At 39.8% G+C, this 53,109-nt stretch overlaps 5 protein-coding genes across 6 annotated transcripts; all 5 read left to right on the forward strand.

Annotated features, from left to right (window-relative positions):
* Positions 1–2,770: 2,770 nt before the first annotated feature.
* Positions 2,771–3,535, forward strand: LOC311494968 (ecto-ADP-ribosyltransferase 4-like; the record flags this gene model as incomplete). The annotated part of the gene is made up of 1 exon (XM_084554248.1): positions 2,771–3,535. One exon carries the CDS (start codon positions 2,771–2,773, stop codon positions 3,533–3,535), a length of 765 nt encoding a protein of 254 aa, XP_084410374.1.
* Positions 3,536–8,584: 5,049 nt separating this feature from the next.
* Positions 8,585–9,293, forward strand: LOC311494979 (ecto-ADP-ribosyltransferase 5-like; the record flags this gene model as incomplete). Its single annotated transcript, XM_084554260.1, is given in 3 exon segments — positions 8,585–8,915; positions 8,917–9,237; positions 9,239–9,293. Coding segments are annotated over 3 exon segments (600 nt in total). The 5' UTR covers positions 8,585–8,691.
* A 5,176-nt stretch (positions 9,294–14,469) lies between these two features.
* LOC311497717 (ecto-ADP-ribosyltransferase 4-like) lies at positions 14,470–19,454 on the forward strand. 2 transcript variants are annotated; one of them, XM_084558083.1, is made up of 3 exons: positions 14,470–14,765; positions 14,954–15,051; positions 18,579–19,454. In XM_084558083.1, the coding sequence occupies exons 2-3, from the start codon at positions 14,977–14,979 to the stop codon at positions 19,299–19,301; spliced, it is 798 nt and encodes a 265-aa protein (XP_084414209.1). In that variant the 5' UTR covers positions 14,470–14,765; positions 14,954–14,976; the 3' UTR covers positions 19,302–19,454. The 2 variants fall into 2 exon arrangements, with proteins under 2 accessions (XP_084414209.1, XP_084414208.1); XM_084558082.1 differs by having other exon boundaries at positions 14,470–15,051.
* A 4,963-nt stretch (positions 19,455–24,417) lies between these two features.
* LOC311497730 (ecto-ADP-ribosyltransferase 4-like) lies at positions 24,418–25,483 on the forward strand. The gene has a single exon (XM_084558099.1). It carries the CDS (start codon positions 24,609–24,611, stop codon positions 25,350–25,352), a length of 744 nt encoding a protein of 247 aa, XP_084414225.1. The 5' UTR covers positions 24,418–24,608; the 3' UTR covers positions 25,353–25,483.
* A 23,572-nt stretch (positions 25,484–49,055) lies between these two features.
* Positions 49,056–51,407, forward strand: LOC311497493 (erythroblast NAD(P)(+)--arginine ADP-ribosyltransferase-like). The gene has a single exon (XM_084557814.1). The coding sequence runs from the start codon at positions 49,062–49,064 to the stop codon at positions 49,878–49,880; it is 819 nt and encodes a 272-aa protein (XP_084413940.1). The 5' UTR covers positions 49,056–49,061; the 3' UTR covers positions 49,881–51,407.
* The last annotated feature ends 1,702 nt before the right edge of the window (positions 51,408–53,109 follow it).

Here is a 53,109-nt window from a genome sequence, read left to right on the forward strand (position 1 = left end):
TTGATGTACTTCCAGGTCAACTTAGAGACCATAAACAAAGAACAATGGAGAGCGTTCATCCGTGGGCTGCCCTCGAATTGTGAGAGGTGATCTTGGAACCGAAAATGGCTATGTTGGAGGCTTCCAGCGTTTCCTCATCCCCAATCCCCCAGATAACACCCTTGACAGTTACTTGGATGGAGCCAGGACCGCCAATCAAAGAATTCAATATAGGTGGCGTTTTCTTCGCAGCCAGTGCGTGGAGTTCTGGTTATCCCTCCGACCTCAGAGAAAACGGGTTCTTTGATGGTGGACTTCTGGACAAAAGCATCCTTCAGTTTTGTTGCATGGAACTCATCCAGGTGAGTTCATGAATTATAATGTTTTCATATATGTGTGCCTGTGTATATGAGAGAGAGAGGAGGATGGAAGGAGGAGAGAGAAAGACAGAGGGAGAGGAGAGAAAAGGAAAGGAGGTAAAGATGAGACAGAGGGAAGAAAAAGACAAGAGAGGAGATGAGAGGGAGAGAGAAGAGGGTTAATGGTATAATTTAATACTCATTTAAGTTGACGTGTATGTACAGTCCTACCTAAATGTATTCTTTTTAACAGGATGAGTTGGATGACACTGCACAGGTTTGGAATGCACACACCATCAGGCCCTCGAAGAACGTAAACGTCCCCAGCGGTCGGCCTAATGTGATGTATGCCTTGCCTGAACTTTACGGGACAAGAGACTTCCTTTCCACAGTTGAAAATGAAGATGTTCATCTGTGCAAAAGCCAACGTGTCTTTTGACCAGACCATACCACACGGTCAGGATGTACATGATCTGTGCAATATCTTGGTAGATTCAGATGACCGAGTACCATTTGAATCTACCAACAGATCTATATGAGGCTGTGAACTTGTATCTGCACCTAAGAGAGGCCATCAGTGCATCTCTGTAAGTCACAAGTATTGAGTTGTGTCCTGTAGGAGCCAGAGAGTTGTCAGCATGTGGTGGTGTGTGTTTAGAAATGGGACACAAAAATTGTCTCTGTGATAATTAACAGGACTTTTATTACTTCTAGAACCAAGTAATACAACCATCTGGTGACATCTAGTTGACATAAATGCACAGTCAAGATATCTGCAACCTGTGTTGTGAAATGTCAGAGAGGTAGAAAACAGAACAAGCATGTGATATTTTTAACAGTGGAAATATTTTCTAATTATCCTGTATTGTTTCCCAATATGAAATCCTGTCTTGCAAACCAATTAATAACAAACTAATAATAAAAAAAATAAAAAAAAAATGTGCCACATCAGTGTTTTTTTAATTAAGACTGATCTGTTGAAGGTCCTTCTTCTTTAGTGCAAATGTAAAATCTAAGCAGCTTCAGTTTGGTTTGTTCATACAGTCTACCAACAGTGTCATCCAAAAGAATCTGTTTTCTTTTAAAATCACAGACCTCAAAGGTAAAGTCATCAGCTTGTCCTTTGGTTGAGTGCCCATTTGGGAACAACAGCTCCTTTCCTAGCTCCAAAATCAGAGCAACAGTTGTTTTTTCCACAGATACATGTCATGTTCCTCCGCCACTGTTGGTTCTTGCTTGATGGTATACATTATTGTAAAAATGAAGCCATCCAATTTTCATCTTCCTGTAAGTCTTTTCTGCTGCAGCATTTCCTGCAGCAAAACCCTCACCCGGGTTTTGGAGCACACCTGATGAACCACACAGCACACCTTTTGTCCTTGATCTCATTTTCCAAGTTTCTATTTTATCTTTAATCTTTGTAGAAGAGTCTCTTTATCAAGGCTGTACATTGTTTGTTGACAGAAGGAAAGGACAGCTACTCTGTCACCATATGAAGTGATATATTTGGCCATTTGCTCATCAGTCGTAACGGAAATCACTGCCTTGTCAACCTGCAAGCAGAAAACAATTAGAATAATATTAGAATAAATACTTTAAATGTTTATTTTGAACATGAATTATAAATATAAAGAAGGGGGGAGAGAGAGAGGGAGAGAGAGAAAGAGATATGGTTTACTTCACACTGTCATTTCTATTCTGCAGAAAACTGGTCTGTTTTGTCTTTATTTTAATGGCTCAGCTCAGTAGTAAATGAACAGCCCTGCACGTGGCAGCATATTTATCTGTTGAGGCAAAAGACAATTGTCTGTCAGTGATCTGTTGGTTGATTTAAGTGCCGCCCTGTTATATTTATGTAGTTTTGGATTTGTTTAGGATTGGCCAACATTAGGGCGTTAATAAGCTAACTGCAAACACACATCCAAATGTGTTTTCAAGGTTTCTGCACAAACTGCGTCACACCATGCCTATTATTTCCTCTTTAGTGTTTGTGGTCACTGATAAATCCTCGATGAGGAATATTTGTAAACCTTTCGAAAGTACATTTTCAGGATAGAAGTATTCAACTAGACCAACCTCTACACTCAGTGTGTGTCTCTTGCCATGACGTCCACAGTTACCATGGTAACCACTTTTGTGGCGCAAACAGACTCACAGCTCGATGTACAGCAAAGTGTATAACACATCAGCATCCACACCTGTAACATATCGACAACATCTGTGACTGGCATGACTTCACGTTAGAGCGCTAACAGCTAGCGTACTATTAATGCTTTTTTTTCTTCATGTCCCCTTAGCAGCTCCGTATAGAGTACACATTTGATACAGTGTGAACACATCTTCCACCACTACAGAATGGTATGAATTCCACCTGGTGTTATGTCCTTTTTTTTTAATGCTTTTTCTTTCTCCTCTTCTAGATCAAACTGGACATGGTTAAAGACGCTGTGGATGACATGTACTTCAACTGCAATGCAATGATGGCACAAACTGTCAAGGACCAATACTTTGACAAAGAGAACAAATCCAACAATATATTTGGAAAAGCCTGGAAAGAAGCAAATGGTTGTGCAAACAACGCCCTAAAAAATAAAGACAAAACAGATCAGGCATTAACTAAGGATCACATGCTAGCAATCTGTGCTTATACAGCTATATATCCAGATATTTATGATGACTTCAATAAAGCTGTCAGGACAAACAGAACAATCTATGGCGCCACCTTTCCATACCACTCCTTACATTTCTGGCTGACATCTGCTGTACAGATCCTCAATAACAATAAAAAATGTCAGGATACTTACCGCAGAACCAAAGATGTGTTTACTGGCTCTGTCAACCAAATAATCCGCTTTGGTACTTTTGCCTCCTCCTCATTATCACCAAACTTAAAAAACTTTGGTCGCAAGACCTGCTTTAAAATTAAGACCTGCTTAGGTGGTTACTTGAAACATTATTCAGACATCAAAACTGAACAAGAGGTGCTCATCCCTCCCTATGAGATGTTCAAAATAACTAAAAAAAATAAAGGTACTGGCAATCTAGCTGATTGTGAGGTTGTCTATTTCTTGGAGAGTGTAGGACTGCAGAGCAATCTAAACTGCTATGCTGCAAGAAATTCCAAACCCTCAAAGCTGTCTGTTTGGTGGGACAAACTGAAAGCTACTCATGGTTCTCTAACACGTGAAACAAAATGAAAATGCACAGGAAACCAACAAATACTTCTAATATTACCCCAACATTCCCCCTGAGTATTGTTTGATTATTTCTTCCCTTTCCATCTTTCCCAACATGTTGAACAATATGAGCAACAAATTCCTAAAAGCTATTTGTGATGTGCTGCTTGCATTTATCAGCCTTCATACTGTATGTGAAATGAATGCTTTGCTTAGAAAGTATCTGAATGAAAACAATAAATTTGTTAAACAGCTAAATCTGTTTTGTTTTAATGATGGGTGTTCTTTGAAAAAGACTTTGCAGCCTGAATTAGCCTTTACTAGCAGTAAAGTCTGCTATGTCCAGTCTGTGTGCAAGAGCTCAGCAAAAACACACTAATGGGTGTTTCTATAATATCGACATGTATCAGTCCCACCTGTCCCGCAAAATCCCGAGAGAAAGACTCCTGAATCCCGTCCTACTCCCCATGTTGTTGTCTAAAGTTGGGCGCACTCACCGCATTGCAGCATAATTTTTTAATTTAATCTCCGGCTCCTTCCCGCTCCCGCCCGCTCCCTTTGATTATTTGCTCTATCCCGTCCCTATCACGTTACCTACAGTGAAATTGACTCCCGTACCGCGGGAATACCGTGACCCACGGGAGTCCTGAAAAATTGTCACCCTCTAATTCCATCCAGGCCCTGCGCCCCCCCCCCCCCCGCAATGGCTCTGCGCCCCCCCCAGGGGTCGCGCCCCCCACTTTGGGAACCACTGGGTTAACTGGTCATACTAAATAGGCCATTGGTGTGTGTGATAGGGTAAATAGTTGTACATTATATGTGTCTGAAAACAGCCACTAACTTTGACTGCTGTAAAAATCAGATAAATATTTTTTTCAACATTTTTTGCTTAAATCTCTTAATCATCCTCAGTCATGATCAAAACTACTAAATATTTAAAAAAATATATGCATTAATACTAAAAACATTTATTAATACTAAATATTAAAAATATAAATATATAAGTCACAGTTCGGTACATACCTCTGTGTGGAGGTCACGGTTCGGTACAACGGTAAAAAAGCAACAAAAACTCACACATGTATAAGACTAGCTTGTTTCATTTACTTTGAACAGACACCAAATGACTGAAAAAAATAAAAACCACCTCCTGTTTTAAAAGTAAAAAACAAAGGTAAAAAATAGAATAAAACATAAAACCAGTGCATTAGGAGGGTTCTCATACCATTCATTCATTTTGTTCATCAGAGGAAAAGAAAAAGCTCAATTTCACGTAGAGATAAACTGAGGTAGTCAGGTAGCAACTGGCAACTTTGGTAACTTCATTATAAGAAACTAACATTTTCAGTGTTGTATTGTGATGGCCACCTGCTGCTATAGGGCCTGTTCTGTGTTTTCCCCCTTGTTTTGTTTGTCTGTTTCTGCAGGTACCTTAGTGGGCGGGTCTCAATTTGACTGATCCTTTAAGATCTTGCAGTCGCGGTCCTCACTCTCTCTCTCTGCTTCTAGACCTCGATCCCTCCAGCATCACATTTTTGTTCTGTTGGCTTTGGCCAACCTGTACGATTAGCCTGTGTTTCTCCATTTTTTGTCATGGCTTACGAGCCAGGTAAACATACTCTCACATTAGCAAACAAATCGAACAAATATTTTAAATAGTAACAAAACTGAAAATCTCTTGAAAATATTCCAAAATACAGTTTTTTACAATCACTTTGCTACTATTTTCAGAACCTTGATGTCATTTTTCAAAACTCTAGACACAAAACTCAAAACGGTTATCACTTGTAACACAGGCTGTCTAATGTTCAAAACATGCATTGTGCATTCACATCTTTAAATAAATCTTGCACTTGCACAATAATTGGTTCAAAAAACAAATTTACTGTGAAATACCACTGAAACAGAACTATAGATCACCCACACACAAGCAACCGATAGTTTCACTGTGTCATTGTTCGTACAATCATTAAATATTGTAGAACAAAATAGGTGATACAGGTTTCATTATGGTACTACATGTACAGTACAGTAAATACATCTCTGTAAAAGTACTGCAGTATAGAGAGAATACTACAAAGTTTGTAATACAGTATATTGATGCAAAACACTAGATAGATAGATAGATAGATAGATAGATACTTTATTGATCCCCAAGGGGAAATTCAAGACAGTACAATCACAACATAGGTTTACAGTATTTGAATCAAAGCAAAAATACTGTAATTAGCTATGAAATACAGTAGAAAATAAAAGACAGTACTGTAAAACATCAAATGCAGTGTTCCTCAACTTGCTTGCTTGTACTGTACATGTAAGAAACAAAACAGGAGTGATTACCGTACTTCTACATTGTCATCAACTCTGTGTTGTGGATTTTGCCACAGGTTCTCATCTACATCACAATGGGTGTATTCATTAGCCAAACATCTTGGAAAAAACCTTCGGGCATGGCGAATCTAGGCCTGACAGTGGTCTGCTGTGATGTCATTGCAGGCATCATCCATGGATATTGTAGTCTAATTGGTTCATGCTCCACGCTAACTGGTGACAATGAATCTCGTTACGTAAAGTATCTTGAAGCTTTCATGATTGGACATGGAAGATTGTTTGTCTGTTTCCATACAACTATGCATTTAGAGTGAAGCAACAGTTACTTATCATTTTGTATCAATTGATAGTTAGATAATTGTAAAGAAATGAATAGACACTCATTTGAAATGTAGTGTGTGAATTGGCTTTTGAAATAGTAGTACTTTGATGTTACAGTAAGAGTAAAGCAACAGTTACTTATCATTTTGAGCAGTTGTATCAATTGATAGATCATTGTAAGGAAATTAATAGACACTCATTTGAAATGTAATGTGTGAATTGCCTTTTGAAATAGTAGTATTTTGATGTTAAGTTGTATCATATTGAACAGGTGATTTTTTTTGAATGAACAAATGATCTAAGTTTTATGTGTATTGTATCCAAGCAATTGAGAAAAGGGTTAGAGTTTTGAAAGATGTGCATTTTGATCATTGGTTGTGAGTTTTGTGTCTAGAATTGTGAAAAATGTCATCAAGGTTCTGAAAATATTAGCAAAGTGATTGTAAAAAACTGTAATATTCCAGTGACATACTGAACCTCCGCGAAACATCGTCAGCAGTCTTTGTCCGGTCCACCACTTGTGTGCTATCACCATTATGTTGCACCGGGAAACCAAAGTATTCCCACACTGGTGATTTAAATGAAGACTGTGGATCGGTGGATCACGGACTTCCTGTCTGACAGGAGGCAGCATGTGAGGCTGGGAACACACATCTCAGACTCCTGTACCACCAGCAGGCTGTGTCCTTTCACCTCTGCTCTTCTCCCTGTACACAAACAGCTGGCCCTCCAGCAGAGGTGGACAGAGTACGCACCTTCACTACTTGAGTAAAAGTACAGATACTCCTTGTCAAATATTACTCCAATACAAGTAAAAGTAGCTTAGTCAAAATATTACTTAAGTAAAGTACTACAGTATTTGTTTAAAAAAAATACTTAAGTAAAAGAATTTAAAAAGTATCTCAGGAAATACAGGAAAGGAAAATAGCTTTATTGTCATTATACAATCCACTCTACAATCCACAGCCTCACTCTTTCTCTTGCAGACAGCTTCTCTCTCTCTCTCTCTCTCTCTCTCTCACACACACACACACACACACACGCACACACACACATACACACACTACAAGCTCATTCAATTACATTTACAATGTTCATCAGCAATTTAACAAACATTAAGCTAGCTAACGTCAGTAGCTACTTTACATACCTCGACGTGCTTTTTAAGGCGAGTTCTTGTAGGCCGTGATATAATTTGTTCGCGGTAAGCACAACAAACATTTAAACTGAAACGAATCAGTGTTTGTGGAAAAAATCTCAAACGTGTTTCTCCAGGTGTTTCTCCAGTTTCTTCCTGCATTGTATGGACTGTATGGCATGACGTAGTACAGGTACACCAATACGACTAAGACAAACCATATGCGAATCAGCAGAAACAGTTTATTTTCTCAGAATTTTGAAAAAAAATAAATAATCAGCTGAGCTCAAAAGTAGCGAGTAACGAGAGCATGAACAGAAATGTAGTGGAGTAAAAAGTACAATATTTGTCCTTCAAATGTAGTGGAGTGAAAGTTAAAGTATCCCCCAAAAATAATACTCAAGTAAAGTACAGATACTCATAAACTGTACTTAAGTACAGTACTCAAGTAAATTTACTTCGTTACTGTCCACCACTGCCCTCCAGTCACGGGTCTGTCAAGCTTCTGAAATTTGCGGATGACACCACCCTCATCAGGCTCATCTGAGGTGGAGATGAGACCGCAGACAGACTAGAGATTGACCGCCTGGTGACTTGGTGCAGCCGCCACAACCTGGAGCTGAACGCCTCCAAGACAGTGGAGATGATCATGGACTACAGGAAGAACACAGCCCCACTCCTCCCCATCATCCTGTGTGACTCTACAGTCAACGCTGTGGACTCCTTCCGTTTCCTGGGCACCATCATCTCCCAGGACCTCAAATGGGAGCTGAACATCAGTGCCCTAATTAAAAAAGCACAGCAGAGGATGTACTTCCTGTGGCAGCTGAAGAAATTTAGACTTCTTATCTGAGCTCAACGATTTGGAATCCAAAAAACCTGGTAAGTTGATCTTTTAATTGGTTGGACAGAAACCAGTCTATACAAGTGTATTTTCTCTGATGTCAAACAACTTTTGTGTTTGTCTTGTGTGTGTATGTGTACAAATTCAGAAGCCATCAGAAGCCTAAGTGCTGCGATGAAGGGTACCATGCTGGCTGTTGCTCCACTGTGTTTGTTCTTCTGTTGGATTCTTCCCATAGGCTCTGATGCGGTGAGTGGACCATTCCAGCTAAGGAAATCTAGGATGTGGAGAAATCTATGAACTTCTTATTCAGAAACCAGTATATGCTAATATCTATATGTCAGTCACACACTGATTCAAAATACAGGTCCGTCAGTCTAAATAAGCTAATAAATTAGCATACTACCATCATTGATCATTTAATTGCACTGTGTGGATGACTTCACTTTTAATTACAGAATGGTATGAATTGCACCTGGTGTTATGTCCTTCTTTCAAAGCTTTTTCTTTCTCCTCTTCTAGATCGATCCCATTGAACTGGGCATGGTTGAAGATGCTGTGGATGACATGTACGACAACTGCAATGCAAAGATGGAAGAAATAGTCAAGGACCAATACTTTAAAAAAGAGAACAGACCCAACAGTATATTTGGAGAAGCCTGGAAAGAAGCAGAACATTGTGCAAACAACGCCCTAAAACATAAAGACGAAATAGATCAGGCATCAACTAAGGATCGCATGCTAGCAATCTGTGCTTATACAGCTAAATCCAAATATTTATGTTGAAGTCAATGAAGCAGTCAGGACAAACAGAAAGAACTATGGCACCTCCTCCTTTCCATACCACTCCTTACATTTCTGGCTGACATCTGCTGTACAGATCCTCAGGAAAAATCAACAATGTTACAATACTTACCGCAAAAACAATGTTGCGTTTACTGGCTCTGTCAACCAAATAATCCGCTTTGGTACTTTTGCCTCCTGCTCATTATCAGCAGACTTGAAAAATTTTGGTGTCAAGACCTGCTTTAAAATTAAGACCTGCTTTGGTGCCTTCTTGAAACATTATTCATCCGGAACTAAGCCACAAGGTGCTCATCCCTCCCTATGAGATGTTCAAAATAACTAATGTAATAAAGAATTAACAAAATGATCTAAAATGTGACGTTGTCTATGTCTTAGATAGTGTAGAAAGGCAGAGTAAGCTAAACTGCTATGTTGCAAATAAGCAAAAATAAAATGTATGTTAAAAAATTGTTCAAACGGTGGAGCAAAGTGAATGCTAGAGTGGGAATTAGACCATGTTCAGTTAACTATGTGCATAATGCTACTCATTAAAACATTTCCATTAATTCTACTCAAACTCAAAAATTTCACTTGGGTGTTTGATTATTGTAGGCTTCAGTTTCCCTCTTTCCACAGCATTTCAAGCAACAATGTCTAAAAGCCATTTGTGATGTGTTTTTGCATTTAATAGGTTTCATAGTGGATGTGAAACTAATAAATTTGTTTAACCAATAAAACTAGTTTTGTTTTCTTTGGTGACTAGCAGTAAATACATCAAATATTTCAGTTATTCAGTGTTTAGCAGGAGTTCTTTGCATGGCTGATGATGGGTGTTCTCTGAATAAGCCTTTATGGTCTGAATTAACCTTTACTAGCAAGTCAAGTCTGCTATGTCCAGTTTGTTCAGCATTCAACAAAACACTTATTACCTGTCATCAGGATGGCCTGACAGTAATAGCACTCATCTTAGAGGTGCAACATGTGCCTGTCTCCAGGGTCTACATTGTTGTGAATCCACGTAAGAAAGTAATTTCATGTTTTTCCAGCTCACTTCAAACCAATAAGAAAAGAACGGAGAGAACTAACCAACAGATGTTTCCATAGTTTTATTACCACCTTATTTACATGTAACGTAGTAGCAGTGCTATATATTCAAAGCAGTTCAGTCAGGAGACACATCCTTCTGAGTGAGCAATGAATATTTAATCTTAATAAAGTGCACATTAAGGGAACTGTGAAGGTCTTTGGCAACAAGGAGCAACTAAAACATTTATCACATTTGACTGTTTAATCAAGAGTGAACAATATAGATTAGATTTGATTTAATAATGTGCACAATAAAAAATGTCCAGTTTGATACTGTATATCAGACCTTACCTTACAGGGCAGCAGTTAATTTGCACTAAAATACATAAAATAACATGAGGCATGAGAAACACACAGGAAGAGGAACATGAGCTGAATACCAGAACAAATTTAAGGACATCATGTACATAATGATAAAAAGTCAGAATGGACAGAAGTGAAAGAAAAAAAAGGCTGTTAGACCAAAAGGTAATTTAAGGTCAATGAGGACCAACTGATAGAAATGCAAAGAGTCTAGCAGCACAGTCATTTACATGTTGTATCTAATTAGTTTTTAACTATAATCACACTGAGAGATGACACACACAGCAAAATCTAGTTGACCAAGAAGGGAGAGCAGCTGTTGATTTAGGCAGCACAGACTGGACTGGAAGTGACACCTTCATTTCAGTTGAGTCTAGCGTAGTAGCAAGGACCTCCAGACATTTGACTTGGATTATTATTTCAGTTTTTGACACAGAAATAATGAAAGCTGAAAGCATGTCATTCGTGTACCACTGTACAGTAACATCCACATTCAATATGGACGTTCATTCGTATAATTTCATGCCAACAAGGAAATGTTATTTAATAATATAATGTGATTTTTGTCAGACACACTCAGTTTCAGTTTGAACAAATTAAAGAAACTGGACTGTGTGCAGGTTTCTGTGATGTGTCATTTCCATGCATCCATCTATCCATTCATCCGTCTTCCTCCCTATACTTACTAGCATTGAAGGGATTCACTTGAAGCCAACAGGATCATGTCATCTGCTAAAAGCAAACAAATGGCTGACGTTTTCATAGTAGACACAGTCATCACCCTATTCTACTTTTCCCTCTTTGGTGTATTATTGCATTCTCCTTCTTTCCTGCGTGTGCAGCAGCTAAACAAACATCAACTCTTCAGCAGTTTGCGTTCGCTTGCATTCATACTTGACTCTATACTTATACTAATACCTCCATACCAGGCTCTGTCTCTCTTTCTCTCATGTCTGATGGGACTCCAGTGTAACAAGGTGATAACTGCCTTTCTCTTCCTCACCTTTTGTCAACATTCAGACCATCTCACATCTCTTCTCAATCTCTCTGTTTTCCATTTCATCCCTTCCTCCCTGCTGGCCTCTCCAACGCAAACCCCTCTCATCATGTTGCTTCCACTGAGAATTTGAAAAAAGTTAAATCAAAATGCTGGTTGGGCTGAGACATATACAAACATAAACCTACACACACAAACCAAGTTGAAAAGTGTTGAAAACATCTCAAGACAACGCAGGTTTGGCCAAATCACTAGACAATGCCACCATCTGCTGGAATGTTGATGAAACACCAATCCTGGTATGTATGACTTTCTGTAAGAAGATGATTTGGCAAGTCAGTGGAACAGAAGCAACAGAACTCAGTCATGTTCTGTTGCTTCTGTACCAGAGTCCTGTGTTTTTACTTTCCATTATATATGAAGAAAACAATTTTCCTCATATGAGAAGTCCAAAGATCTCCTGTATAAAATGTCATTTAAGATTATAAATATGGTAACCAGTCTGAAGTCCTTTTAAAATAGCAGAATCTGTAAATACACGTCAGCTCTACCCATGGTACTTATGCTCTATGAGTAATTTCACAATCACAAAGTGAAAGACTGCTAGAATTAGAAATGAAAGAAATATTATGTATTAATATATGCTCTATATACAGCAGAGAGGGTTACTACACATGTTTATAACAATCACCAAGCTCACACTGTGCAACTGAGCTAAGAAGACATCACAACTAGACTTCTCAAGTGTTGTTGATAGACATGGCCCTCTGTCTAACCACAACTGCAGCATTTATTATCATCTATACTCAAGCGCTTTTTCCTGTTCCAGCTCACATTGTGGTTTAAGAACAACTATTCTTGCCACAAGCAGAAGTACATACCATGTACAAGCTGGTATTTTTCTAAAGCCCTAGATACCACATCCTGGTGTTCTACTTTGAATACTTAAACAAGTTTTTGTGTCCATCTCATAAATGTACAGCAGGTCTAACATTCACCAGAGTCACTTATCTCTGGTAAAAAGATTAGATTAGATTAAATTAGATTCAACTTTATTGTCATTACATGTACAGGTACAGAGCAACAAAATGCAGTTCAGCATCTAAGCAGAGTGCAATAGGCAGTAAGTGCACGTGGCGCAGGTACAGGTTGTTTTTGACAGCATATGGACAATATTTACAGATAAAAACCTATGTACAGGTGAGACCATATATAGAGGCAAATGAGCAGGAAATACACAATGATTGAATGAAGTACTATGAACATATTATACAGATGGATGTGTTCGTTAAATGTGAGTAGACTATAAACAGGAGCTATAACATAATTTACAATAAAGGAGATGGGCAGATGATAAATTAGATGATACAAAATACAGATGAAGTGAACAATTAAGCAGTGCATAAATAATAAACAGCAGCTACCTAATGTTACTAAACTAGTGCAATATAATAATATTTGGTTCCTGTGATGCGCTGGGCAGTTTTCACTATGCGCACAGTTGTTTGCACTCCGCGACAGAGCAGCTCCCATGCCAGACTGTGACACAGTTGGTTAGGATGCTCTCAATCACGCAGTGGTAAAAGTTCACCAGGATGGCTGAAGACAGTGGTTCTTCTTCTGTGTCCTCAGGAAGTAGAGGCAATGGTGAGCTTTCTTGACCAGGCTGGAGGTGTTGGTGGTCCAGGACAGGTCCTCCGAGATGTGGGTCCCGAGGAACTTGAAGCTGGAGACAAACTCGTTGATGTGAATGGGGTCATGCGTGCTTCTTATCTCCTTCCTGAAGTCCACAATGAGCTCCTTGGTCTTGCTGGTGTAAAGGAGCAGGTTATTGTCGGCGCACCATGTGGCCAGGTGCTGTACCTCTTCCCTGTAGGCTGTCTCATCGTTGTTGGTGATGAGACCAATCACGGTGGTGTCGTCTGCAAACTTGATGATGGAGTTGGATCCATGCACAGGTCTGCAGTTGTGCGTGAGCTAAAGAGCTAAAGCAGAAGAGTTGCAGGCAACACAGCCAGTTGAACAACCAAATGAAACTGGGCAATACTTTTCTGTGGGTTTGTCACCAAAAGCACCAAAAGCAACACCTAGTCATTCCATCTGTCGGAAAATACTGCTCATGGGTGGGTTTAACATAACCACAGATGATGAACCCATATTTGCAGATTGCACCCATAGGTAGGTTACAAACATTCAGCAACTTATGGTGGTCTGAGTAACATGTTCACTAATAACTCCTGAATGTTTTCTTTTAGCTCAGTGTATTTTAGTATCAGTCAACCTAACTCAACTACTGTCATGTAATTTGATTTAACCCGTTAGTTTACACTGGCACTGTGAATCCAGAATGAGCTTTGTGAAGCTTCTTATTCATACTTTTGTTCGGATTTATTTCAGTCAAAGTGTTAATAAACAGTGTTGTATGCCTGTTTTAGAACAAAATGCTTGATGCTTAGAGAAAATTACAGTTTTATGCTTTTTTATACAGTAGCAGACAAAGTTAATAATCAGGAATTATTTTTACTGATATATGAAGGCAATTAAGCCTCCAGATTCTTCCTAATATTGTGTAGGTCTCCCTTGTGCCTCCAAAACAGTTGTGACTCATCAGAGAATGGACATGGGCCTTCTGAGGGTGTCCTGTGGTGTCTGGCAACAGAATGTTGTTAGTGGGGGCCTTTGGGTCCTATGGGTTGAGAGGAGGGGCCTCTGTGGATCACAGATACTTGATCAGTTTGGGATCTAGTGAATTTGGAGGCCAGGTCAACACCTTGTGCTGTTCTTCATGTTTTTTGAGTTGTTCCTGAAGTGTTATGTGTGTGTGTCTGTGTCAGGCTGCATCCTGCTGGGGTTGGGGAGCCAGGACTGCTCTGGTCTAGAGTACTACATGTCTAAGTAACATCCACATGAATGCCAGGTCCAAAAGTTTCCCAGCAGAACACTGAATTGTCAAAAGATGTTCAATGTTATTTACTTCACCTGTCAGTGGCTTTAATGTTGTGGCTCATCAATGTATAATAAATAGATCTTTAAGTTTTATTGGCTGGTGTTTCTTCCTAAGACAATCTAACTACCTATGACATTTTACTGAAACAAGTACATACTATATGTGTCTTCTGCTTCTAAACTTAATTTCCTTTGAGAGGAAACAGCATTTTTACACCTTCCATCAAAACCACACACAGAACTGGGTGAACGTGTGCATGTGCTCTTGAGCTCACTGCTCACTTCAATAAGACCTGACAATAAGACTATGGTTAGGTTTCAGGTTAGTGAAAGCATAGTCTTTGTGTGTATGTGTGTGCGCGTGTGGGTGGGTGTGTGCGTGTGTGCATGTGTGCGTGCGTGTGACGAGTATATATGTAGAGTCCCAGAAAGCTGACTGCCTGTTGAGTCAAAACTTTTGATCTGAGCAGTTCACAACACTTTATCTTCTGAAAAACTGGTGAGTTCATCTTTCAAAACGTATTCTAATATAACATAAAAAACTAATGCAGCTGAGTTAGAAGTTGGAGACATCACAGTATATTTAAAAATACATCACTTGATAAGGTTGTGATGAATCTTAAATGACATATTTGTACCTGTTGTCTCTGCTGTTAAACAACATTTGTCTTGTGTGTGTAAATCCAGAGTCTGTCTGCCTAACTGCAGTGATGAAGGGTATCATGCTGATTTGTGCTCCACTGTGTTTGCTCTCTTTCTGGCTGCTTCCAATCAGCTCCAAGAAGGTGAGTGCGCCATACCAACCAAGAGAATCTGTCTATACAATATTTTCAAACGTATGCATATCAGCAGTTTTTATTCAGAACTGACTCACACTTCAAAGTCAAAGTCAGCTTTATTGTCAGTTCTGACATGTGCAATACCTACACAGGATTGAAACTGCTTTCCTCAAAGGCCTACGGTGCAACAACTTAAATTTTAAATGTACAAATCCAACATTAAAAAAAGAAGAAGAAAGCCGGCCTGGGAGTTCTGAGTTAATGTGTGCACGGAGCAGAACTGGGAGAGAGGGCAGTGCAGGTAGAGATTTGAGCAGTGTTGGGAACGTTACTTTAAAAAAGTAATTAGTTATAGTTACTCACTACTTGTTCCAAAAAGTAACTGAGTTAGTAACTGAATTACTCTATAATAAAAGTAACTCATTACCAGGGAAAGTAACTATTTGCGTTACTGTTAAAAAAAAAAGTTGCTATATGTCAAAGAATTTGGATTTTTTTGAGCAGTTTTCACAAGTCAGTTGAAATGAGTAGAACAGACAGGTGTTTGTACATAACTTTTGATATTTATATATATATTTTATAATTATATTTATATTAAATTTATTTTTATAATATTTATATTTCGGTAGGGTTTAGACGGCGAGCTATCGTCTGTGGTGGAGGTATCGGTGTTTTTGGCCACTAGCTTTGTAAATGCGTGTGTCGTTGTGAGATGCTTCATTAAATTAGAGTTGCTTACAACGGATGTCGAGAAAGTCTTTGCTCCTGGACATAATGTACACATTACATGCACGTTCCTCCCTTTGACCACAATTAATTTTTTTATTTATTGAAGTAGTGTTTATATCTCCACCTTGAAAATGCCAACTTTTCATCGGATTGCTCCTGACTCGCCATCTCTGCTGCTTCATCGAATCTCTGTTGAGCTGTTGTGTGTGTGTGTGTGTGTGTGTGTGGCGCGTGTGCTGTCATGTGTGTAAAACCACTGGCTCTGATTGGCTACCATGAAACATGACTCTGCCTTAGCCAATCATAATCGCTTACCTCGTTATTAACCCACCTCCTCACTAGCGGTGAGCCAGGGGTGCGTTCGGATTACACAGTTTATTCAATCGATGTATAGTAACGCACCGCATTTAACGTCCAGTAACGTTAACGGCGTTGTAACGACGAGAAAAGTAATTAGTTAGATTACCCCGTTACTGAAAAAATGACGGCGTTACCTAACGCCGTTACTTTAAACGGCGTTATTCCAAACACTGGATTTGAGCATCCTGACAGCCTGGTGGAGGAAGACTCTGCAGTCTCCTCTCTGATCACAGCAGACTGAGGAAGTTGTGTGATGGGTGGGTGGGATCACCACCTGCAATATCTGTCTCACCCGCAACACAGAGGGCTTTTCAGGTGAGACAGGCATTGCAGATCTCCTAGAGGGAAGGGAGAGAGGCACCGATCGTCTTCTCAGCTGCTCTCAGTATGCGCTGGAGGGTCTTACAGCAGGACGCGGTGCAGGCGCTGTACCACACAGTGATGCAGCTGGTCAGGATGCTATGTTGGTAGTCCAGGAGAGGTCCCCTGTGACGTGCTTACCCAGGAACTGGGTGCTGCTCACCATCTACACAACAGCACCGTTGATGGTCAGCAGAGCATGCTGGGTGTGCATTCTCCTGAAGTCGCAATTTGTGAGATTGTTGTCTCCACACCACATCGCCAGGCGGGTCACCTTGCTCCTGTAGCTGGTCTCATCTCCGTTGCTAATGCGATCCACCACAGTTGTGTCGTCCGCAAACTTAATGAATAGGCTGGAGCTATCCGTCAGTGTGCAGTTGTGGGTCAGTAGAGTGAAGAGGAGGGGGCTCAGCACACATCCCTGGGGGACCCCTGTGTTCAGGGTGATGGTGAAGACTTGATGCTGGGTTGAAAACCTTCTCAATTTAGAGATCAATCTTGGCTCAGTAAGCCCTAATATTTATTCAGATTAAAAACTGGACCCATGGCTTCATCATTTTCTCAACAGTTATAGTTTCTAAAGTGCACACACTCTTTTGTTTGTGTCAATCACACACTGACTTACAATAACGATACATGTGGAAATGAAATAATTCCACTATACTTACAGGTGATGACTATGACTATGACTAAGTGTAAAGTATTAACCATTCCTGCATCACTTCTCTTGTGGTATTTTGCTGATTGCTATGAATTACTAGCATGATGATACATGGATAATACAGAACCATTAATGCAATATGATAACAGTGTCAGAGACAATTCAGTGTTATAAATCATTTTACCTAGATTCTGAACTTTTTGCTGTTAATATTAAAGTTAAACATGAATGTAAAGCTGAGCAGTGGCGGCTCCAGAGATTTTCTGTTGCAGATGCTATGGGGATGCTCAACACTTGCTTTAAATTTTGATGCGTTTCATTATGGAGGTCGCATCGGTCCACCCTTGGTATATATACATACACACGTACACGCCCGCATTAACTATACTATACATATATACGAATACATGTAAAAGTATTCAACACAAGTAGGGTTGCCAACTCACTGAAAAATAAATAAGGGAAACCTCATTGTCAGGGCCGGCCGACCCGGTTGCCTTCACCCATGCTGGCGTAGTGAAAATTTTTAGCCCTTATTTGCGTGTGTGAAATTATATTTTAACTATTTGACTCGAACCTGAATTTAATTAGATGCATATTTCTGAGTGATATAAACACATGGAAAACAAATTATTATTCAAATTATTTATTTTTAAAATAAAATAAATATCTTTCTTAAACAGAAACCTGTCCTGCTGAACTTAAAACTGTATAAATTAATATAAAACAATAGAAAGCAGAACATTCCTCTTGTAATAGTGCAAACAGGTGCAAACGTGTGAGTAAAAGTTGTTGCTTTGATGTCTTCCGGTATCTTCTTCGCAAACAACAGTACCTCGACCAGTGAGATGAGCGGGATTCCTGCTGTCATCTCATTGGTCACAGAGCAGGAGATGGCCTGGGAATAAGTTTACCGTAAATGTTCATATAAAGCACCCTGTTGTTCATTCATTCCATTGACATTTTACTCACTGTAACGCTTCGGCCTAAAATGCTCCGATCACGAAATTACACAGCCAGTTACCAACATGAATAACTGCTAATATCACCCGCAGGACAAACCGTAACGTGGGCATCCTCAATGGAAAAGGTTCACAGCGCGCTGCGCCCATTGGCCAAAGAAGATCACCTGTTTGGGCCTCTTTTATTTTTTCAGACTAAAATATTTATTAGATTTATTATTTAATTCATATTTTTAAACCACGTGAAAAAAACTATTCAAATATGACATTAAAATATAAATATAAAAAAATCACAGACATTTCTTGGGTGTGCTGGGGCGGGTGCTATAGGGGGATCTACAGCACTTAGCTCCTCCGTGGCGCCGCCACTGCCACTGATATTCCAGCACTGCACGATTTTACAAACTGCATCTCGGCATCTGTCCATTCTTCTCACCTTTGCCTTCTTCTCCTCCCTCTAGAGCAGCAACCAGGCCATCCCACTGAGCTTTGTTAAAGACGCTGTGGATGACATGTACTTCAACTGCAATGCAGCGATGGAAAAAATGGTCAGGGAGAAATACCTTAAAGAAGAGACCAAAGCCGACAGACCATTTGGAAAAGCCTGGAAAGACGCAGAACGTTGTGCAAAGAACGCCCTAAAAAATAAAGACGGAATAGATCAGGCATTAACTAAGAATCACATGCAAGCAATCTGTGCTTATACTGCTGAAAAGACAAAGATTTATGACGTATTCAATGAAGCGGTCAGGACAAATAGAACAATCTATGGCACCTCCTCCTTTCCATACCACTCCTTACATTTCTGGCTGACATCTGCTGTACAGATCCTCAGGAACAATCAGAACTGTCGGGATACTTACCGCAGAACCAATGCTGCATTTACTGGCTCTGTCAACCGAGTAATTCGCTTTGGTTCTTTTACCTCCACCTCATTATTAGGAAACTTGACACGCTTTGGTGACAAGACCTGCTTTAAAATTAAGACCTGCTTAGGTGCCTTCTTGAAACATTATCCATGCCAAAAAGATCGTGAGCAAGAGGTGCTCATCCCTCCCTATGAGATGTTCAAAATAACTAATATAATAAAGAATAAAAAAAATGATCTAGAATGCGATGTGGTCTATGTCCTGCAGAGTGCAGGTCTGCAGAGTAATCTAAACTGCTATAATGCAAAAAAATAAAAATAAAATGTATGTAAAAATGTTCAACCGGTGGAGCAAAGTGAATACTAGAGTGGGAATTAAACCATGCTCAGTAAACCATGTGTGCATAATGATGCTCATTAAAACATTTCCATTAATTCTACTCAAACTGAAAATTTTCACTTGTTTGATTATTGTGGGCTTCAGTTTCCCTGTCTCTTTCCAAGCAACAATATCTGAAAGCCATTTGTGATGTGTTTATGCATTTAATAGCTTTCTTACGGGATGTGAAACTAATACATTTGTTCAAATAATAAAACTATAATAAATACAACTTCTTCATGACTACGACTAAATCCAGCCTCCCCAGAACACCACAGTACAGAAGAGGGCACTGGCAACGATAGTCTGGTAGAACATGTCCAGCAGCTGCCGCCTGCCGGCAGATATTAAATGACCTGAGGAAATAGAGGCAGCTTTGACCTTTTTTGTATATAGAGTCTGTGTTAGCCGACCTGTCCAGTCTGTGATCCAGATGTAGAGCCAGGTACTTGTAGGTCTGAACCACCTCTACACACTCCCCATTGATGATTACAGGCTGCAGGTTGGGCCTGGACCCCCAGAAATCCACTACCATCACCTTGGTTTTAGCTGTAATGATCTGAAGGTGGTTCACTCCGCACTATGAGACAAAGTAGTTCACCAGATTCTTCTGCTCCTGCTTGTCACAACTGTACAATGTTTAAACCCAAATGCACGACTTAAAGAAGACAAATTCACCCAGTCTTTATTTCTGATGAAAAATCTAAAAATCACTCTTCACAAGGCAAAAACTCGATAACAAAATTAATGACTATGGTGACACAGAATCTCTCTGAGGAAAAACGTAATCCAGGGTAAAATAACAAAATATAAACAAGGAAAATAACAAAAGGTCAAGGAATACTATGACCTGGTCAGAACAAGGCTGAGACAGAGCTGATTCCACTGAATAAGACAGGACGAACTGGCAAAGGACTACGGGAGACACAGGCAATATATATGTATGCAGTTGGAAACAATGAGGACGGGGAAGACAATCACAAAGGTGGGGACATACAGTAAGGACAAGCTAACTGTAACACAACAGGAAATGATTAACAAAATAAAAGCAGAAATAACAGAAAAATAAAACACAATACAAAACATGAGATGCTTTACTTCCTCAGTATGACACTGCTCTTGTCCATACCTGATCCACACCAGAATTGCAGTGTCATCTGAGAACTTCTGCATATGACATGACTCTGTGTTGAAATTGACTTATCCTCTGAATAAGCCTTTATGGCCTGAAGTAACCTTTACTAGCAAGTCAAGTCTGTTATGTCCACTGAGTAAGAAAGCGATTTCATGTTTTTCCAGCTGTGCTCACCCTCACTTCAAACCAGTGAGAAAAGAACTGAAAGAACTCACCAACAGATGGTAAATGGCCTTGTTTTTATATAGCACATTTCTACCTATTGGTACTTAAAGTGCTTTACAGTCACAGACACATCTACCCATTCACTCACACAAGCACACACACATTCACACACCAGTGTCACTGCACTGGGAGCAACTGGGGGTTCAGTGTCTTGCTCAAGGACACATTGACACATGTGGCACATTTCGGGGATCGAAGCGCTAACCCTGTGACTCGTGGACACCCCATTTGTGGACAACCCGCTCTACCCATACTGAGCCGCAGCCAATGTTTCAATGTTACATGTAACAGTGAACTAAACCAGAGTAACAGTGCTAAATATTCAAAGCAGTTCAGTCAGGAGAGACATCCTTCTGAGTGAGCAATAAATAATTAATTTAATAAAGTGCACACTAAGGGAACTGTGAAGGTCTTTGGCAACAAGGAGCAACTAAAACGTCATCACATTTGAATGTTTAATCAGGAGTGAAGAATATAGATTAGATTTGATTTAATAATGTGCAGAAAATAAGAAAATACCCAGTTTGATATATCAGACCTTACCTTACAAGGTAGCAGTTAATTTGCACTAAAATACATAAAATAACATGAGGCATGAGAAACACACAGGAAGAGGAACATGAGCTGAATACCAGAACAAATTTAAGGACAGCATGTACATAATGATAAAAAGTCAGAATGGACAGAAGTGAAAGAAAAAAAAGGCTGTTAGACCAAAAGGTCATTTAAGGTCAATGAGGACCAACTGATAGAAATGCAAAGAGTCTAGCAGCACAGTCATTTACATGTTGTATCTAATTAGTTTTTAACTATAATCACTCTGAGAGATGACACACACAGCAAAATCTAGTTGACCAAGAAGGGAGAGCAGCTGTTGATTTAGGCAGCACTGACTGGACTGGAAGTGACACCTTCATTTCAGTTGAGTCTAGCGTAGTGTCAAGGACCTCCAGGCACTTGACTTGGATTATTATTTCAGTTTTTTGACATAGAAATGTCAAAAGCTAAAAGCATGTCATTTGTGTACCACTGTACAGTAACATCCACATTCAATATGGACGTTCATTTGTATATAATTTCATACCCTACATCATTAACAAGGAAATGTTGTTTAATAATATAATGTGATTTTTCCCAGACACATTCAGTTTTAGTTTGAACAAATTAAAGAAACTGGACTGTGTGCAGGTTTCTGTGATGTGCCATTTCCATGCATCCATCTATCCATTCATCCATCTTCCTCCCTATACGTAGTAGCATTGCAGGGATTCACGTCAAGCCAACAGGATCATGTCATCTGTTAAAAGCAGACAAGTGACTCTGATATTCATAGTAGACACAGTCATCACCCCAGCTTCACATTGATTTCCTGGCTATGAATGTCATAAACAGGAGTAAAGACAAGGGGCAGTCGTTGCTGAGTCTACCAGAAACATGTTTGATTTAGTGCAGAGTATATAGACACAGCTCTTACTTGGTTTATACAGGGACTGGATGGTTTGTAGAAAGAGCCATTGTACCCCATACTGCCTCAGAACCCTCCAAAGTGTTCCCAGAGAAATGCTGATTCCCACAGGAACTCTCCAAGGATGAAGAGCTTGTCCGTTGGTCCATGTCCTGAATGGAACCCACATTGCTCCTCCTGGTACAGACGTTTCAGGGGCAGCTGAGCAGTCTCAAACTCAATTAGTGAGTATGAGACTGCCCTCTGGTCCTCCTTATGACTTTTTTATTATTTAATTTGTCTAAAATGTTGCGACTGTGACAAACCAAGACTGTTTTCTTTCCCCTCTTGTATGGCCTTTAAAACTAAGACTACTACCTACTTTGAGTAGCCCTGTTTGTTTGAGCCACCTGCATACACTGCTAGGTGAGAAGAATTAGCTAGAATAATTAATAAATTCAATCACTGATGGACATTCAGGTAACACTGTTTAGATGGTCTAACTGAACGGTCAGACGGCGACTCACTGTAGGTGTCATTTTATTTTAGAATAATTCATATCAGAACTGTCATTTCTGTTGAAAATGGCGGAAATGGAAAATGGAAAGTTCCTTAGCAATGATACAGCATACCAATAACCACTATCCTAATTTGTTTATGTTTGTGTGCGTGCCTTTGTGTGTGTGTGAGTGACTCGACTGTTATGTGGCGGAGTATATAAGTCCTGGAAACTTGCCTGTCTGTCTGGTCAAAACTTCTTATCTGAGCTCAACGATTTGGAATCCAAAAAACCTGGTAAGTTGATCTTTTAATTGGTTGAACAGAAACCAGTCTATGTAAGTGTATTTTCTCTGATGTCAAACAACTTTTGTGTTTGTCTTGTGTGTGTATGTGTACAAATTCAGAAGTCATCAGAAGCCTAAGTGCTGCGATGAAGGGTACCATGCTGGCTGTTGCTCCACTGTGTTTGCTCTTCTGTTGGATTCTTCCCATAGGCTCCGATGCGGTGAGTGGGCCATTCCAGCTAAGGAAATCCAGGATGTGGAGAAATCTATGAACTTCTTATTCAGAAACCAGTATATGCTAATATCTATTCAATGAGCTCATCTTTTCAAAAAGTATGTAATTTCTAAGTTTCATGAGATCTAATTTGTGTCAGTCACACACTGATTCAAAATACAGGTCCTTCAGTCTAAATAAGCTCATAAATTAGCATACTACCATCAAATTTTGATTGTTCATCATTTAATTGCAGAGTGTGGATGACTTCACTTTGTGTCATGTGTTATTTGTTAATTCAATTTAGATTTTTTTTTTAGATTTTTATTTTTGCACAGTTTAAAAGAAAAAAATACAAGATTGACAAAGAATAAAAAAAGTAACACACAGTGCAGGAAGAAGCAGAAAGCCTAATGGGCTTATTTGAAGCCTCTACCTAAGTAATGTTAAAAATTTACAATATTTAAAAGAGAACACAAAATTAACATACAAAAAAACAAACAAACAAACAAACAAACAAACATTTAACATAAAAACAAAAAATGTGAGTGTGTGATGTGTTCGATGTGTATGTATGTGTGTGTCTCCATGAGGGAAATATTGGTTTATACCCCTAAATTATTGATTCCTTGAGCATAAGTGAGTCAAAGATAAAACACAGAGACATGAACAACAACATATGAAGAAAAGCAAATTACAAAACAACCGTTAAATAATCTTTTAAGTGTCTTTTGTAGAGTTTTATAGAGGAACAGTTTTTTTGCCAAATGGGAAAAGTCATTCCACAATTTAGTACCCCTGAATCTTATTGAAAATTGACCTCTGCAAGTAAGAAATTTAAGCTTGTGTTTCTCTAAATTGAGAGAAGCAGACACAGAAAACGATTGAAATGTAACTTAGGTGTCATAACAATACATAGTATTAACAGGATACAAGTATACAGTCAGCTGCAGTAGTGGGTTGATCCATTCTCCTTGAAACAATTTAATGTTTTTAATGTTATCACTGAACCTTTCTGCAACTCAGGTTCAAATCTTTGCTCCCTCCCTCAAATTCTTTCAAAACTTCTGCTTTTGAGTTAGGGGAAGTGAGTATGCACACGTAGTGGTGTCACCAGCATTGTTAATCTCCTGTAATCTCCTGATTACATAAAATTGAGCAATATGGGTTGAGTAAACAATAATAATTATAAACAAATATAATATTGAGCCAATTACACGTACAGTACACCTTTGATACAGTGAGAACATTGTTGCCGTTAATATCAAAGTTAAATGTAGGGTTGTCCAGTGTCTGACTGGATTTCATAGCATTATTCTTTTTACTTCACATCTTCCACCACTACAGAATGGTATGAATTGCACCTGATGTTATGTCCTTTTTTCAATGCTTTTTCTTTCTCCTCTTCTAGTTCAATTACAGCCCAACTATCCCACTGGACATGGTTAAAGATGCTGTGGATGACATGTACTTCAACTGCAATGCAAAGATGGCAAAAACTGTCAAGTACCAATACTTTAAAAAGGAGAACAGACCCAACAGTATATTTGGAAAAGCCTGGAAAAAAGCAGAACGTTGTGCAAGGAACGCCCTAAAAAATAAAGACAGAAAAGATCAGGCATTAACTAAGGATCACATGCTAGCAATCTGTGCTTATACAGCTCAATATCCAAATATTTATGACGTATTCAATAAAGCTGTCAGGACAAACAGAAAACAATATGGCACCTCCTTTCCATACCACTCCTTACATTTCTGGCTGACATCTGCTGTACAGATCCTCAGGAACAATCAAAGATGTCACAATACTTACCGCAGAACCAAAGCTGCATTTATTGGCTCTGTCAACCAAATGATCCGCTTTGGTACTTTTGCCTCCACCTCATTATTACCAAACTTAAAACACTTTGGTCGCAAGACCTGCTTTAAAATTAAGACCTGCTTAGGTGGTTACTTGAAACATTATTCATACTTCAAAACTAAGGAACAAGAGGTGCTCATCCCTCCCTATGAGGTGTTCAAAATAACTAAAAGAACTAGAGGTACCGGCAATCTAGCTGACTGTGAGGTTGTCTATTTCTTGGAGACTGTAGGACTGCAGAGCAATCTAAACTGCTATGCTGCAAGAAATTCCAAACACTCACAGCTGTCTGTTTGGTGGGACAAACTGAAAGTTGGCAACTAGTTACCTGGCAGTTACCAATGAAAATAGGAAAAAAACATGCACGGCAAACCAACAAATAACATCCAAGCTCATTACAATATTTCCAATATTTGCAAACCCTAAACTTACCTCTGAGTATTGTTTGATTATTTCTTCCCTTTCCATCTTTCCCAACATGTTGAACAATATGAGCAACAAATTCCTAAAAGCTATTTGTGATGTGCTGCTTGCATTTATCAGCCTTCATACTGTATGTGAAATGAATGCTTTGCTTAGAAAGTATCTGAATGAAAGCAATAAATTTGTTAAACAGCTAAATCTGTTTTGTTTTCTTTGTTGAGTAGTAAGTACACCATTTTCCAACGATCCATAAAGTACATAGGTAGACATGGATGTCCTGTGCTGTCTTAATAATAGGTGTTCTTTGAATAAGACTTTATAGCCTGAATTAGCCTTTACTAGCAAGTAAAGTCTGCTATGTCCAGTCTGTGTGCAAGAGCACAGCAAAAACACACTAATGGGTGTTTCTATAATATCTACATGTATCAGTGGGGATTAGTTAAATAAGAAAAACAGTGCTGTACACTCAGAGCAGTTCAACAGTAGCACACACTACAGCATTCAAAATGACCACACTGGTTAACTCATCATACTAAATAGGCCTCTGGGTTTCTGTCTCTGTAGAAGTTGTGTGACTTACACAAGTATAAGCGAATATTACTATAAGTATCACTAGAATTATCAGTAGGCAGGAAGAGTTGTTAACTCTACATATTGTAATTCTACGTGAGACCTTAAAGACTAGAGAATAAGACATAATGGAACTAAACATTTAACATTTTAACCTAAAGTTACCATCAATAGAGCCAACGAAAAAGTGTCCCACTCTTCACTTGTGAGTCCAAATGGTGTTTATGACAACAGAACCCAAGACAGTTTTACAGAATATTGATAGCCCTTTAGACGTGCAGTACATTGATGTAAACCATGATCTTATCATGGGGACACTGAGACACAGTGACCCCTGTCCCATTCAGATATCTCAGCTCTTCAGTGTCGTGGTTTCAGAACAAGAAAGTTAATTTCCAGACTCTCTGGGTGACTTTGACAGCAACAAACAGGTCAGCTAATAGTGCTGAAGCTCAGTTATATCTGTAGACATTGCTATTCTAGACACAGGTCATTAAAAGGAAACATTCTCAGAAATATGTGGGTGGGTAAATTACCATAACCAAAATAAACTCTTCTTTCAGCACCAGCAGTATGGGAAGAAGCACAGAAGTAAACCACTGGAGACAGTGCGAGACTTTGGACAATGTTCTGTGGGTAGACATTTTCGTCCTGCTAGTCTTGTGGATATTACTTTGACACATATCACCTTCATAAACATTCTCCCAGACCATGCACACCATTTGAAGAAGACTGTGGGACGCAGTCTATCCACCACCACAGACATTTACACCTCCAGATGCACAAAACGGGCCACCTGCATCAGGAAAGACTGTAGCGAGTATAGCTATATCATCAGGAGATTTGAACCTGCCCACCAATCACAGACATTTCAGGGAATTGGCATCTTTCTTATTTAGGTGAGCTAGCGCTAGCTACATTAGCAGCAAACTCATACACAGCTTCAAAGCCAGTTGTCCTACAATAGCTATTAACATAACTGACTCACATGAAAAACAGTCTTTTGATTTTTCATTTAGGTGGAGAATCAGAAAATGAGAAAACAACTCGTTATCCGTTTTTTCAGTTTCAAAATGTAATCAGGCTGAGTTCAGAATCAACTCTTTCGTGTACCCCCTACATCACTTTGGGTACGGGGTACCCCTGGGGGTACACGTACCCCAGATTGGGAATCACTGCTATAGACAAACCTATTGTGACGTCACCCATTGGATTCTGAAATTCAAAAATGAAGCCTGAAGTGGGTGGAGCCTTCGGTCGCCATGTTGGTTGTGCTTGACTTCAGCCACACTCGGATACTCCAAATATGTGCATGGGCATCGTGTTGGGGCGGACCCTGGTCTCCACCTGGTGTTAATTAAAATGTGTCTCCACATGCGTCCCCAGCCAGCACTTGAGATCTGATCTCAGTTTGTCGGTCTGTAAATAAGCAGCGCCATCATGTGGTCAGTAGAATATTGTACCAGCTGCTGTCTCTAATGGATCTCTACCCACCTGGATCAGAACCATGAACAGCTGGTTGTTGACTTGGAGATATGAGCCAGATTTTGGAACAAGATGGAAAGACTCTCACACGTTAAGATCTCATATATTTCTGACGTTAATTATTTTAGAGAAGGAAGGAATGAGGTCAGATGTGTCCCAGACCACCTCCACATGTAGACTGAGTTCAGATCAGTGTTATCTGATTACCTGGACCAGGTCTTAACCAACAACAATGATAAACTCTTTGTTCACAGATTAGGGTTTGAGGTTCAAATGTGATCAGATGAGGACAGATGTAGGTGGAATAAGATGATCCATATTTTAGAAGCAGCTACAGTTCAATAGATCTACACAAACACAGCAGAATCAACATCTCTTTCAGTTAGTAGAAACTAAAGCTGAACACCAGAACCTTCATGGAGACTAGAGTCACTGGTGTACCTAATGAAGTGGCATGTGAGTGTAGAGATGTATCTAAAGTCTTGAGTCTCTAAACAATGAATGTTCATTAATCAGTATTGGTCCAAACAGAATGTAGAATAACGCCTACATATAATATATATAACGCCTTTTTTTTCTGAGCTTTTTAATCTATTTTATCTGAAGTTCGAGAGAAATCAGATCAACTTTAAAGATTTGTGTTCAGTATTTGTCAGGTATCAATTCTATTCAAACTAGAAGGAGTATCTATCTATCTATAACCTTCACGACATGAGTACATTGTGTTCTAAAAGCTGCAGATCAAAATCTGTTGTCTGTTGATAAAGATCTCAGGTTTTCTAAGGGAACGTTTCAGATGTGATAAAGAAAAGTAAAGTGTTTGTCTTTCACTTCCTGATAAAGAAGAGATTTCAGCTGAATGACTCCACAGAGCTGGGTAATTGTTCCACCCAGAGAACCAGTAAGTGTGTGAGTGTGTTTTTGGTGTAGGTGGATTCCTGGGCGTGCCAACGATCCGTTTTTTAAACGGCATCACAGACAGACTGAGGCATCAAACGCTGAACATGGAGTCTGGTGAGTCTCTTGAGAAGAAAAGATGTTGTACAGCACCTTTAGAGAAATAGCTCTAACTCTTTAAGGGGTTGTTTTTGATGCATGGCTGTGGATGTGTGGCTGCTAAACTGAAGATATGTTGCAAGAAAAAGTAAAACAAAAAGAAAATGAAAGTTTGTCTTGCTGTTTACTCTGGAGGTTCATTCATTCATTCATCTTCTGTAACCGCTTATTCCTGTGAAGGGTCGCAGAGTCTGCTGGAGCCTATCCCAGCTGTCATCGAGCGAGAGGTGGGGTACACAGACAGGTCTCCAGTCTATCACAGGGCTAACACAGAGAGACAGACAACCATTCACACTCACATTCACACCTACGGCCAATTTACAATCAGCAATTTACCTAATCCGGAGTACCCAGAGAGAACCCACGCAGACCCAGGGAGAACATGCAAACTCCACTCAGAAAGGCCCAGTTGGCCCATGGATTCGACCCTGGGAACTTTTTCGCTGTGAGGCATCAGTGCTAACCACCTCGCCTTACTCTGGAGGTCCAACAGATAAATGATTAGACTAACATCTAAAACATTTTTTTTTTAATGGCACACGATCTGCCAACGTATCGGGCACCGAATAATACATTTTGTGCATATTTTGCTAATACTATTTCATTTTATTTTACTAGATTTTTACTTACATTTTATTTAATTTATTTTTTTAAATTATTGTATTTCTATTTTATTTTATTGTCTTATTCTTTTTCTTTTTTTTTTAACTATCTTCATTTATTTTTATTTTTACTTGTGGTTTTTTAGGAGCAACTGTGACCAAGCAACTTCCCTTGTGGATGAATAAAGTCTAATAATTACAGTAACATGTGGAGGAGTATTTAGACCAATCACAGTTTAATATAATAAACTTACATCAGTCTGCTAATTAAGCAGACTATTATAATTTAAGATAACCATCCTCTGCAATATTTAGTTTTTATGCATCTTACATGTTTCATATATTTTTATATTGTTATTTTGATCTTATTAGTATTTTTAGATTCTGAAATGGAAATATTTAATTTCTCTTACTGACTGTTGTGTTAGGATTAGGGTTCGGTGTTCAGTTCCACTGAATCGCAAATTATTCATTTGATAAAACAAGCTTCAGAGTTACTTCAACATGAGACATCAAACATTTTCATCTGCAGATCGTGGTACTGACGTCTATGACCTCCTGTGGACAAATAATCTGGACATCGCCAAGCAGACTCTGGAGGTACCGTTTCTGCAGAACATGGATGAGCATCAATAAGCTCCTTTGTCCGTTGCCATCATACACTTCCACAAACATGTGTTGTGAAGATCAGACTGAGACAAATCCCTGATTTATTTAAACTAAACCAGGAACTGAACCAAACCTGAGTCTCATTAGATTGATGGCAACACTTCTGAAGACATGGACTCCTAGAGGAGCACCTCTCTTATGTATTGGCTCATTTTACTGTGTTTGATTGGGTTCTCTTTGTCTACTTTCAGGTCTTGTGTGTATAATATATCTTCCTCTTTCATCCACAGAGTGTGTCAGACATCATCCCGACACCTGTCATGGAGAAGTACCCCTCTGATTACAGCAACATCATGCAGAACAATGAGGCCATTTACTTCGTGGTGGCTCTCCTTCCCTGCGCCAGGGCTCTGGTTGTGTTTGGCCACTCAGTTCAAGGAAACCACCTGCAACACCTACTTCACCTGGAAGAAGCAAAACAGGGCCGCCCAGAGAAACACTACAAGGCACTGCTCAACAAGTATCTGACCACCACCGATCACACTGCATTGGCCAATCGCATCTTCCGCCAGCAAATGCAGAACGAGCATGATTACTTTTCGTCCTCACTCATGAATGAACAGCAGCTGACAAACAGCAGCTGTTTATGGTAAGTCAGTTTATGTGTAAATCTGGAATGAAAACTACACTGAAGACATCAACTGGAATCCTTCAATAAAAGTAACTGCTATTCCTAATTTATCCACTAGGGGTCACACTGTTTTAGTCAGACTTGTGGCCGTAACAACAGTGAGAAGCAAAATTGCATATTTTTGTTTTAAAACTAGGGCCGGGACTTTAACGCGTTAATTAAGATCAATTAATTACACAAAATCACACTTATTTTTGCACCGCGGAACGTTTCTCACTGGATGAGTTTCGGCGGACCGATTATACTGGAGTACCAACTAGCGTTCATTACTTCAGACAACAACAAACCACAGTGAACATGAACGAAGAAGCTGATGAGACCGCTTTGGTTGGCCCCGTGGATGGGAAATTTTGTTATAAAAAACGAATGGATGGAAGCGTCGATAAGAGCATGGTTGTGTCCAAACTATGCAACAAGGAATTCGCATATCACCGCAGCACATCGAGCCTCAATTGCACTGGTCTGTTGGACTTGGTTGAACAAAAATAAACAATATTTTGTTGCTTAAGCTTATGTATTCAGTCATTATTCAATGGTATACTAAAAATCCATATGAAAAAAATTACTTCTCACTGTTCTCAGGTCAAATATTTATATGCGATTAAAATGTGATTAATTTCGATTAATTAATTACAAAGCCTCTAATTAATTAGATTAATTTTTTTTATCGAGTCCCGGCCCTATTTAAAACATAAAATGTTTTGTAAAAGTTCATTAACTGTAAACATTACCATCATGTACTCTTAGTTCATTGCTCTAAAACAAAGGGAAACATTTGTAGTATGGTTTGTTATCCTCTCAGAGAATCCAGACATGTTCCTGACTCAGGACGTCCTGGTGCTAGCCAGTGTTAATTTAGTTAACGACCATTCTTTCTGTGACTAAGACAAAATTAATGTCTGATGAAATGTTCAGGAGAGGTGACGAGAATGTGATCAGATGTTATTTTAATATTAGACCCTGTCCTGTGATTGGATAAGAGGCATCAGCCTATATCACAAGTGTCAAACTGATCCGTGAAAGGGCCGCTGTGGCTGCAGGTTTTCATTCCATCCATGCAGCAGCACACCTGACTTGGCTCAATCAATCAACTGAACTGCCTTCATGCAGTCATTTCAGGTGTCCTCTTGCTTGATTGGAACAAAAACTTGCCAGCCACACCCACTGCATGGGTGCTGCATGGTTGGAATGAAAACCTGCAGCCACAGTGGCCCTTTCACGGATCAGTTTGACACCCCTGGCCTATATGATCACAGTTAGCAGAACTAGCTAGCTGCTACTAGCCCAGTGGCTACAGATGAGGAGGAAGGAGCATCACTGATATTTATTCAGCCTCCATCACGGTCACTAAGATAACTATGAAGTTAAAGAAGTCTCATCTAAGAAGTAAGGAGCAGGAGGTGCCCTACTGGTCATTGAAAGCTTCTGGGTAAAGAATCAGATCTGAGTCAGGTTGTGTTGGTCGTCGACCAGCAGGTGTCAGTGTGACTCTGATAACAGTTTAAAGCTGGTTTTATATGGCTGCTGTAGCCTGACGTAGCCATACTCCATTCTAGTCAGAATGTGAGTCTGGTACCGCTCCATATATAGGGCTGTGATTATGGGGCGTGTTTCAACCGAACCAGGAAAAAAAATGCCTCTGCACTCAATTGGATAGACCTATTCCAATCAGAGCAACGGAGTGTGCGACGCATGTTGTGTCCCATCTTCTTAGCGACCATCGGAGCCAGCTTGTTTGACTGCCCGTTAAAGTTTGAAAAGAAAAAAAAAAAAAACATCGGAGCCAGCTGATAAATTAAACTTTTGCCGAATCCAGTAGGAAGGACGGCAAAAACATCTTTCCGATTAACAAATGCCTTGATCGCATTTATCTGTTCCTCTTTTAAAATTAATGCGCTGTCGATATCTTCTAGAACAGAGTCGATGGCAGAATCTACACATCTCAGTTCTCCAGCGGCAGCCATCTTTGTTGTAAACAAATTCAACCCAAGCGCTCTTTGGTGACGTGGTTACGTTACTGTTGATCATCTGTCCATCATCGTATAAAGCCCGCCCTGAGAATCTGATTGGTCCGAACAGTTTCTGTTCGAGCATAATTGCGCCTTAACGGAGCGACACCAGACCGAACTTCCAGACCAAAAAATGTTGTGGGCGGGACTAAGTTCGGCTGGCACCCAGGCTATGGCTGCTGAATCAGTACCAATCCCACCAGTTTATTACCACTAACCTCCACAGTACTGATGGAATAAAGAACAGAGATAATGTCATCTCACACCTGAAGGTACAAATTAAAAGATCCATCTTGTCTAAAAAGGTCCTTTAGTTCTTAACAGACTGACTTTATGGCAGGGGTCGGCAAGTGAGTTTGGCCTGGGGCCAAAAATTTTCTGAGCAACTGAATGGCGATTCAAAACATCATATCAATCAGAAACATGTTTTTTTTTTTTCTACTTAACAAAACGTTTTCCCCTTATCTATAGGCTACTATTATATCTTTTACAAAAATGGTAATCTAATAAAGTCATTCGTTTAAATTTTAAACGAATGACTTTCTTAAATGACTTACTAGCTACTCCATCCTGAGGGACATCGTCGCTTTTGTTCGTGACCCTCTCACTGTCCGAAGCGCGGATTTATCCCCTCGTTGGATGAGGCTGCATTTCAGCTGGAGTTTATTGATCTCCAAGCAACATCCCTGGTCATGCGATCCGTAGATAACTTTCAGATGACATGCTCAGATGAGTACAGATGGATCAAGAAACTCGCCTTTTATGTGTTGACGATGTTTCCCTCCACCTATACATGCGAGTCGACCTTTTCTTCTATGAATGTCATTAAGACGCACGAGAGGAATCGCCTGACGCACAAAAATCTGGAGAACTACTTGCGAGTTAAAGTCACATCCATATCTCCTGACATCCAAAAGACTGACTGAAGGGAGATGCCAGTTTTCTTAAGTGAGTGACATTCAGGCTTAAAAGATTTTTAAGGCCCCATGCCGCCACACGTGGGCGTTTTAAAGTTGTCCAGTTAGGACATGTCATTCTTGTAATAAAGACATTTTAATTAAGGAGTGCCTCGGCTCTCAGGGAATTCCTTCTATACACTGCAGCTAATAATGTTATAAAACATGAAAATTACACCACAGTGACAATTTAACAACTTTTTTATTCAACACAATGTGCTTTTTAAAAGGCACTAAGGCACTAAACTAAGTGCTTGTCATAAATTAAAACAAAAGGAAACAGAAATGACTCCAGGAAAACAAAATATGTTTTAAACTACAGTAAGTGTTAATAGTTTCATATTAGATAGTGGTCATTGCCAGTATATTTTGGGTCTCCACCTCACATTATTCAGTAAATATTATGATAAAAACTCACAAAGGATTCATGATAAAATTCAATAAGATTAAGTATATTCCATCCTCAACAGCAATGACAACTATTAGAATGTGGAGCCGTTTAACACTGTTTAAAAACGTTTTGGCACTTACTGTACCGTGAAGGCTGTAACTTTAAAAAAAAAAAAAAACATTCAAACAAAGTACTGGTTTCTACTGTGCCGTACTTCAGCTGGCAACATCAAGGTAGTGCATCAAGGTAGGCATTAGGCAACAGAACATTAAAGTGTATAGTGCATGAATTGAACAGTCGTTTCCACAAGTTATTCAATACAAAAACTTGGGCTGGGCAATACGTCAATGTTGTGATATTTATCTATTAACAATCAATGTATTAAATCTGAGGTAGAAGAGTCAAATGATTACATTTGTAAAGTACTTCCTCAGTACTCAGCTCAACAAATAGTCCATTCTGAGTGATTCACTCATTGAACAAATCATTCTTAAGCGTCAGTAGACGCCCTTTCAGGGGTTTGTTGTCCTCAAGACAAATCACAACTTTTTGGATAAATGTGAATGTAAGCTCGAGACCCTTTGGGTATTGTAGGTCTAGTCGTGCATAGAAGTACCCAATGAGCAGGATAAATGAGTCAGCCAGATTTGTGGGACCACTCACAAGTATTTCATCCTCCACGACAATACAGATGCTCTCAGGGCTGAAGAGGTCCGCATCAGTAGTGTCATCTGTGATGACTGTCAGGAGAGCCACCGGAGTGTCAGTGAGGTCTGGACCATCTGCTGACTACAAAACACAAATGATACAAGAATGTTCAGCCCCTCAAGGATACAAATCATGCTAATGATGTCTAGACATTACTGTCACTTAGCACTTAGACTGCAACTAAGCTACATGTTTAAACTATTTTCTTTATATATGCTTATATCTTAGGTTCACGCCTGTCTGTTAGCATACTTTTTGTTTAGTGGAATGCTTTATACTTACTTTTTCATTTATGTAATTTCTACATGACAGTTTGCAGCCTACGTAGCCTACGAAGAAATACAAACACAGGCCCGGTCAGCATCATGATAACACACACACACACATTATGTTGTAAAGTATTGTTCGCTTCACGCTAGCACACACATACACACAACTCGACTACGCGGTAACTTATTGAAATAAGTATACTCGTACTGTGAGTGCATTACCGGCGAACAGCGAAAACAACAACCGGCAGAAACCGGAAACATTACGGGAAATGTAGTTCATCCAGGAAACCCGCTGATAACGTTGTTACGATAAGAAAACGAGGGCAATAAGAGTAATGAAAGAAACTGAGGTGGATTGCAAACAAATAAAAACAAATTTAACTGTGTTCCACATCCACACGGGCTGGCCAAAACTCCTCCGCATCAAGGCAAATTCAAGATGGCTGACTCAGCTTACCTGAGGGAGAGAAACCAGAGAACGTCTAATATGGGGAGAAGTTCCACTCTCACTGAACTTCCGGGTTCTGAACTGTTGCAGTTCCACTCTGATTCCATATGAGGGCGCTCTCAGGACGAGTGCAGAATGAATGGCGGTCTATGGAGCAGTACCCCTCAAAATCCACTTTTCTCAGGATATAATTTTTTGTGCAGTAATTTGAATATTGAATTTGAAAGGAGATGCAAAGAAATTAAACACTGCTGGGTGTTAATTTTTTAGAGTCACTTATTTTGCTTTAAAAAGTATTTTAAAATGTCAATGACGTCATACACATCGTACGACCAGATACTGCTTTACGGCAATCCTTCAGTCACTGCTTTGGTGCTTTCGCGCTCCGCACTTTCTTTTCTCTCGAGGCATGGACAACACAGCTGACACGGGTAAATAATCGTGCTAGAAGAGTTTCTGTTTCGTTGTTTTAAAAGACCGGGCCGAAAAAAAAAAACTTGGGCGAAAAAGTCCGTCTTAACATTCTGGTCCCGCTTCGGATGCCACGATGCCGTCAAGCGGGATCTGGTCGTAATCAGTCATTCACTGACCAATCAGCGTTCATTAGCACAATGCTAGCGTGTTATGGGCAACAACAACTCAACCTGTAAGAAAACGAAAGGACATAAGTTCTCGTTCATTCAACTTTTGACCTATAACCCATGTTGAACTTGCAAAACCTACAATCAAATCTGAGATTTCTCAATGACAATCGGGTGAAAGAGACACATTTAGCCGTTTAGCTCCATAGAGTCCCATTCATGTTGCACTCATGGCGATCGCCCCCAGTGGAAATCTGGTGGAACTGCAACCAAAAATTCGTTACAATGGGACTTAATAGAGTGGGAATGCTCTCCGTAGACGGGCTCTGATAAAACCCATCCACCAGGACGTCATGACGTCGATAACGTCATGACACTACTGTATGGTTCCTAAACTTTTTGAGCGTTCCACACAAATTAGCTATAAAATATTGAGCAATATTCAATTAAAATGGCATAAATCTCAACAGAGGTCAACACTTTATAGTTTGGTCAACTGCATAACGACATTTGACTGTTACTCTTATTAGTTATGAGCTAGTACAACAGTGTATTATTGGAGGCGGGCCAATTTTGGACCTAGACCTCCACACAAATATAACTACAGTTTGCAGTGTTATTTGAATTCACTGTTAAAACAAGTCCATTGTTATCATGAGGAAAAACATTTTTGTAAAATTCAGCAATATGCTGATAGAAATGTGGAAGATTAACTGAAAACGGTTGATTTAGTAATAAATTCTTTATTTTCTACTAAACAAATGATGGAACCTCCATTTGTAGTTCGATTGATTGTTGAGGGCCACAGGATGGACAGGTCCATGTTACCATGGTAACAGTAAGAGCCCTGTGGTGATGTCAGAGATATGTGACCTCACTGGTGAGGTCAAACTCCTTTGATCTTGGAATCTCCTAAGCCCCACCCACAATTAGCATGCTGCCTTTGATCTCATGGATAGTTTAAATAGGAACAGATTCATCAGAGATTCTATTGATCTTCGCTGAACCGACGACATTCCCGTAAATTGACAGACTTTGATCTTACGACACAGATTCATTAGAGATTCACTTGATCTTCGCTAAACCAGCGACATTCAGGTAAGTTGATAAACTTTAAAACCCGTAAACCAACACATCCAAGGTAATGTATCGTAACACGTCACCAACAACAGTTCCAATGGACAGAAGGAGTAGTTCCCAGATAGAGGAGATCCCACAGATCACAGTGGACACAGTTCGTCCACTGATTGAATCCTTTTTTAACACGATCACACCGGACCAGTGGGCATGTTTGAGATCCGGTAAACCAGATGATGATACCAAATATATGCTAGCACAGCTGATCAGAGACTTGATAGTGCTCATTTCCAAATCCTTCCTGGAGAAAATCAAACAGAGACGTCTTATCTCTGAGGAGACTGTCTTGTCCAGCATGGGCGACACACTTTCTCAAACCTTTGCTCAAGTCCTCAACGTTAAAGAAGTGGTCCACTCTGAGAGCTCAGAGGTGTTGACCAGCTTAATTGCCCAAGACGTGGCTGACAGCGTCAACTCTGTCCTCTCTGCTGGTGAGGACGCTTCAGAGCCTGAAGTTAAAGAGCACGTCCCTCCCAGAAAAAGAATTCAAGCTATGGTTCGTTATATCAGCAAGATGTTGAAAGAATTCATTGGGAAGATGAAGCGCAAACCTCAAACACATAGGAAGAAAAAGCGCGTGGTCACCCCCCCGGAAGACGTAGATGCTGACAAAAAGTCAGAAGATGTGGAGTCTAGAAAAACTGAAAGCTGCATTCAGTCATTAGACACAGACACACAGGAGACAGCCTCAATAGGAGTCAAGGAGAGCTGTGAGACTAAAAAAACAGACGCTGACACAGAGAGAGAAGGGATCCAAGAAGAAGCAACCCCAGATTCCTCCTCTCTCAAGGATAAAGTAGTTGAGGATTATGCTGCTAAGGCTGAAGATGAAGAGGACAAGAGTCCTAAGTGCAGGACGTGCAAACTGTCTCTGAAGAGAATGGGGGGCATGATTAAAGGGTTCTTTGTGAAACCTTCATCCACAGTGTCATCAACACAGTCAACAGACGTCCCACAGATGACCACTGTGGAGGTCATTGTGCCTGAGCAGCAGTTTGCAGATGTTGCTGCTGTGGTTCTCATTATACCTGAGCAGCAGTTTCAGGCAGGCAGCGCTTTGGAGGTGGTTGTACCTGAGCATCACTTACCAGAAAACAAACCAGCCCAAGACTTTGAGCAGATGGAAACCTCCTCTCTGGAGATTATAGTAGTGGAGGATGAAAGCGCTCAGTCTGATAAAGAGCCCAAGAGCTTGGCAGAGAGCAAGGCTTCAATTGTTCGCCCAAAGTCCAAGAAGAAACTGTCTGTGAAAATCAATACTAAGGGCTTTTTTGCTAAAAGGATTTTCAAGGTGCGACCTGCTCTAATCAGATCAGCATCAATAAAGTCATCAGAAGTTGGTGCTGCAGAGAGCATTGGGCCTCAGCAGCAGGTCACTACTGTGCTGGTCACTGTTCCTGATGAGCAATTTCCAGAGCCCACCGCTGTGGTGCTCATAGACCCTGAAGACAAACCAGCCCAAGACTTTGAAACCTCCTCTCTGGACAGCACTGCTCAGCCTGAGGTTGAAGAAGTCCAGGGTCTGGAAGAAAGACCTACTCTAGCCACACGTCCAAAGTCTAAGAAGAAATTGTCTCTGAAAGGAGTCAGTATTGCATTTAGTGGCTTCTTTGTGAAACCACCTGCTGTTACCCCTGCCCGCATCTCACCAGAGGCCACCACTGTGGAGGTGCTTGTGCCTCAACACCAGTTACCAGAAGACAAACCAGCCCAAGACTTTGAGCAGATGGAAGGCTCCTTTCTGGACAGAGTAGTTGAGGACAGTATTGCTCAGTCTGCGGTTGAAGAAGTCCAGGATCTGGAGGAGACACCCGCTCCAGCCACAAGATCGTTTCTGAAAAGATTGAGGACCGCATTTAGAGGCTTGTTTATGTGTGGAGTGGCATCAACTCAATCACCAGACGTTACCCCTGCCCGCATCTCACCAGAGACCACCACCGTGGAGGTCACTGAACATCTCCAGTCATCCAAAGACAAACCAGCCCAAGGCACTGAGCAGATGGAAGCGTCCCCTCTGGAGATTATGGGAGTGGAGGATGAAAATCTGAGTCTGACAAGAACTGGAGAAGAAGAAAAACTCAATGAGGCCTCAAGAGATGATCAAGAAAGGTGCAAACTGTGTGTCAGCGTTTTTGTTGAGTGCCTAATTTCACAGGCCTTTGCAAATACAAAGATAAAATACGATATGGATGAGTTTGAGGTCATCCGCTACAGGCTGTTCATCAAAATCTGGGATGAATTCAAGCGAGACAATGTTAACATACCCCCGGAAAGGTTTGAGAACCTCCACAAGGCTGTCCTGAAGGACCTCTGCAAAAAGTGGAAATCTGAAGACAATGTCGTGGTTTTCATGGATCTTAACCGACCAATGATTGACAGAGTGATTGTGGCTTCTTTCAAAGAACATCTGATGAAATCTACATGCAAACCCAGCAGCCAGCTCTTCAGCTGTTCAGTTAAGGCCAGTCCTATGTAAATCATGGGGATACCTTCTGTTCTGGTGGTTTCTGCAAGACAGCTTTTGCTGCTGTCTAATTTGGTACGGAGGGTTTTCCCCGGGTACTCCGGTTTGTTCCCTCATTTTTCATTTTATTTGCTTTTATGATGTTTTATTTCCTTTTATTCTGTTTAATTTCCTTTTATTCCATTGTATTCCATTTTAGATTCCATTAAAAAATCAAAAAATAACATTTGAGTTCCTCCGTGTCTCTTCTTTTTTTCTCAAATCGACAGTTCAACTAAATTTTCTACTTTTCAAAAGACTGCGTTGTTTTGGGGGTTTAATTTTTCTTTCTATCAAATTAAAAACCTTTGCACAGACACTAAAGATGGTTGAATGGCTCAGTTGTATTACACAATAGACTCTTTTATGTCCTACGTCACAGCTACGTCACAGTGGTTGGAACCACAGAGCAGAACATGAGGCTAGTGTTATCAACATGTCATCTTGATGTGTTGTCAGGACCCAGAATCAGAGCAGTAAGGTAAGGTAGCTCCAAACTGAATATTATTTTATATCAGTGGACAGTCCAAGTCAAAAAGAGAAACCTGTGGTTAAATGTAATTTGATGAAACACCAATCCTGGTATGTATGACTTTCTGTAAGAAGAAGATTTGACCAGTCAGCAGAAAGAAAAGGAGAGGAATGCATAATCAAGTTACTCAGTCACTTTCTGTTGCTTCTGTACCAGAGTCCTGTGTTTTAACACCTATACTCAAGCATTCATCTTCCTCTGTGCACTATTTGCCTGTATTTAATATTTCAACAGCTTTCACATTCATCATGTTCAAATTTATTATTCCTACTAAGTTTTTGTGTGTGCTCATGATCCCTTACGTAATCAAAGCTAAAGGTGGTACAACGAAATATTAGAGTGTGTGACCTTCTTTTTGGTGGCGAATTCTTTTGGCCGGGCATTAGGGGTGTAACGGTACCTCGGTGTGGGGGTCACGGTTTGGTACAAAAAAAAAGCAAAAAAAAACACACACTTGTATAAAACTAGCTTTTTTTCATTTATTTTGAACAGACACCAGTAGCCTGAGAAAAAAAAAAAAAAAAAAAAACTACCACCTCCTGTTATAAAAGTAAAAAATAGAATAAAACATAAAACAAATGCATTAAGAGGGTTCTCATACCATTAATTAGTTTTGTTCATACAGAGGAAAAGAAAAAGCACAATTTCCTGTAGGGATAAACTGAGGTAGTCAGGTAGCAACTTTAGTAACTTCATTATAAGAAACTAACATTTTCACAGTGAACATACTCTCACATTAGAAATATTGTCAAACAAGTCAAACAAATATTTAAAATACTACCAAAACTGAAAATACTTTACAGATGAGACCAGACCCAACAGTATATTTGGAATCACCTGGGAAAAAGCTGAACATTGTGCAAGGAAAGCCCTAAATACTTAACTAAGGATCACATGCTAGCAATACCGTTCCTTACATTTCTGGCTGACATCTGCTGTACAGATCCTCAGGAACAATCAGGACTGTTGGGATACTTAATGCAGAGTGTCTCTGTCAAATGAATAATCCGCTTTGGCACTTTTACCTCCACCTCATTATTAGCAAACTTAAAAAACTTTGATCGCAACACCTGCTTTAAGATTAAGACCTGCTTAGGTGCCTTCTTGAAACATTATTCACGCTTCAAAACTGAGGTTGTGAAAACGCCCTAAATACAAGAGACAAAATAGATCAGGCATTGACTAAGGATCACATGCTAGCAATCTGTGCTTATACAGTTGAAAAGCCAAAGATTTAACTACAGTACCTCCTTTCCATACCACTCCTTACATTTCTGGCTGACATCTGCTCTACAGATCCTCAATAACAATACAAAATGTCAGAATACTTACCGCAGAACCAAAGATGTGTTTATTGGCTCTGTCAACCAAATAATCCGCTTTGGTTTTTTTGCCTTCTCATTATTAGCAATTTTACAAAACTTTGGTCGCAAGACCTGATTTAAAATTAAGACCTGCTTAGGTGCCTTCTTGAAATATTATTCATACTTCAAAACCAGCGAACAAGAGGTGCTCATCCCTCCCTATGAGATGTTCAAAATAACTAATAAAAAGGTACTGGCAATCTAGCTGACTGTGAGGTTGTCTATTACTTGGAGAGTGTAGGACTGCAGAGCAATCTAAACTGCTATGCTGCAAGACATTCCAAACACTCACAGCTGTCTGTTTGGTGGAACAAACTGAAAGATGGCTTCTACTCATGGTTCTCTAACATGTGGAACAAAATGAAAATGAAATTGAGAAAAAAAAATGTGCCCAGCAAACCATCACATACTTCTAATATCTGATCTCATTACAATATTTCTATGCAAACCCCAAACTTACCCCTGAGTGTTTGATTATTTCTTCCCTTTCCATCTTTCCCAACATGTTGAACAATATGAGCAACAAATTCCTAAAAGCTATTTGTGATGTGCTGCTTGCATTTATCAGCCTTCATACTGTATGTGAAATGAATGCTTTGCTTAGAAAGTATCTGAATGAAAACAATACATTTGTTAAACAGCTAAATCTGTTTTGTTTTCTTTGTTGAGTAGTAAGTACACCATTTTCCAACAATCCATAAAGGTCATAGGTAGACGTGGATGTCTTGTGCTGTCTTATAATGATGGGTGTTCTTTGAATAAGACTTTACAGTCTGAATTAGCCTTTACTAGCAAGTAAAGTTTGCTATGTCCAGTCTGTGTGCAAGAGCACAGTAAAAACACACTAATGGGTGTTTCTATAATATCTACATGTATCAGTGGGGATTAGTTAAATAAGAAAAACAGTGCTGTACACTCAGAGCAGTTCAACAGTAGCACACACTACAGCATTCAAAATGACCACACAATTCTACTGACACCTCACCAAAACAGACCCTATAAAAAATGGACATTATGAGTTCCCTGCATGTTCTGCCTGGGCCTGTAGAGCTCCAGGGATAACCTCCATTCATTGACAAGAAAGCAACAACAAAACAGACATGTTAGGTTAACTGGTCATACTAAGGAGGCCATTGGTGTGTGTGTGAGGGTGAACAGTTGTTATCTAGTTGTGTGACTTACTCAAGCATTACCAAATATTACTCGGTAATACTTGTGTCACTAGAATTATCAGTGGCAGGAAGAGTTGTTAACTCTACATATTGTAATTATACACGATACCCTAAAGACTAGAGAATAGGACATAATGGAACTAAACATTTACCATTTTAACCTAAAGTTACCATCAACAGAGGCAGCGAAAAAGTGTCACACTCTTCACTTGTGAGTCCAAATGGGTGGGTAAATTACCATAACCAAAATAAACTCTTCTTTCAGCACCAGCACTGTGGGACAACCAAACTAGACGCACACCATCTAGTAGAGTCCTTGTCTGGAGGTATTAGAGCTGTTAGGTGGGAGGTACACAATATTAGGCAGGCAGTAACAATGTTATGTCTGATTGGTGTATGTAAAAACACAAAATTCTGCAGCATATGAACTTATGCAGCCTATGTGACAACTATAATTTGGTTTAAGGTTTGGATCAAACAATGCATGAAAGAACTGTGAGAGAAGGAACGAAAAATGAACAGTCTGCCGATCTGGTGTTTCTCTGTTCCTCTTTTCTCTGTCTTTTGTGGAAGGCAAAGAAAAAGTGAAGAAAGAGTGAATACAGTAGAGGACGGAAGATGGATCATCTAGAAAGATAAGCTTAAGAAAACGTTCACAAAAGTGTTTGTTTTCTCGGAGGAGAACAAGATGCTTTCATCAGATGAATGACTTACACAACCACTGGTGCATCAGCAAGAACGAAAGTGTAGGCAACAGTTGTTTACTTAACATTAGTTGGTCACAATATACTAACAATGCCTCCCAAAAAAGACAAACATGCACCTTGTTTAATAGTGTAATAATCCACACTTATATTGTGTTATAGTCAAATTTGACATGATATCCTCAGGAACAACTATTTTAACGCAACAAAATCATTTTCACCATTTCAGTGAATTCTGAAAGCCTCTAAAAAAGTGACATCTGTGGTGTCACTGGTCAAATATGACCCGTAATATGATCCATGCATCGTAAAAAAAAGTTTTAGTTTGCTGTGTGGATCAAATAAGGCTCAATTTAAACTATCCCCACCACACTCCACCCCTGGCCATACATGTACAAACCAGGGCCTATCTATGTATTTGCAATTTTGAGCAAAATAAAGTTTGGTTTTGTGGAAAATCTTTTTTTTTTTTTACCTCCATCCTAACATAAATATGTGCGGCCGGGTCAATTTTGATCTGTAACACAACAGATGTCACTATGGTTAATAGTATTAAGTAAAAAAAAAGATGGTTGACATTGTGCTTTGACAATTTTGGCAGCTTTCTAACACATTACAAGGGTTAAACAAAAGAAAAGTGAAGTGGTGGCATTTCGTACCATGTTACTGTACATGCAGCATAGCATTTATTTTGTGACCTTTTACCTTACAATACACCACTCGTTTCCATCTTAAAAACAAATTTTTAAATCCACTCATTATCTTTGTTGCAATAAAGACAATTTGCAATTGTGTTATCTGACTGCAATAGACTAATATTTGAACATACCACCGAAAATAAACTGCTTTAATTTTTTTAACTCAATATTATTAAACATAGTAACATCTGTTGTATTTTGGGTCAAAATTGACTCATACAAATTTATGTTAGGACAGAGGTAAAAAAAAGTCCTTTCTTTTTGACAAAACTAAACTTTGTTTTGCTCAAAATTGCTAATGTAAAGAGAGGCCCTGGATTGTACATGTATGGGAAGTGCTCTACCCATTTGTCCCAAGCATCTCTAATGGAAGCAAGTTTGTCATTTACACGACAAGCAGCTCTCATCCCCCAATTGTCAAAGCGCATAATTCCTGACACACATGAACACATGAAAGTTTTGTCATTGTACAAGTACAACGAACTTAAGGTGACCTAAGGTCCCCCTTAGGTGCCATAGAAGTACTGGAATAAATAAAAAGGTAAGGGAAATGTAAAAACTAGAATAAAAAATTTACAAAATATAAAAGACTAACGTGACGTAACAATCCCATTCACAAATAATAATAAGTCAACTGTTATTGCAAATCACATGAAATGATTGCACATGTTTGCGCCTATGAAGTTATTACATGTTTGCACATAAGAAATTATTGCACAGATGTATTGCACATTGATGTGAGAAATTGTGTGAATTCACGTTATTGTTTCTTTATTGTTGAGTTGAGTAAGCATCCAGGTATGTTTTGTCGATCACCATCCAGCAAACACCGTTCTCCCTTCAATGTTTGTCATCCCAAGCAGGATCCTCTCAACCTACGGTGGTATAAACAGCTCAACTGCTGTCGTCATGTCTTGAACATGTGACACAGCATATCTGGTAGGCCCCGGGGTCATTCTGATGATGTTCTTAGTTGATGCTCTGCCTTGCGTATCATAAGGGATCAACGACCATGAAATGTCACCTTTTTTATTTAAAGACCTCTCTTTGAGCATCTATCTGTGTCATACCTCCTTTATCAGATGTGTCTTCTTGTTCAGGATCACACTCAAAACTCAACATCATCCTCATCCTCAGACACATCTTCCTCAATGTCACTTTGGTTTCTGTCTTCACTATCACTTAGTGGATTTGAAGATCAAAGGTGCTGGTCTGTGCCTCCAAAGATGATACAAAATGTATCAATATTCTGCAAGAAAAATTGTGTTGCCATGGGATTAGGATTAGATTTGACCCACAGAGCAACCTAAAAAATATTTTTTTGATCCATGGATCATAAACCACTGTATATGAAAGCATAACATTATGCAACATATGAAATTATGCAGTCCATGTGACAACTATAATTTGGTTTAAGATTTGGATCAAACAATGTATGAAAGAACTGTGAGAGAAGGAATGAAAAATTAACGGTCTGCCGATCTGGTGTTTCTCTGTTCCTCTTTTCTCTGTCTTCTGTGGAAGGCAAAGAAACAGTGAAGAAAGAGCGAATACAGTAGAGGATGGAAGATGGATCATCTAGAAAGATAAGCTTAAGAAAACGTTCACAAAAGTGTTTGTTTTCTCGGAGGACAACAAGATGCTTTCATCAGATAAATGACTTACACAACCACTGGTGCATCAGCAAGTGCCTGTAACTGTTGAAACTTTTGCTTCCAGCACCAGCACTTTATGAGAACAGCAAGCTGTTTCAGGCAGTTTCTCAGAATTAAGAATATTTTGAAGAGGATTTAAAAACACAAACTGCTGACTGTTTCTTTAGATCATTAATATGTGTGCTATATGTTATCAGTTTGCAACTGATTTCACTTCTTCTCCCACATTCACATTTAATTTAGGCTTTAGCTTAGCTCTTAATGTTGTTGTGCTTGATATTTGTTTTTATCAACTTAACATGTTTCAACCAAGTTCTGGAGGTGTAAGGTGCAGGTGTGCCGACTTTGAGATGGTGGCAAAAGCAGCTTCACCCCACATACATTTTCAGATGCCTGGAAAGAAGCAGAAATATTTGCCAAAAAAAAAGTGTGAAGAAAGAGAGAGGACGAGGCTCTGACCAAAGATCACATGCAGGCAATCTATGTTTACACAGCTTACGGAGGAATACACACTGAATTGGTGCTGCAGCCCTGTTACTGGCCGGGGATGTCCGCCAACATCAAGCAGTGGGTCCAGAAATGCGAACTTTGCCAGGTTGCCAAGGTTTCAGGGTCCGTGCCCCATAGTTTTATGGGTCACGTACTGGTGTCTTGGCTGAACGAGATTGTCGCAATCAACTACGTTGTTGGAACCCTCACGGAACAGGTTGGACAACGTTTTGGTAATGACTTCTGAGTGAGCAATAAATGTTTAATCTTAATAAAGTGCACACTAAGGGAACTGTGAAGGTCTTTGGCAACAAGGAGCAACTAAAATATCATCACATTTGAATGTTCAGGAGTGAACAATATAGATTGGATTTGATTTAATAATGTGCAGAAAATATCCAGTTTGATATATCAGACCTTACCTTACAAGGCAGCAGTTAATTTTCACTAAAATACATAAAATAACATGAGGCATGAGAAATACACAGGAAGAGGAACATGAGCTGAATACCAGAACAAATTTAAGGACAGCATGTACATAATGATAAAAAGTCAGAATGGACAGAAGTGAAAGAAAAAAAAGGCTGTTAGACCAAAAGGTCATTTAAGGTCAATGAGGACCAACTGATAGAAATGCAAAGAGTCTAGCAGCACAGTCATTTACATGCTGTATCTAATTAGTTTTTAACTATAATCACTCTGAGAGATGACACACACAGCAAAATCTAGTTGACCAAGAAGGGAGAGCAGCTGTTGATTTAGGCAGCACAGACTGGACTGGAAGTGACACCTTCATTTCAGTTGAGTCTAGCGTAGTACCAAGGACCTCCAGACATTTGACTTGGATTATTATTTCAGTTTTTGACACAGAAATGACAAAAGCTGAAAGCATGTCATTCGTGGACCACTGTATGGTAACATCCACATTCAATATGGACGTTCATACGTATATAATTTCATACCCTACATCATTAACAAGGAAATGTTATTTAATAATATAATGTGATTTTTGCCAGACACATTCAGTTTTAGTTTGAACAAATTAAAGGAACTGGATGGTGTGCAGGTTTCTGTGATGTGCCATTTCCATGCATCCATCTATCCATTCATCCGTCTTCCTCCCTATACGTAGTAGCATTGCAGGGATTCGCTTGAAGCCAACAGGATCATGTCATCTGCTAAAAGCAAACAAATGACTGTGACGTTTTCATAGCAGACACAGTCATCACCCCAGCTTCACATTGATTTCCAGGCTATGAATGACCAGAAACATGTTTTACTTAGTGCAGAGTACATGGACACAGCTCTCACTTTGTTTACCATTGTACCTCATACTCTGTCTTCCCAGAGAAATATTGTTTCCCACAGGAACTCTTCAAGGATGAAGAGCTGGTCCGTTGGTCCATGTCCTGGATGGAACCCACATTGCTCCTCCTGGTACAGACGTTTCAGCGGCAGCTGAGCAGTCTCAAACTCAATTAGTGAGTATGAGAATTTCCTCTGGTCCTCCTTATGACTTTTTGTAATTATTTATTTTGGCTAAAATGTTGAATGAACGCAGAGTTTTTCTTAACTGTGACAAACCAAGACTGTTTTCTTTTCCCTCTTGTATGGCCTTTAAAACTGAGACTACTGCTTACTTTGAGTAGCCCTGTTTGTTTGAGCCACCTGCATACACTGCTAGGTGAGAAGAATTAGCTTGAATAATTAATAAATTCAATCATCGATGGACATTCAGGTAACACTGTTTAGATGGTCTAATTGAACGGTCAGATGGTGACTCACTGTAGGTGTCATTTTATTTCAGATGAATTCATATCAGAACTATCATTTCTGTTGAAAATGGCGGAAATGGAAAATGGGAAGTTCCTTAGCAATGATACAGCATACCAACAATCCTAATTTCTTTATGTGTGTGTGTGTGTGTGCGTGCCTTTGTGTGTGTGTGAGTGACTTGACTGTTATGTGGCGGAGTATATAAGTCCTGGAAACTTGCCTGTCTGTCTGGTCAAAACTTCTTATCTGAGCTCAACTATTTAGAATCCAAAAAACCTGGTAAGTTGATCTTTTAATCAGTTGGACAGAAACCAGTCTATGTAAGTGTATTTTCTCTGATGTCAAACAACTTTTGTGTTTGTCTTGTGTGTGTATGTGTACAAATTCAGAAGCCATCAGAAGCCTAAGTGCTGCGATGAAGGGTACCATGCTGGCTGTTGCTCCACTGTGTTTGCTCTTCTGTTGGATTCTTCCCATAGGCTCCGATGCGGTGAGTGGGCCATTCCAGCTAAGGAAATCTAGGCTGTGGGGAAATCTATGAACTTCTTATTCAGAAACCAGTATATGCTAATAGTTTCATGAGATCTAATTTGTGTCAGTCACACACTGATTCAAAATACAGGTCCTTCAGTCTAAATAAGCTAATAAATTAGCATACTACCACTAATTAACCTTGTGTTTCTTTAAATTGAGAGAAGCAGACACAGAAAACGATTGAAATGTAACTTAGGTGTTATAACAATACATAGCATTAACAGGATTCAAGTATACAGTCAGCTGCAGTAGTGGGTTGATCCATTCTCCTTGAAACAATTTAATGTTATCACTGAACCTTTCTGCAACCCAGGTCCAAATCTGTCCAATTGCTCCCTCCCTCAAATTCTGTCAAAACTTCTGCTTTTGAGTTAGGGGAAGTGAGTATGCACACGTAGTGGTGTCACCAGCATTCTTAAACTCCTGTAATCTCCTGATTATATAAAATAGAGCAATATGGGTTGAGTAAATAATAATAATTATAAATAAATATAATATTGAGCCAATTACACGTATAGTATACCTTTGATACAGTGAGAACATAGTTGCTGTTAATATTAAAGTCAAACTGCAAAATGGTGTGAATGTTACCCGGTGTTATGTCCTTTTTTCAATGCTTTTTCTTTCTCCTCTTCTAGTTCAATTACAGCCCGACTATCCCACTGGGCATGGTTACAGATGCTGTGGATGACATGTACTTCAGCTGCAAAGCAATGATGGCAAAAACTGTCAAGTACCAATACTTTAAAAAGGAGAACAAGGGACTATTCCGAAATGCCTGGAAAAGAGCAGACAGTTGTGCAAACAACGCCCTCAATACAAGATACAAAATAGATCAGGCATTAACTAAGGATCACATGCTAGCAATCTGTGCTTATACAGCTCAATATCCAAATATTTATGACGTATTCAATAAAGCTGTCAGGACAAACAGAAAGAACTATCGTACCTCCTTTCCATACCACTCCTTACATTTCTGGCTGACATCTGCTGTACAGATCCTCAGTAAGAATCAAAGATGTCACAATACTTACCGCAGAACCAATGCTGCATTTACTGGCTATGTCAACCAAATAATCCGCTTTGGTACTTTTGCCTCCGCCTCATTATCACCAAACTTAAAACACTTTGGTCGCAAGACCTGCTTTAAAATTAGGACCTGCTTAGGTGGTTACTTGAAACATTATTCATCCTTCAAAACCAGTGAACAAGAGGTGCTCATCCCTCCCTATGAGATGTTCAGAATAACTAAAAGAACTAGAGGTAGCGGCAAGCTAGCTGACTGTGAGGTTGTCTATTTCTTGGAGACTGTAGGACTGCAGAGCAATATAAACTGCTATGCTGCAAGAAATTCCAAACCCTCACAGCTGTCTGTTTGGTGGAACAAACTGAAAGCTGGCAGCTACCCATGGTTCTCTAACAGGTGGTACACAATGAAAATGAAATTGGGAAAAAAACGTGCGCGGCAAACCAACAAATTCTTCTAATATCAAAGCTCATTACAATATTGCCATGCATTCTCTGCAAACCCTAAACTTACCCCTGAGTGTTGTTTGATTATTTCTTCCCTTTCCATCTTTCAAACATGTTGAACAATATGAGCAACAAATTCCTAAAAGCTATTTGTGATGTGCTGCTTGCATTTATCAGCCTTCATTCTGTATGTGAAATGAATGCTTTGCTTTGAACGTATCTGAATGAAAACAATAAATTTGTTAAACAGCTAAATCTGTTTTGTTTTCTTTGTTGAGTAGTAAGTACATCATTTTCCAAATAGACTTTACAGCCTGAATTAGCCGTTACTAGCAAGTAAAGTTTGCTATGTCCAGTCTGTGTGCAAGAGACTGGGCAAACTGCTCAAGAGGGCCAGCTCCATCCTGGGCTGTCCTCTGGATTCAGTGGAGCAGGTGGGGGAGAGGAGGATGTTGGCTAAACTGTCCAACATCAGGAACAACCCCTCTCATCCCCTGTATGAGACAGTTGGGACTTTAGGAAGCTCTTTCAGCCAAAGACTGCTGCACCCACAGTGCAAGAAGGAACGCTTCCGGAGGTCTTTTGTCCCCTCAGCAGTCAGACTCTTCAACATCAGCATTTCCTAACTCTTCTGCTGCTGAGCTGCTGAGCTTCTTTTCAGGACTTATGCACAGTGTACAGTATATAACCATCATCTCACACCTTCTGTTTGCAAATACGTGGTAATTTAACTCCTATTGGAGTTTGTTGTTGTTTTTTATTCATGATATTCATGAATGTCAACATATTTATATTTATCCTCCTTTAACACTTTAACTCCTCAATCCAAATTGGTTGTTTCAACTCAGACCAGACATTGTGAATCTCTCTGATGCAATATGTAAATATTTTTTGCACATAACATATTTGTCTGCCGTACTCTATTCTTATTATATTCTATTTTTTTTTGTATCTTCTGCATCTTGCACTGTTGTTTCCTGCCGCTGTAACACCCTAATTTCCCCACGGGGATGAATAAAGTCTTATCTTATCTTAAGAGCACAGCAAAAACACACTAATGGGTGTTTCTATAATATCTACATGTATCAGTGGGGATTGGTTAAATAAGAGAAATAGTGCTGTACACTCAGAGCAGTTCAACATTAGCACACACTACAGCATTCAAAGTGACCACACAATTCTACTGACACCTCACCAAAACAGACCCTATAAAACTGAACATTATGAATTCACTGCATGTTCTGCCTGGGCCTGTAGAGCTCCAGTGATAACCTCCATTCATTAACAAGAAAGCAATAACAAAACAGACATGTTAGGTTAACTGGTCATACTAAAGAGGCCATTGGTGTGTGTGTGTGTGAGGGTGAACAGTTGTTATCTAGTTGTGTGACTTACTCAAGCGTTACCAAATATTACTCGGTAATACTTGTGTCACTAGAATTATCAGTGGCAGGAAGAGTTGTTAACTCTACATATTGTAATTCTACGTGAGACCTTAAAGACTAGAGAATAAGACATAATGGAACTAAACATTCACCATTTTAACCTAAAGTTACCATCAACAGAGGCAGCAAAAAAGTGTCCCACTCTTCACTTGTGAGTCCAAATGGGTGGGTAAATTACCATAACCAAAATAAACTCTTCTTTCAGCACCAGCACTATGGGACTTAGACTTAAGGCTGGATTATGCTTCCGCGTAGTGATCACCTAATGGTCACGCAATGGCCACGCAGTTGCTTGGACGCAGTCGTGAGACCGTGATGGTTCTGCGTGGGGTTTACGTGTCGAAATGCATGCCACACCGGTAGAGGGCGCTATGATTTTTTGTGACCGACCGACCGAGACTCTTGTGACGTATCTCGCCTCGTATAGTTATTTACCTTCCGGCTTTTGTCGTAGTCACAGTGAACGATGGACACCGAGACAGAGAGACTGGCGTTGGAGCTCCAAATTATTGAAGCAGAGGAAGAAATACTTCTATTGCAAATTAGGGCACGACAAAGGAGACAATGACCACGTTTACATGGTCTTTAGTATCCCGAATTTGATCGGGATATTGAAGTATCCCGATTTCGTGTTTGTCCATGTAAACACCATATCCCGAATTCAGAAATCGGGATATGCTCATTTCCCGATTTCAAGAAACCCGGCTTTGCTACCTGGAGTACTCCGATAGAAGCCGGGATACTGAAGCATGTATACACCTTATCCCGATTTCTGACGGCTGCCCACTGTCTGCGCATGCGCGAGTGACGCCAAGTGACGCACTAGATATACAAACAACATGGCGGCAACGAGAACGTCTCACTTTTGGAGCGACAAAGAGACAGAATTTTCCCTTAAAGTAATGAAAGAACTAAACATAACGACGTGTTTAGATGCAGAAAACACCGACATACTGATGTATTCAAATCTGTTGCGGAAAAGCTACGTGACGCTGGTTTTCCACCTCGCTCCGTTGAACAAGTTAGGTCGCGTTGGAAAACATTGAAAAAGACGTAAAACACGCATGCGCAGATAGGATGCAGCGATCGGAAAACGGGATACTGTTATTTATCATGTATACGGGGATATGAATAACCGGGTTTCTCTGTGTTCCATGTAAACACCATATCCCGAATATGCTCAAAGCCGGGATAAGCCTCAAAATCGGGATACTAAAGACCATGTAAACGTACTGAATGATGTTTATGAGTGGAAACCGGAAAAGCGGTCTCCAGCGGATGTAGTTAGCGGACCAATCACAGCCAATGCCGCTGCGTTGCTGCTGCGTCGCTGTTGCGTCGCCTCGACGCGCGTCGAGGATTTTTGGGAGGTGCACGTCTGGCCCTTGCGTCGGACGCACGGGGGTCCACAAGGACGCAATAGGTCCGCAATAGGTCCGTACGCACGGACGCGCTGTGTCAACGCGGAAGCATAATTTGGGCTTTAGAAGTATGGGACGATCATAGAAGTAAACCATTGGAGACAGTGTGAGACTTTGGGCAATGTTCTGTGGGTAGACCTTTTTGTCCTGCTATTTTTGTGGACGTTACTTTGACACATATTTCCTTCATAAACACTGTTGAAGACCATGCACACCATTTGAAGGCAGTGGGCTCTTTCAGCAGAATAAAGAACCCTGACCCAAAGCTAAAATGATAGGCCAATTGAGCATCTGTGGGATGTGCTGGACAAACAGGTTTGATCCATGGAGGCCCCACATTCCAGCCTCATTCATTCAGAGGCATGGTACACCCTGGA

This window comes from Chelon labrosus (genome assembly GCF_963514085.1).
Source record: "Chelon labrosus genome assembly, chromosome: 2".
In the NCBI taxonomy this organism is placed as follows: domain Eukaryota; kingdom Metazoa; phylum Chordata; class Actinopteri; order Mugiliformes; family Mugilidae; genus Chelon; species Chelon labrosus.

Excerpts from the sequence above, each read along its gene's own strand:
- LOC311497717 (XM_084558082.1), top strand. The coding sequence starts at position 14,890 with ATGACATATTTGTACCTGTTGTCTCTGCTGTTAAACAACATTTGTCTT. Across the intron at positions 15,052-18,578 it reads TTCCAATCAGCTCCAAGAAG|AGCAGCAACCAGGCCATCCC; the intron begins GTGAGTGCGCCA and ends TCCTCCCTCTAG.
- LOC311497730 (XM_084558099.1), top strand. The coding sequence starts at position 24,609 with ATGGTTAAAGATGCTGTGGATGACATGTACTTCAACTGCAATGCAAAG.
- LOC311497493 (XM_084557814.1), top strand. The coding sequence starts at position 49,062 with ATGGTTACAGATGCTGTGGATGACATGTACTTCAGCTGCAAAGCAATG.